Below are 70102 nucleotides of genomic sequence, written 5' to 3'. Positions count from 1 at the left end.
TATCAAACTCTCTCACCTGTGTTCACAGACTGACTGTCCTCTGTCTTCAGCAGCAGCTCCTTGAGGGCAGGGGCCTCCATGTCCTGGTCACTGCTGAGTCCTCGAGCCTTGTGGCACTGTCGGCGGCCCTGAGAAGCTCCCTGCTCACACAGACTGGACTCCGAGGACAGGGCACACCTTCCTAGGCTGGTGAGTTAGTTCAGCAGCCCTTCCTTGCAGCCATGAAGGACAGATGCCCAGACACGTCCCTCTTTTCCATCCTATTGGCCACAGACCAGGGCCACATCATTGTGAGAGACTATGTTAGTCATTGTTTATCCCAAGGAACTGTGAATGAGCTCCTTGAGGGGTTATGCTGGGCAAGGTTCCCCATAAGCAGGCTGGGAGTCAGGACTGGGGTGCTGGCGGGTTATTTGGAAGCAGATGGCAGGAAGCAGGAGGAAGAACTGGGGACAGAGGGACAGGGAGGTGCTGACACAGGGCTTTCGTGGAGGCCACTGCAGAGAGCAGCCCTCAGGGGCCTCCTGAGAATCGGGCTCCCCGGAGGCTCTTTCCCACCCTGGGCTCTACTTGCCGAGGTGGCCCCAGCGGCTCTTCAGCCCCAGAACTTCCCAGCTGCACTTGGGGTAGGAAAGACTGAGATCAGATGTGGGCTGAAAACCCCATGGGGTCTGCTGCATGGGGCATCCCAGGCTCTGGGGGGGCATATGCACCAAGTCACTGTTCCACCAAACGGCACCTGGCCCCAGGGGTAGGGTGGCATGGCCAGAGGAACCCACTGGGAGAAGCCATGTATACGGTTTTAACATTTTGAGAGCGCCCTGTGGCTCCCAGCTTTTCACACTCCTTCTGACCAGAGTGGAACCGTGCCCCAGCCACCCTGACCCCAGTACTCCGGCACTGCTCTAGCAGCTCTGCGTCTTCGCGGTAATGACAGACACAGCACACACTCTGACCACACTGTTCTGGGTTTATTTTTCACAGCGACTGTGAGCTGTAATTTGCTCTTACTTTTTAGGTGAGGAAACTGAGGCACAAGAGTTATGTAATCATCTGAGTTTCCACAGTGGGTAGGTCCAGGGCAAGAGTCCAGTTCAGGTGGGACATTAGCCACAGGGCCATGCTGCCTCAAAGGATATAATAATCTTTAAAACTGATACTTCATTTTGTCTTATTTTGCATTTCTCAGTTGTTATTTCATCAGTTAGGATTAGGCACAGGTCCAAATAACAGACCCAAGCCAGAAATACATAGATTAAAATTTGGAGGATGGCAGTCCAGAGCTGAAACACTGGTCTACTCCATGGTGTTTGTCAGCCAGGTTTCTCTTGTTCCTTTGCTGTGTGAGATTTCTGCTCCTGTGTCCTCACAGTCCAGTGTGGCTGCTTGAGCCCGAACCATCATGTCTTGTCTCCCAGTTACATGAAGAAAGAAGAGCAAAAGGAAACAGAGCACCTAATAGTTATCTTTTAAGGGAGGTTTCTGGAACCTGCTACTTATTGACTATAGCTTGGGCACATGGCTCCTACCTAGATGGGATGCTGGGGATATCTTTATTCTAGATGATCTCACACACTCAGCTAAAAATCAAGGGATCTCCTATGGGAGAAAGGAAGGTGGATATTGGAAAACAGCTTATGATTTCTGCCAAAGTGGAGGAGTCTATTTACATAGGTTTCTTGGCCCTATTTATTTCTTCACTAAGAAGTATCTCTTCAATATAGTTTCCTCTTTCCACTGCATTGAGTATCATTTTCCTGTTGATTTTTAGGATGCTTTTTATGGGGAATTCACTACCTCTTTTACTGACCTGTAACAATGGTGCTAGGCTCTAAAGATCTGTGTGAACCCTTGAAGGCAGAGCCCATGGCTGACAGCTCTAGCACTGGCTCCTTCCTAGTGCCTCTCTCCCCTCCATCAGGGATCACTGGTGCTGGTGAGTGTCAGAGCTCACTGGGGTGCCTTATTGTCAACAGATAAAGCCTTCTCAACGCTCAGCTGTGGCCCCAACTTCGCTCCTGGAAAGTCACCCTGAATGGACCATGGCCTCTTTGGCTGGAGTCTAGACAACACAGAAGACCAGAGTCCTCACCTCCCTCATCTGGACTTTATATTTCTATTAATAGGGCCCAAGCATCAGCCCTAGAAACAATTCTGTCACTCTGTGACCCTACACAATGACACTCTCCAAAAGTATGGGTGATGTGTAGATGGTGTGTACCTGTATGGAGCTGCAAATAGCGTCACCAATTAGCCAAGGGTTCTTTGGCTCAATTCACATGGAAATCACACAATTGGCATGGTACTGGATGGAGTCCAAGGAGGTCTTCTGTTAGGGTTTGGATCTGGGGTGTCCCCTAATGCCTCATGGCCTTGAAAGGTAATTGGATCATGGGGGGAGTTACATTCATCAGCGGATTCGCCTATGATAAGTTCATACCTGAATATGTCATTACAAGGTGGGGCCTGGTCAGAAGAGGCAGGTCACTGGGGGTGTGACCTCGAAGGGTGAGCTCCCCTCTTCTCTGCTTCCTCTGCTTCCGGGCCACCATGACATGCACAGCTTTCCTCCGCCCAGACTTTTCCATCATGCAGTTTCTGCTTTGAAGCTGGCCCACCATCGACTGTAACCAGGAGCCAAAATAAAAATCTCCTTCTCTGAGTTGTGGGTGTTGGGTAATGTGCCCCAGGGATAGGAAAGTGACTAAGACAGACCTTGGTGTCAGAAGTGGGATCATAGGGCCGGGGATTTAGCTCAGGGGTTTCCCTGCCTGCTGCGCAAGCGCAAGGACCCGAGTTCAATCCCCAGTACCAAAGAAAAAAAAAGAAGAAGTGGGATCATTGCTATGACTACCTGACCATGTGTTTTAAAAGGCTTTGGTGGGCCAGGGATTTAGATCAGTGGTTCTGCTGCCTCCCTCACAAGCACAAGGTCCCGAGTTCAATCCCCGGTACCAAAAAAAAAAAAAAAAGCCTTCGGAACTCATTTGTGGGAGGAGTTTGAAGTTCAGAAAGCTGTGGCAATGCCAGCCAGCTAGGAAAGTCCCAGAATGCTGTAAGCTGAACTTGATGGAAGATTATGGTCTGAAGACCAGAATGCTATAGAAATGCAGGCAGTAAAGACCAGGCCCAGGAGGTTTCCATTGGGAGCAAGAGCAACCCTGGCAATTGGACTTGAGACTATGTGTGTTACTCTGGCAGAAACGTGTCATCATTTTGCCCACATCCTGAGACTTTGTGGGAGACTATGATTAAGGGCAACAGACTAGTTAATCTGGCAGAGGAAATTTCAAGGCAGCCCAGTGTTCAGGCTGCAGCTTGGGACTGCTTGCTGCTTTTATTATTTTGTGGGGTTTTTTTGGTACCAGGGATCGAACTCAGGACCTTGTGCTTTCGAGGCAGGCAGTGGAACCACTGAGCTAAATCCCCGGCCCTGCTTGCTGCTTTTAGCAAGTGAAAATCAGGAGCAAATGGCAGAGTTAAATGATTTTAAAAGTGTGTAGTTTCATCAGGAAGGAAACACCTGAAAAACTGGGGCCTTTGAAAGCATGGTTACTGAAAAGATTAGCATTAAGAAACCAAGTACTTAGCATCAGGACAATGAGAAAGATGCGTTGAAGACTATCTCAAGAATTAGAGAGACTTCACCCTTCACAGGCTCAAGGGTGGGAAAGTGGAAGACTGCTTTGAGAAGATGCCCCAGGCCATCTTGGTGCAGAAGGACTGCCTAGGGAAATGATTTTGAGGGGATTCATTTCACAGTGCTCATCCACACAGGCACTGAGAGGCTGCTGTAGCCATGATGCAAGGTGCCCCAATTGCTGCTCAAGCTGACTACAGACCTTGGCATCATCCATTCTGGTTTAACAGGCATGAAGAATGCAGGGGTTGTGGGGTTAGGGAGGCTTCCACCTAGATTTCATATAGAAGGCCTGAGAGATGAAGAAGTGTGCCCCTGAGAGGACAGAGCATGAAGCTGAGAGTAGAGCTGAAAGTGCAGAGGAGATCTCGGGAATTTGGAGAAACCAGGAACATGGAATATCTGCTGAGGAAACCCACAAGGAGTGAGTGAGCAAAGCTACCCCAAGAGAGGTCATGAGGGCTGCAACCAGCAATGTCATAGGGTCAGGGCCACCCAAGCCCATTGGAGCTCACATCTCACACCACAAGTTCCCCCAGGTACTGGACACAGAACTACAGGATTTAAGATTTGCTTTGCTGAGTTTCAGTCTTGATTTGGTCCCATCTCTTCTATCCCCCTATTTCTCTGTTTCTTTTAATCAGTTTAATGGAGATATAATTTATATACAATAAAAAGCATACATTTTAAAGGTAGGAATCGATATGTTTTGACAAATTATGCAACATTGTAATCATAGTATGGATCAGGACTGTCACCCCAGGAAGTTCTGTCTTGCCCATGGTCAGTTTCTCCTCTGTAGTCATTTCCCATCTCCAGTAAAACACTGATTTACTTTCTATCACAATAGGTTTAATGAACTTGAATAAATAGTTCGAATGAATGCCTCTGCTGTGCTTGGTGCTCTGCTTTAAGCAGTCTCTGAAAGAGCCTCTGGGGCAACTTTTTGGACTGGAGTGGGCAACTGTTGACTGGAGTGAGAAGTTCAGAGATCAAGGTTAATTTGGAACTAGAAAGAGTTCATCAACAGAAAATGCTCTAGCACTTCCCATAAGGGATGCTTAAATATTATCCATGGCTGCAACTGTCTGCACTTTGAGTGCTCCATCGTTTTGGGGCTACTGATAATAATGGAAGCAAAAAAGACTCTTTTTCCAACCTAGATATTTTGGATCTGCCTAAAATGGTTGTCCTAGAGAGAAAACCCTGGTAAAAACTGCCAAGTAGAAGAAATTGGTATGTTTCCAAAATTGGTGTCTTCCCAATATTCTTTCTTGTTTCCTTTTTTTTCCCGTATCATACATCTTAATCCCTCAGATGCCAGAAGTCTCCCACTGTCATTTCCACCCAAGCATGTCATCTGTATTGGTCCCTGGTAACAAAATCTTCTTCAGGGTCTTATTTCACCAGACACTGCTTTTAGCTGGTTTCCAGTTTGGAGAAAATCAGCTGATCAGTCTCACCTTGTTATCCATGCAGCCACTGGTGCAGCACTGTGTTATGTGCCAAGAGTGAGTAGCACATGATCCTAGCTCTTGGTGAGTTCACAGGGTTGTGGAGGATCCAAATGTGGTTTTCTCTCTTCCTCTTAAGTGTCCCTCTTGTCTATTTGGAAAACAGAGAAGACTTGTAGGACATCATTCTTGAGTTGCTCCCCACTTTGGCTGTGGGTCACAGTTCACTTTGCTGATGTGGTCTGGACTTACAGACATAAGCCCTCTGACTGCAATTACAGGAGTGCTACATGAAAGGGGGAGGGGTTCTCTGTTTTTGAATAAGAATGATTACCCTGTGCCATTGTATGTCAGTAGCATTTAACTTTCATTTTGATTTTTACAGGAGCTCACACCTAAGAGTTTGCCTTGAGTCTCAGAGGACATTTTGGACCTGGACTTGGACAATGCTAAAACTGTTAAGACTTTGGTGACTCTTACAGATGGATCAAATGCATTTTGCATAAAGAGATGGACATGAGTCTTTTGGGTGCCAGGAATGGGTTATGGTTTAGATTTGAGGTGTCCCCCAAAAGCCTCATGTGTTTGGAAGGTGATTGGATTGGGGGCACTATATTCACCAGTGGATTAATCCACTAATGCTTTCATAGCTGAATGTGTTTTTAGTAGGTCAGGTCTGGTCAGAAGAGGTGGGTCACTGTGGGAATGACCTTGTAGGGTGTATCTCCCTCCCCAGCTTCTCCCTGCTCCCTCTGCTTCCTAACCTCCATAAGGTAGTCAGCTTTTCTCTGGTCAGGTTCTTTTACCATGCCATTTCTGCCTTGGAGCTGGCCAACTATGGACTGTAACCATGAGCCAAAATAAACCATGAGATGTCAGGTATTGTGTCCCAGCACAAGAATTACTCAGACGGAAATCACAAAATTGGCATGTTACCTGATTGGACCCAAGGAGGTCCCCCAAAGAGCAGGGTCCCCAGCTTGCTGCCCCAAGGAGTAGGTTCTCACAGAAAAATAATTTCTAGACATGTCAGTGAGAGGCATAGGCATATGCTTTAGGCAGAGTTAGAAAGCAAGAGAAAAGTGGGAAGGGGCTTCAACTTGAGGAGCTAATGGAGGTGCAGCTCTGATGATCAGACTGGCCCATTACCAAAAAAATAGGACTAGTTTCTATGGCTCCACTGGGGTGAGTAAGGGCTAGTGATTTCCCATGAGGATGGCTTTTTAGACTTCTCTCTGAGGTCTTAAGGGATTTCCTTGCCTGTGAGATGAGGCTCAGTGGCCACTTGGAGATATCCTGGTTTCCCCCCTACTGGCATGGCATCTCTAGTCTTTGCAACAAGAGTACAGGTATAAGGGGAGGACACAGTCCCTTGTTAGCAAGAGACTTGTCTTCCCCCTTAGAGGGTAACAAGTCATTGACTAAGGCCAAAGAATCTCTGTCTCTTGACCCCATGAGGATCCCTGTCCTATTTCAGGAACACAAAACCCCTACTCAGGCAAGTTTAGGGAGAGACATCTCCCATGAATAGGCAAAAGAATGCAGGTCCAGCCGCAGGGTGACCCTCACTGCCACCGTTTCTCCAATTGTGATCTTGGTTCTCTTTCCACTTGGCCACGTGGTGCTTCAGTCCTCAGAGAGGTTGTGGGTGTCTCTCCAGTGCAAAGACTGAGAGTGTCTGTGTCCTGAGGAAAAGCAACCAGGACATCCAGAGGACAACTGCTGTCCCTTCCACCCAGAAGCCTTCCAAGATATCTCCTGTCTGGTCAAAACTGGATCTCACAGCCATTTCCAAACTAATCACTAGCAAGGGATATGGAGCCACCAGACACACACATGCACACAGGCTGGTGTTGTATGTTGGTGGGGCCGGTGTGCCTCACACAGAATGAGCATTCAGTGGGGGAAGAGGGGGAGAAATGAAGGTTCCGTGTGAACCTCCCTTGGAGAGGGCAGTGGGTACTGGTGTGGGGTCCCATGGAGGAAGAGAGGTAGATGGTATCCTGAGGTGTGTGGCCCTCTGGCTGTGGAGTGGAAAACACCTGGGTCTAGAGGCCAGCGGGAGGCTTCTACAGCCTCCCCAGTGAACAGCATTGTGGCTTGGACCCCGGGGGAAGGGGGACCAGGGAATGGAGATCCCCAAAGAAGGTCAGATTCGAGGTACATTTTCAAAGCAAAGTTATCCAGATGCAGGGCATCAACACACATGAGACAAGGAGCCCTGGAGTCCTGGCCTGGCTGTGGGGACCGTTATACAGGAAGTAGGAGCTGGGGGCCATAAGGGCATCTCGCACAAGAAAGAGTTGAGAGTGTAATCAACATATGGATGGTGCGTGGAAGCCTCAGGACTTGGAGCACATGCTAAGCAGAGGACCAATGAGGGGCCTTGAAAGGGCGGCCAGGTTCCTGGGCCAGGAGCAGTTCTTTGTGGCCTCCCTGGCCAGGCAGCTGCTGGCTCCTTCATGACCAAGTCCACCCCCACCCCATGCTGGGGTTCTCTGGGGTGGCTGTGTGGTCAGCTCCCAGGAGCAAGCACTCCTCAACTTTCAGATCTTCATCACTGTGCCAGGCAGGTGTCTGGATCCATTTCAGAGGCAGAAACTGAGGCTCCCATGTTCAGGTGAGCACTCCTGGCTACTGTCCTCCTGTTACCAGGTCACCCTGGTGGGGAGCTCAGCCCTCGGTCCATGGCCTGGCCTGGGATGTGTCATCATCGATTCATGGGCACAGGGGCAGCCACCCTGGGGGATGGGCATGAGTGGCGGGGACCAGGACAACCCTGGCTCCATTGAGCCTCACTCCCTGGCTCACACACTGGGGTGACAGTTGGGTGACTTGATTCCTCCCCCAGGGCACCATCATGAGGCCTTGGTGGCTAGTGCGTCACTGGTGCAGGGTCCCACACAGGAGGAACATCGTGCCCAGGTGGGGTCCTCCAGGGCAAGAGAAGGGACCAGACCCTTCCCAGGGGTTGCAGAGGGGGCTGACTGGCCACTGTCTCTGATGTCACTGGGGAAACATCTATCCTCAGATCCTAAAGCTAGAAAGGTCCTTAGGCCAGAAGGGGCTGGCCAAGGTGCCGTGAGCCAAAACCAGGGTGCAGGGTTTGGTGCGGGCAGCGGCGATACCGTAGGTGAAGACAGGAGGTCTGAGTAGCCGCTGGGCCTGGGACAAGTGAGTAGGATAAGGCAGAGGCCAACCCAAGCGGGGCCTGACTCCTGCAAGCACCGTAGGGATCCTGGAGACCACTCAGGGGCTGGGCCAAGCATTTGGAAGAGTCCCCACAGAGGCTGCACCACGGACCCACTGTCTCCTAGGGCTGCATCCCTAACAGTCCTCTCCTGAAGAGCACAAGGATCCCGAGGACCAGCTGCAAGATGGTCACATCCAGCAGCAAGACAGAGATCCTGTCTCCTTCTGGCTCCCCTAGGCTAGGGGGAAGAGATGGGAAGGCCAGTGGGGTTGAGGGGTGAGGCCAAGCAGTAGAAGAGGGAAGAATATGCTTTTACCTTAGTTAGAAAGGCAAAGGGAACGCCTGCCCTGCTTGCAAACTGACTTTCTGGCTTCTCTTCACCCTCCCCGCTGGCTGTTCCCATCATCCCCACCACCCCCAGGAGACAGGTGCCAGCCCCACCCCAGCCCTGGAAGCCCTCTCCCACCTCACAGAGGCCCTCTCTGCCCACCCTGCCCCTGCCCAGGCACAAAAAAAGCGAGTCCATTTCCTCTCCCAACATCCTTTTCGGAGCCTTGTCCCCCAGAGCCAGCCCATCACAGGTCATCTGACTGCCACCTAGGTCCCCCTCAGCCCCGCAAGCCTAGCTCCACCCCAGTCAGCCAGGTCTGAGAAGGATGCCTGGGAAATTTTCAAATATTATCTGTTTGAATATTGAAAGGTTAGAAATCAAGCTAATGAATTATTAGAACAGCCTTGACAACTCTTCCTTCATAATGGCCTGCAGCAGGTTTGAATTTCAAACGTCTGGCTTCCTCTAATGTGGGCCCAGCTCACACCCTGCCACTCTGGGGACATATGCCTGCATATGGACCCGTAGGCCACCACATCCTCCCACCAGAGACCCCTTGGCCATCTTGTGCTGAGGGTGCCCACATGGGTGACAGTCCCTCCTGAGAGGACAAGCCATGGATGCAGGTCTAGGATCAACAGACCACAATCCTGGTGTCCCAGGTATGTAGACAACAGTCTAGAAGCAGGGAAGCTCTGGCATACATGTGTTGGTCCTATAGCCTCGCCCCCTTGGGGAGCAGCTAGGGGCTGGAGGAGGATCAGTGTGGCCCTGTGTTGTGTGCACAGTCCAGGGCAGGGCTCTCCTGACCCCTGCCATCTGTCTCCTCCTGTCCCTGGCTAGCTCCACCCCCCAAGTCACACCTGGCCTCCTCCTCATCTTAAATGAAGGATTTGCCTATCTTAGAAATAACCAGAATTTTAGCAGCAAGCATCAGCATGACAGGACCTGAAGCTTTCTCATTTACGTCCAGGACCTGGGCTCGCCATGGGCCTGGGCCCATCTCAAGGCTAGTCTCCCTGGACTTTCGGGGACCTCTAGGTCAGGGCCTGGTATGGGGCTCTTGCTGTGGGACTTAAGCCTTTGCACCCAGGCCCTCAGGGTGGTGGGCAGAGCTCTCCAGAACATGCCACACTTACGGGTTAAATGGACTGGTGTCCTTCCCAAAACTACTCCGTGATGAGCTGTGTCACCTCAAGGACACGGCTGTTCCCCAAAATGTAAAACAGACCTAAGGTGCTTGTGTTGTGGGGCCCAGGCAAGGATCTCCAGAAGCCCAAGGTTTGGGTGGAATCTCCTGAGAAGAGTCAGGAAAAATCAAAGTGCAGGACACAAAGGGGACTAGGACGTGCAGAAGCTACACGTGGCCTTGCTAGGTTCAGCAAGGGTTGTGAGGTGGCCAGGAGTTCAGAGGGGCCAGAAAGGAGCCTTTGGACTCAGCTTAAACAAGCAGGAAGGCTGCGGTTGACTTGACCCTGCGGAGTGGGGACAATGACTGGTGAGGACAGTGGCCAGCTAGCTGGGGCTGTAGGCCTCAGGTTCACTGGAATGGGTCAAGCCGTGAACTCTGCATGCAGGAGTGGTGGAGAAGGCAAAAAAGCCCCCCTTCCCAAGAGGTGGGTGCTGGTGGTATAGTGGTGAGCAGAGCTGCCTTTCAAGAGGTGGGGGTCAGAGCAGCTGGGACAGCTGCAGGGGAAGGAGGGGAAACCTGGCGGCCCAGAGCCTGCACACTGACACAGTGGCACTGGTTCGGTTGCTTGCGGGTGGAGGGTCATGGGAAGAAGCTTCACAGAACCACTCCCCTGTGACGCCCACGGGAAGTGCCAGGCACAGTGGGCAGTGCCAGAGTGAGGCCTGAAATCCAGAGCACAGGGACAAGGGGACCGAGAGAGAGCCCAGATTTGGAACTGGCCTCCCCAGCCTCAAGAGACGATGAAGACAGGGAAGAAAACAGAAGACACTGCCACCCACAATGTGCCCTGGGCCTGGCAAATGCCCCACTTAGAAGACACAGCCCAGGAAAGTATAAAAGGGGTTCCCTCTGGCAAGTGGGGTTCTGGCTACAGTGCGCAGACCCCTCTCCTTGCTAATCTTTCCAGTTCAGGAGGTCTCGGTGCCCTGAGATTTTACCCACAATTGTCCACAAAGTGGAGCCAAATTAGGAGACAGTTATCTCATTCCCGAGCGATAACAAGGTCACTTCAGAAAGAAGTGAGTGCAAAACCAGCAGGTCATGTTTGTGTAATTAATCTCTTAAGACATCTGGGTGCAGCATTTTAGGCATCTGTGATATTGACTCTATTAAGACAACCACGGTCTCCTTGAGCTATGAATTGATTATTTGTAAATCTCAGGAAAGTCATTTTCCTTATGTTAAGACCACCAGGACATGACAAGAACCCATGGTTGCCATGCAAATCAGGAATTTATTTGGTAACAGGTTTGACTTATTCTGTAAATAACTGAAGGAAATAAGGAAAGCAGATATATAAAACTAATGGATAAAGTTTGGGCTGGTTAAGGATATTTCTTCAATTGTTTTAAACAAAATCACAACAAGCCCAAGGCCACCCACACAAGTACATATTTAAGGTTACTAGAATTAGAAGTAGAACACCTTTTGGGTTGAAATTAAAAGGTAGGGATCTTTGCACTTGTAATATAATGAATAAAAATTCTTAAGATGCACAGGAAAGCCAAACCATCCTTGGGGACACATCTAAATTCCCAGCAGCCACAGGGTCCTCTGGGGAAGGACTTAGGTAAACCAGGCTCATGTACACCTTGGGTCACACCTTGTTTCCTTGGGATAAAACCTGTCCTTCAAGAGAAAAGGCCCATGCTAACAAAGAAACTGAGGCAATGTGCCCCAGGCAGGGAATCAGTGGGGTGCCCAGAGCCAAGTCAGGCTTGGGGACCATGGTGGCCCTGGCTCTGGTTCTGAAGAAACAGAGCATAAATGTACCCCTCTCTCCCCTTCCTGGCCAGGTACAAGTATGTCCTGGAATTTCCTTCAGAAAGAGGGCTATAGGCACTTGGGGACAAGCTAGGAGACATTTCAGAGAGACAGAGGCCCAGCTGCAGTCACCTAGGGATGGCTGCCTTGGGGACTGTGTGAGGTCACTAGGAGGGATCCAGCAGGGGAAGGGTGAGGGGACCCAGGCCAGGGCCATCCCAAGGGGTCCCCACTATCTAACTCCAGTAGAGGAAGCTCTCAGGAAGCCATGGGCCCCCTTAGAGCCACCAGGGCCACAACTTCAGCTGACCTGCCTGACTTGAAGCTTCTGAGGCCCAGCATGTTATGTCCCTCACAGGGACTGCTTTGTCTCAGGGAGCCCATTCAAAGCAACCCTACAGCAATCCAGGCCAGCTCAGGGCCTTCGGGAGCAGGGCTCATGTGGAGCAGCTGGATAATGGGAGTCAGGGAAGAGGACGGTGGGCTCTGGCCCTGGGAAGCTGGGGCCAGTCTGGGCACCCATGGGCTCTAGGCTCTCCCTGGGCCAAGGTTTTGGCAGTTCAGCCTGAGGTCACAGGATGGTGACCCCAGATCCATGGCCTGATCACAGAGACAAGCAGCATCTCTTGGTTCTAAAGGGAACAAGAATGGTCAGTAGCTGTGAAGAGAGGGCAGCAGACAGTGGAGGGCACCAGGGACAGAGCAGGCAGGGTGCCCAGGACAGGCCTGGAGGGGGCTGGGGGTTCCACAGAGCAATGAAGGAAGGTCTGGGACCATCTGGGGTCCAGCCCCACAGAGCAGGTGACCGCTCCTGGGAAGCAGCTGAGGGCCTCTGATGTCCCCAAGTGACCCTGTACTCCATACAGCCATCTACAGAGTCTTCATCCAGGGTGAAGAAGTCCAGGACAGCAGGAAGACGCACGAGGCCACATGACAGAGGAGCATCCAGGTTTTGGGGACAGGAGGTCATGAGGCCTCTGCCTGCCCAGCCCACAGGGTGCTGGGATGCACAGCTGCCCTATATTCCCTGCTGGCTGCCCTGTGTTGGCAGATCCACTTCTTTTCCCCTTGACCGCAGGCAGGGATGACCCCATCCATCAGCCTCATCCTTAGTTCCTTGGGCAGAGCTCCGGGGGAAGAGACAGCACGGGACTGGGGCACCAGGAACTATGGGACGCGGGTATCCACACAGAGGGACAACACGCCACAGAAACCTTGGGCCTGTTGTTTTAAATAAGAAATTTATTGCAAATATAGAAATTGATTCTCTCCATACAGGAATCTCCGAGTTGAGGAAAACAATTTCGTGCCATTCAGTTTAAAACAGGAAATGGGGGTGCGGGGCAGATGTAGGGAGGAGAAAATAAATGAAGTTACCCCCATAAATGAAGGAAAGGAGAGGGATCAAGGCCCCCAGAGGGAGAGAGGGTCCGTACACAGCTGGGGCTCACAGGTTCAGAGTTCAGGGCCTCGAGCCCAGCTCTGCGGGGCTCAAAGCAGGTGCCAGGCCACAGCACGCTTGGGGCTGGGGCGCCTGAGGAGGACAGGGACCCAGAGGAACGGACAGCCACCACCGCTGGGCCCAAACCCCTGCCCCAGGCCTGTGCATGCTTGGCAGAGGGCCAGGGGCAGGGAAGAGGAGGCCCAGGCCCTCCCCAGACAGCCCCACGGGACCCCCTTTTCCTCTTCCTTCTGCGAGCAGGACTGATTCCCCTTTAAGGGGGATGAGGAGGCAAGTGGTAGGAATGCCGACTCTGTCTTAGGTGCGAGCCACAGTGTCAGGGAGGGGCCGTGTCAGAAAGGACTGTGAGCTGGCCAGAAGCCCCTGCCCTGGGGTGCAGGCCCCTGAGGAGCAGCCATTTTTCCAGAGAGGACAGACAGCAGTGGGGAGGCGAGGCTTCGGATGCCCACCCCAGGCTCCCTACTCCTTGACCCAGCCTCCCACACCCCTGCAAAGGCCAGGCATGGTGGTGGTGGCAGGAAGGGGTGCTCAGCCAGCCACTCCAGCCACCCACTCCCCTCCTGTCTCTTCCTCACAGCTGCTGGCTCCTCTTCCAGCCCCTTGTGTCTTGAGGAACTCAGCTGCCCGCTGCCTCCTCCGAGGGGCCAGAGACCCCCCAAGCCCCTCCCCTCATGTTAATTCCCTGCACAGTGCCCACCACTGGGAAACATTTCCTGTCGGTCCCTTCACTTTATTTAGGCCCTTCTAAGCAAGGGCCTGTCCCTGTCTGGTCCTTGCTGTCACTGACTGTTTTCTCCAGGCTGGGGCTTTCCTTTCCATTCCTCTCCTATGCCTGTTTCCCCTTGTGTCAACTTTCCCAGAATAGGGCATAAGCGACTTCCAGTTGGCAACATCAGGGGCCCTGGCCAGCCCCAAACTCTTTACTGGGCTGTTCCCGAGGTATCGCTCTGAAATGCCCCATGCCTGGCCTTCCCAAGTGGGTCGCCTCACTGCCACCCCTCGTCCCCAGTGCTCCTCAGTCAGGGGTTCCCCTCTCCTGCTGAGGGCACTGTGGTGCGCAGCCAATCGGGGTCCTTCCTGTGAAGGGAGGAGCTGTCCACTAACACTAAGCTTCCTGCCTGCCAGACATCTGGAAGGCCATTAGCTCCAACAGCAAGGTGGCACACCTGCAAGGCCCTGCAGGAGAGTGTGCCACCCCCGGGGGCAGGCTGCACGGGAACGGGCAAGCCTAGCTGTGGCCTCAGTTGAGCTCTAAGCGGGGTCCACGAAGCAGCACCCATATCTTCCCCAGCTGGATCCCCCCAACTGCCCACATTGGGCCCCTGACCATACCCCTCCCTGGCCCCTCTCCCTCTGCCCCAGGTGCCACCATTCCAGCCTGCCTAGGCCCTGGCCAGGACACATTACCCTTACAAACACAGGCCTCATGGGCTCCTAGGGGAAAATGCTCTTTTGTCTTTTGTATTTCACTTCTTATCAGAGGAGAAATCATCCCAAAAAGGATACAGATGCAAGGGGCTCTTCCCAAAGAGGCCTGGCCTGGGCGGCTGGGGGTGTGGCCTGGCTTGGGGCCTGGGAAAGGGGGTAGAGGCCTGTGTCTAGAGCCCTGTTCTGTCTCACGGGGAACGGTGAGATCTGATCATTCTGGGCCACTTGATCTCCCGGAGGGTCAGGGTTCCTCTATTGTAATGGGGCCCTAACTTTAAAGCCCCCTGAAGTGAGCTGGCCTGAGATTTTATAGGTCTCCAAGAAGGAATGATGGCAGAAGGGCAGACAGCACCCATCCTGCCACTGGGAACCTTCCTGGGGCAATGCCAGGCCACTGGCAGCTCCTCATTCTCCCCATGCTCCTCCCTCAGACCCCCATTGTCCATGAAACCCAAGCTCTCGGCCTCCTGTATCCAGCAATGACTGACCCCATCCCCCTGGCTGCCAGGGCACCTCCTCACCTGCAAAGTGGGAACGACTAGAGCAGGTGTGAGGGACCTCGCAGGCCCTCTCCACAGGGAGATAGGGCTGCCTTCTCCACACATCCCTATGGCCAACCTCCCTGACATGGAGGAGGGAGGGAAGGGTGAGGTACACAGAGATGAAGGGAGTGGGGAGGTGGCACTTGTGGGCCTGATGCCCAGAAAGACGGGAGGTGGGTGGGGGTCGGGGCTGTGTTTTGGTGGCACCTGTTTTGGGTCTTTCGCAGAGCTGGCCCCTCCCTGGGTTTCAAGAGCTGCTCAGATCACAACAGGGGGAATTGGGAGGGAGGTGGGGAAACTGGACAGACTGGCACATACACGACAGATGTTTGCTCAGAAAAATACAGTAAGATCATCATGCAAATATAACGGGGAGTCTGCTTCTCACGCCACTGGCTTCCCAGCCTGCATGTCTCCATTTTGCCACCTGGGTGTGGGGAGGGGTCGAGGGCCAAGTCTGGGGGTTGGGGGAGGTCTGCCTGCACATCCATGCCAGCCCAACTCCTCTGCTCCCCAGAACAGTCCCTCCTTTGCAAATGTCACCCCTAGAGCGAGCCCTGGGCTCAGCCAAACCCCAAGTTGATGTGACAGAGGTGTTCAGTGGAGACCCCCAGCCCTCCTCCAACCCCCACTCCAGCACTAGGGGCTGGTGGCTCCCCCAGGGATGGCACTAGCTTTCCTGGTCAGAGCCCCCTGCCCACAGTACGGGTCTCAGTCCCACCCCAGCATCTACCCTCACCCCACAGTCTCAGTCCTGTCTGGAGAAGCCCAAGAGGGTGACAGGCCAGGAGCTGGGGATCCCGGCAGGGACGTGGGGAAGCACAGAAGGCTCCCCCATCCCGAGGTGGGTAGGGCGCTGGGGGCACATCGGCAGGTGGGCAAAGCCGCCCGTAGAATCACCCCCCACACACACACCTCCTACACAGGGGAAGGGACCATATCTCAGCCCCCCAACCTGCTGACTGCTCAAGACCCCAAAATTGCTCCTCGCTGGAACTTGTCCGCAGAAACCCCCCGCTCTTGAGAAAGGCAGCCACAGCCCAGCCCTGCCCTCTGTCACCGCCCTCCGCTGCCGCCCACACTGAGAGAACCCCAGAGCCCAACGGTTGGTGGCTCTGAGACCAACTGCCAGGCTCCGGGTTGCCATGGAGACGGGCCAGCTAGGGAGGGGGAGGGGCCCTCAAACTCAGCCTGCTCCCCCCACCCCAGGGCAATGAGGGGACCTCACTGTTTGTGCTTTGTTCGATGTTGGGTAGGGGTCAGAGAGGAAAGTGGCCGTTTCCATGGAAACATGGGAGCCCCTCTGGCCAGGAGGTGAGGCAAGGATGGGTTGGCAGGCACCTTCCTTCCTGTGGGCAAGCCGAGACCTGCCCAGAGACCCCACAGAGGGGGCCAGGCGGGGCTAGGATGCAGGGTGCAGACGGGAAGCCCCCCACCATTCTATCACCTCCCTACTGCCCCCAGGCATCACACTTCACTGTCGTCCCTCTGGGTGGGTAGGGGTCCCCCTAGGCCCAGAGAAGCTGGGGGCCCGGGGTGTGGAGCCTGCACCTGAGATGCCATGGGAGCTGGTCTGCCCCCGCCCACCCCCAGGCAGCTCCCGGGCTACGTGGAAGACACTTGAAGGAGGTTGGTGGCCTGTCCTTGCCTCTGCTCCCTTCCTACTGGGGACCCCATAGGGTTAGGAGCCGCAGCCCGACCCTGAGGGCACGTCCATGGGCTTGCGAGGGAGGAAAAGCACCTGCCTGATTCTCGAATCCCTCAGCCCCAAGGGACCTCAGCTTTGGATGGGGCGATGAGTGGACCAGCTGAGGGGCCCAGGGGAGCAGTCGGGCAGGGGCAGCACTGGGCTGGGAAGGCAGGAGCCTGAGACTAATCTGCTGTGTGACCCAAGGGATTACCACTTCTTTTCCCTGGGCCATCCAAGAGGAAGGAAATAATGTCCATCCGGTGACCTGATCCCCATCTTGGGGGCTTCAGTCCAGCTCTACCTCAGTCTCCTTGGTCCCCAATCCCGTCTCTAGTCCCAGCTCCCCCGGCCCCACATTCTCCTGGCTTCCCCGTCGCCTGTCCCTGTCCCCAGCCCCATACACCCCGGCAGAGTCCCTGGGCAGCACAGTAAAGACGCCTGGTTTCGGTATCAGTTTGTAAACTTTAAGGAAAACGTGTCTTCGTTTTCCTGTCCATTATTGTCGGGTGTTGGTTGGTTCACAGTCAGGTGGTGGTCAGGTGTGTGTGCATGGTGCGTGCGTGCGGGTGTGCATGTGCGTCCACTCCGAGGCCCTGGCCCTCAGTGCACTGCCCCGCTTGGCCACCCAGGGCCCTTCCCGAGTGCCCCGGCCCTCCCCCTCCAGCCTCACCAGGGAGGAGAGGGTCACAGCTTCTGCTGGGCCGAGACCCCCTTCCAGTAATCGAGGATGTCATGCAGGTCCTCGTCCTTGGCGAACTGGACCTTCTTGCGCAGGGCGTGGCCAGCAGCCATGTACACCTCCTCACGGTGGTGCTTCTTGTAGGGTCGGAAGCGCTCCCAGATCCTGTGTGTGCTCTCAGAGGAGTACTCAGGGCTGGAGGAGTACCCTGAGTAGTAGTGTCTGGGGGAGAGCTGCGAGTAGGTGGAGTCTCGCTTGGAGCGGGTCAGCGGCTTGAGGAAGGACACGCGCTGGCTGAGACTGTCAGGGCCCTCCTCGTAGTAGAGCGCAGGGAAGCTGTGGCGGTGCTCGCTGCAGTGATAGGCAGGCTTCACCTCCAGGTGGTGGATGCCCCCACCCCCGCTGCTGCCCCCGCTGCTGCCCGTGGGCACCAGCGGGAGCCGGTCCAGCGGGCTGTTGAGTGGGCTGCCCTTCTCGATATACTTGGAGTCACCCTTGGCCAGCCCCGAGGCGGCCGGGTGATCAGGCACGTCCAGGCTGAAGACCTTAGCGCTCTTGATGGAGCCACTGGACGACACGCTGCAGGTCTTGCGGGTGACGGCGGCATCAGCGCTGAGCTGGCGCTGCAGTGGGTGGTGGGAGCTTTCTTTATAGGGCGGGGAGAGGAAGCTGGGCCGCTCCAACGCCCCAGGTGCGGCAGCTGTGGAGGTGGCAGTGGCCGCAGGGAGAGACTGGCACTCAAAGGCCAGCTCAGGGTCCCCACCACCACTGCTGCCCCCCAGGAAAGAGGCCGAGTCCAGTTTGAGGGCATCGATGCAGTTGTTAATGATCTGGTTCACCTTGTCAACCTCCTTGGCGATGGTGGAGATCTCAGCAGCCGAGCCCTGGCCATTCTCAAGGTCTGGGAGGTCATCCGCGGGCCGAGCCAGTCCATCGCCCCCAGCACCCGTGCGCACCTCAATATAGTTGCCTTTGGTGGCCCCCTTGGGCGTGTCCAGCCCAGCCTCCAGCCCCTTGGAGGTGGGTAGCTTCTCGCCAATCATGGACGGGATGGAGGACATTCGGGCCACAGGCAACACAGGGGGCTCCCCCAGCTTCTGGGCGGCATGGACGATGGAGCCCGCGTCCACATCGGCACCGTAGCGCATCTCCAGGATGGTCTTCTTGACGTTGACGGACTTCTGCTTCTCCTCCTGCATGCGCCGCTTGCGTAGGCAGTAGTAGACGGCACCCAGCACAATGACCATGCCGAAGAGGCAGCCCAGGATGGTCATGATGTAGTGCGTGGTGGTGGAGGTGCTGGGCGCCAGGTCGCCGGGCACAGGGTCCCGGGTGGTGAAGGTCAGGCAGGTGTGGTTGAAGCGACGGCTGTTGCGCAGTGAGGTCACACAGAAGGTGTATTCGGTGTGCGCCCGAAGCTTGTCCAGCGTCACGATCTCCTTCTTGTTCTTGAGCGTCATGACGTCAGAGAAGTAGCTGTTGTTGTACTGGACCAGGACATACATCTTGCTGTAGGGGTGTGGGATAATGACCACCAGGGTGGCCGAGGTGAAAGTCACATGATGCAGCTTAATGGCAGGCCCTGTGGTCGCATCTGTGGTGGACGAGGCCGGCGGCTCCACCGAAAGGATCTCGTCAGGGTTGAAGCCCGAGTTCTCATCTGGTTCCCGCTGGGCGTCGGTGGAGTAGGGCGTGGGGTGGCTCACAGGCCGGGCAGGCAGCGAGCCATTTCGGCATTTGGCCTGCAGGACGGTGATGGCATTGAGGCTGTGGTAGGGCCGGGGCACCAGCAGTGGGTAGCCGGCAAACTCCCGAGGAGACTCGCACTGCAGGCGGTCGTAGTTCTTGGTGACATTGTTGAAGACCACGAGCCAGGCGAGGAAGCCAAAGAGGTCACACTCGCAGTTGAAAGGGTTGCCGGCCAGCTCACACACCATCAGGCTGGCCAGGCTGGCGAAGGTGGCGCCGTCCAGGCGGCTGAGACGGTTGGAGGACAGGTCGATGCTGATGAGGCTCGGGCACTCGGAGAAGGCGGTGGGGCTGACCACCTCAATGAGGTTGTGCTGCACGAAGAGGAACTGCAGGCGGCTCATGCCTCGCAGCATGCCCTCTGTCAGGTTGCTGAGCCGGTTGTATCCCAGCTGCAGGACCTGCAGGCTCGACTGGCCCAGGAAAGCGCCATCCTCGATGTAGGAAATCTCGTTCTTGGTGAGGTTGAGGTCGGTGAGGTTCCCAAAGCGGTTGAGCGAGGAGTAGAGCACAGCCTTGAGCTTGTTCTCATTCAGCCGCAGGTCATGCACAGTGCTGTTGATGTGCTGCGGGATGGTCTCGTAGGGCGGCTGGTTCTGGCTGCAGATGGCCAGCCACACGTAGCCCTTGTCCCCCTCGATGAGCCAGCAGTCTGCGCGCACTGCACCCGGCCGGCACACGCACAGCAGCGCTGCAGCACATAGCCCCAGGCGCAGCATGGTGCGGGCCTCAGCCCCCTGGCAGCCAGGCAGGGGTGAGGGGCCGGAGCACAGGGATCTAGAGGCCAGAGGCTGGGGCTAGCAGCACAGTCCTCCCCGGGGCCGCCACCATCTTGGGGGCGACCCCCGGCATGGGGATCCCAAGCAAGATAGGCACGGCCGGTGCCAACTGCTGGGAGCTTTCCAAGGGTCTATAAGCAGGCACCAGGCCTGGCTGAGGTGTGGGGCCCACAGTCAGCTCCCCAAGGTGCTCCTCAACTCCTGCTGCGAAGGTGCACAGGGTCTCAGGGCCAGACTTCCTCTCCCTCCTCCTCTTCCTCCTCCTCCTCCTCCTCCTCCTCCTCCTCCTCTTCTTCCTCCTCCTCTTTCAGCTCTGGGCTCAGAACTTCAGACGGTTCCCACGGGAGAGCAGGGTGCAGCTCTGGAGGAGAGCAGAGAGACGAGGACAGGAAGGAAGAGACCCATCTGTCACCTGGTTCCTGAAAGGCAGCAGCGAGGGGGTGACTGATCAGTGCAAGGGCCCAGACCAGCCCATTCGAGCTCCAGCGCAGGCCCCAGTCCCTCTCCATACTGCTTCCTGGGGGCCTCCGTGCCATCGAGCACCCTAGGGTCCCTGCTACATAAAGGAAGGGAGGGCAGGTGGGTGGCAAGAGTGGGAAGGGGCTGGGGGAGAAGCAGTGAGATAGAGGTTAGTGGCATCCTGAGGACCGAGGACAAGGATGGGAGGCAGGAGAGGAAAGGGTCAGGTACACACACACACACACACACACACACACACACACACCCAGCACACTGGTGTCCACACTCACCTGCTGCCCTATGCAAAGACCATGTGCCCCTATGAGCCAGCACACCCTGGCACATACACATGGACACAGGCAGGTACACACACACACGCACACACACACACACACACACACAAACACCTACCATCTGTGTACATGACAGACAGGCCTCATGCACAGGTCCACATACCCAGGTGGGCACCCCAAATCCAGAAAGAGAATTAAGAAGCCCAGCAAAATGCTTCCTTTCTCCATGCCCAAAGATAAATAATTCATTTGTTGTGTAACTGCTCTTGTTCCAAAAATAATTCCCTTGTCTCAGCTTCTATGGGGGAGGGGAGCAGAGTGTGGCGGCTGTGGGCCCCCCTCACAGGGAGATGCAGAGGCTGGGGGTCTCTGCAGGGCGAAGGTGTGGGGAGAGTTCATCCCACAGGCTGCACTGAGCCAAGCGCAGGAGAGTAAGAGTTCAGGGTCCCAGAGACGCTCCCCAAGGTCACCACCCCAGGAGTACTTTCCAGTAGGGGCCCCTGATCCAGAACGGGAGCCTCAGACTTCTGAAGCAGCATGGCCCCACAGCCCTTCCAGAGCTAGAGAGTCAGAGGCTCACAGAGGGACAAGGACTTGCCCCGAGGAACATGGCACAGTCTGGACCAGGAGCAAGGCTCTCAGGCACGGTGAGCCCAGGCCAGAAGCTAGGAGGCCTAGGGCCCTGTCTACCCAGCCTGACTAGCCGGGGCAATCACACCATCTCTGAGTCTATTTCTGAATCCACAGAGCAGGAACCAGGCCCCTTCCCGACCCCGTCGATGTGGGAAGAAGTAAAGTGATTCACGCTGTCCATCTCCAAGGCACAGAGGGTGACCCAAGGATCACAGCCCACAGACCACTTGAGCCAACCTTCACTTCCCAAGTAGGGAAACTGAGTCCCGGGCCAGAGGAGGTATGACCAGGGCCCCTAGCAAACCAGACACACCCCCTTGGCCAGACCCAGCCCCCACTCCCACCCTGTGTTCTGGACACAGACAAGCCCAGTTCTCACACCCTCTTCCCTCCAAGAGGCCCAGGAGGTGGGAAGATCAGAGAAATCCATGTTTGGACAAGGAAGGCCAAGGGCTCTTCATCAGATCCTCCTCCACCGCCCACTCCTTCCCCTGGGAAATGCCAGGAAGGAGTGTGCTTAGGAAAAACACGTTAAACCTGTGCTGCTAAAGCAAAACCAATTTACAGCACTGAGGCCCAGAGGGTGGACAGTGTGGGGAGGAACCCAAAAGAAGTCCAGAGTGGGCAGTGCTGGCTGAGAAGGTGGCAGGTGACAGGGTGTCCAGATGGCTCGCTGGGTCAAAGACTGGTGCCAGGTCTAAGGCTGGAAGGATTGGGACCTCCAAGGCTGGCCTCACACCTCCCATCCCCTGCAGGGCCAGTTGGGCTGTTATGAGGCGGCAGGTGGCAGACACTATCACTGTCCTTGGCCAGGCCACACAAAGCTTTCAAGGCTGGACAGACATTGGCTCTGGGATGGCATGGCTCACAAGGTCAGTGCTTGCCCTCTCTGGGCTTCAGGGTCCCTTCCCAAGGCAGACGGGCTTCCTGGGGGAAGCTGAGCCCCCAAGCTCACAGCTGCGGGATCCAGGAGCCCTTGGTCCACCCCTCCTCCACCTGGGAATGTCTGGGGATCACATTTGTATGCAGGTGCACTCACAGGTGTGCAGCTGGCTCGGAGCAGGATGCAAGGGTGTACTGACATGAGCAAGAAGACAGCACACAGGCAGACGTAGCAGGCATGTGTGTGCATGTCCACAGGACATGTGCATGTGTGATCAGCCGCAGGAGCACATGCAGGCTTGTGGAGGGAGCAAAGGTTCAAGGCCAGCATTCTCTTGGGAATGCAGGTGAGCACCTCCCTGCCGACCTGCCAGGTCTGTGCGTGCGTGTGCCACTCTGCCACGCCCACCGCCCCAGCCCACTATCTCTCCTCGCTTCTGCACTGCTCAAGCCAGCCTCATGGTAGCCAGGCCTGGTTGTCTACTGAGGCCTCAGCCTGCCCCTCCTGTCCCTCCACTCGGACAGACAAAGATCGTGAAGCCCCCAGCCCAGATACTCTGAGCTCTGTCCCTCACCCTCAAGGTGACCTTGCTGGTGGCCTCTCTCCTGCTCCCCAAGATGGCTTGGGCCAGGGTGCAGCTCCCACATGCCCTGTGACTCACTTGAAGGGGAAAGGCTCCCATCCCCCTGTCCCGTGTGTGTCAGCCACCCTGTCCCCGTCCCTGGGCTGCCTGCCCACCATCCGCCGAGGCTTGACGCAGCCAGGGAGGGGACAAGGAGGTCCAAAAGGCGCTGACAGTGCACCTGGCCCCTGGCCCAGCTGCTCGCCCACTCAAGGTGAGGTGTGCAGGGAGGTGGGGGTAGCATGGGTTTTATCGGGCTGGGGGAGGGTTCAGGGTCCAACAGGCAAGGTCATGCTTTTCCCCTGCTCCCATGAGGGCCGTTCTGTAACACACATGCTGATGGGGAGCAGAGCCTTAGCCTAAACATACCTGAGGGCTGCAGAGAGGGGCGGGGACAGAGACAGAGAAAAGCAAAAATCCTGAGTCAGCAGGCCACGCAGGAAGACAGAGAGAGAGAGAGAAACAGAGAGCAACTGAGGCAGAAGAACTGCCGCAGTGAGATGACAGATATGGGAGCAAAGGAAGGGACACAGGCACCTGCTGCCTACCCGCAAGGGGTAGGGAGACAGATGACACCGGGCCTGGCTGAGCCCTGAATGCAGCCTGTGACCAGCCAGCGGGAGGGGAAGCACCAAGAAGCAGCTGCTGGAAAGCCGGGACCCCGTGGTAGACAGCATCACACCCAGGTGGCCTGGGAGGCATGAGGCCATGCAGGGAAAGGGAAGCCGGTGGCTGGCAGGTGACGTGTCCCCGAGCAGCCAGTGTCCACAGAGACCAGAGCTCCGGCTGCCAGGCTGTGTGATGTCCCCACTGGTGGGCACATCCTTGGATGGAGACGAGAGAGAAGAGCCAGGGAGACCAATGGGCACAGGCTGCTTGATGGCCAGAACCGCCAAGCCACTGGGCAAATGCCTCCCCCTTGGCAGGTGACCCAGCCAGGGGTGTGTCTACCCCCAGGTGCCACGAGGCCCCCTGTGGATTCAGAATCCTAAAGCCTCCAAGCTGGAAAGCTGAGGAGCCATGGCTCAGCCCAATGCCAGCCTGTTAGAGGGAAAACTGAGGCCAGGACAGAGGAAAGGACATGATCCGGGTCCTATGCCAAGGCGGGAACTGTGCAGACACAGAACTCAGGGTAGCAGTGACAGATCCCGATCGGCCAACCCTGAGTCCTCCCTGAGACCTTACTGTCCCCTGATAAGGGTTCCCCCACCACCAGCAACTCACCCTGGGACACTGGCCATGACCCTTGGTCCCCTCACCAGAGAAGCAGGGTGAATACCCACCCCTCCCCAGTGTGGCTGTGCGGGGACAGCAGCTACGCAGTTAGTGAGCTTCTGTCTTCCCAACCCTTAGCATCCAAGGTTCAGGAGCCCTAGACCCAGGTTCGAGGAAGCTCTGGGTCACAACCTCCAGGTCCCCACTGCAGGCTCAGCTGGAGGGTACTCCCGGGGCTCAGCTACCCCAGCCCCCTGCCTGGGCCGGGCGGGAGGATGGACAGAGCAAGGCGGGCCATGTGTCGGGCCTAACTGCGGGCAGATGGAGCCACAGGTCAGTTTACAGAAGCAGGTAAAGGGCACTTCGGTCTGGGTTCTGGGCTCTGCCTGGGAAATCCCATTTGCGGCAGCTAATAAGCCCTGGCACAGGCTCCCCCCGGCCAGGCTGGCCAAGGCTCCCAGAGGTGGCATCGTCACTGCCCGTGTCAATGCCACTACCCAGGACTGGGAAAACCGAGGACTCCTGGGCCCCGGCCAGAAGTTGCGGGCAGGCAGAAGCACAGTACAAGGCACCGGGGCTGAGACTGGCTCCCACCACTCTGCCCTCAAGGACAAAGCCTGCCACCCTCTCTGGTAGACTCAGGCCTAGGGGCTGGGCACTGGGTCTTGTTGCTGCTCCCACTTTACAAAGCTTCCTTGGGGCGCTGCCCTGGGCTTTAGTTTCTCATCTGCCAAATGGGGGGTTATGGCTTCACCTTTGAACTATTGCTTGGTAAGATAACCATTTGGATTTCAGGTGCACTGAGCTCCAGCTGCAAGGCAGAGGGGGAAAAAGCATTGAGACTGGAGGCAAAAGATCCTAGGTTTGAATGCTAAGCTGTATGACACTGCCACATTAGCTAACCTCTCTGGGCTTCGGTCTCTTCACCTGGAAGATAAAGGTAGGGTGACCTTTCCCAGTGGATCATTTGTGCATGACATTTTATGTTCCTTGTGTTGTTTGTCAGCCCTCCATGGCTGGTGCATTGGGCTCATTTAACAGATGAGAAAACTGAGGCGCTTTCCTCTGAAGAGCTGGACTCATGGCAGCGACTGCACAAGCACTGGCCGTGGGGTGGGGGTGCTTTCTCCTTCCTGTCAGAGGAAAGTGGTGCCAAGCAGCAACTGTTCACAAGCTTCAGGAGACTGGCTATCAGGAAGTGCTTATTCCAAGCCAGCTGCACTCCCACCCCAGGCCCTTTGCACATGCCATGCTCTCTTCTTGGAATGTTCTCCCCTGGTGTCCTCACTACCTTGCTTCATTCAGGTCTCGGAGCAACTGTTCCCCATTCCCACCCCTGCTGTTTCCAACACCAGATCTTCGCTCTCTTGTCACTTAGCCAACTTGACCAATGCTACCTGGCCTCGCTCAGTTATTTATCATCGAGCCCCACCCCCTTACTCTACCCCCGGCAGAGAAGCAAAGCAGGATTTAGCTTGCTCAGCCATGTGACCCTGGGCGGGGGCTAGGTACAAGGTGTGGGAATGCCAGCTTGGGGCTGGAGACCAAGAAGAACGCCTGGAACAGAGCCAGGGTCAGGATGCTGGTGGCCAGCAGGGGAGCCCCACCCAGACAGGGTGCTGGGGCTGTGCAAGACACAGACGAGGAAACTGAGGCTCAGAGAGGTGCAGTGATCTGCCCAAGGTCACAACAGCAGGACCCCAGGCCAGCCTGAGCCGACTGCAGGGAGGACTTCCCACGCTTGCATGCTTCCAGCCATGGGGCTCTCAGTACCAGCCTGAGGCTTCTCAGTCCCTTCTTGCACTGTCTGATTATTAGAGACCACTTCTCTTAAAGCCTCCCTGTAGCTCTTCGTTGGTCCCAGCCTGCTGTCTGAAGCCACTGGGAAAGAGACCAATATCCCCACAAGGCTCTTCCCACACCTGCTAGTCTGTTACCCTGCCCTCACCGGGCAGAACAGCCCCGCATCCTCCACCTGCTGTGCTAGGCTGTGGCACCCAGCCCTGCCCACCTGGCTCCAGCTTGCTGTCCAGGTCCCTCCGACACTGTATCACCAGCATGGTCTGAGCAGTGAGTGGCACTCGCCTCCCTCCGTCTGGCTCTGATGTCTGTCAGTGCAGCATGCGTGTGCACAGTGCTTCGTCTTTACCTTGTCCTAGATGTCAACCAGACCCCCCGGCCCCGTCACATGCACCACCACACAGCCCCAATGCCCGCAGAACGTCCTTGGGCCTCTCCAGGCTGGGTCTGTCTAGGTCTCCCCGAGGTGCCGTCCTGCCACCCCATCCCATCACGTCTCATTAGTCCCACCCCCGCACCAGCTGCTCTGGGTCTCTGGGGAGCTGCCCTCTGCCCTCGAGGCCTCGGCACCCACTCCTGCCTGTGTCATCCTGCAGAGCAAGCAGGCAGTGGCCACACCATGTTCAGGGACACGAAGAGCAGGCCTGAGCCAGGAACCCCCAGCAGCCTGGCCCTGGCCGGGGGGTGCCTACCATCCAGCCAGCCACCCGTGCCACTGTCCTCCCACGTTCTGAGAGCCAGGAAGACAGGCCACCCCTCCCAGAGCTGCCAGCTCCCTCCAAGAGCTGAAGAATGACAGTGTCAGCAGAGACAGCCCTGGGCTGGTGAGGCCTGGACGTGCTGAGCCTGGGTCCCAGGTCCACAGCCTCCCCCAAGGGCTGGGACTGCCGTGGAGCGGGCCTGGGGGGCTCCAAGAGGTACTGCCGGAGTCAAAGACATCCCGCACCTGGCTTACGGTCTGACCTACAGCAAGCCAGGACCTTGCCTCTCTGGGCCTCAGTTTCCTCAACTGTTTGGAGAAGAGCATGGGTCTCTCTGGCTTGCTGGGCACGCCTCTCCAAGCCTCTGCCACTGTCCCGTAGGCCACCTGAACTCATCAGGTCCCCATGGCTCCCCGCTCCCAGCACATCACGGCTGCCATTAGCACCTAACCACACCCAGGCCTCCGAGGAAGGGCCAGCATGGGGACAGAGATTTCTCTGAGGCCCAGGCCTTGGCCACGGCCCAGCAGCCTGACAGGAGGCCCGGCCCTGGATCTTCGGGCAGCTCTGAACGGCCAGTCCACCACCACCAGGCACGGGGACAGCAGGCAGTCCAGCACCAAGGGGACCCTATAGCAAAGTCCACCCCGATGCCACCCCAGGAGTCTCCTCCCAGCTTTCCCGAGCCCGCCAGACTATTCCGGGACTTCCTACCCACACCTGATCCTCATCTCTCCTCCCCAGAGTCCCAGCTCCCCACTGACTCAGCCTCCCCTCATCACCCTGCCCTTGCCCCACTGGACCTTTACCCCCTCTGCTCCCTGCCCTCTCCCCATTTGAACTTTACTCCGACCCTTGCCCTCTCCCCTGACCTTTACCCTCTGACCCCTGCCCTCTCCCCTCTTGACCTTTACTCCCTGACCCCTGCCCTCTCCCCACCTGACCTTTACCCCCTGACAACCCCTGCCCTCACCCCACCTGGCCTCTCCTCCCCCACCTGGCGCAGTGGCAGCCCCTGGGTGCTACTCACCAGTCTCCACTGGACCCGCTTTCACCAGTGCCTGTGCACGCACGGCTGCCTCTGCCTGCATGGCCTCCATTCATTCATTCAATAAACATTTATGGAGCACCTACTATGTACCAGGCACCGGCTAGGCCCACCCCCCAGCCCTGCCTCCGCCAGCTGCTCCTCCTCCAGCGTCCTTCGTGGCAGTTCCCTGCCTTCCCACACCCTCTGGGCCGTCCCCAGGCAGAGAAGCAAGTCAGGGCCCACCGGAGAAGGGGGCTCTGGGCAGGGAGCTCGCTGACCTCAAAGGCTCCAGGGAGCAGCGGGAGAGCAAGACAGCTCTCCAAGGGGCCTAGGCGCTTCCCAGTTCCTGTGTCCACTCAGTCCTCAGCACAGCCCTGGAGTCAGAGCTATCACTATCCCCACTTTACAGATGAAGAAACTGAGGTCTTCCAACTGCTACGTGGTGGCTTCCCCTCCACAGACAGGAAGCATCAGGCTCTGGCTCACAAGATGCTGGGGCACCCTGTCAGATTGGGACAAGGATTACATTTTTCATTTTTTGTTAGTGCCAATATTGGAAACTTGGGAAGTGTTATTTTTTAAATCCCCCTTTCCGGAATAAGCTGTGGCTGCCCTGGGTCTGCACTGTGCAGGGCAGAGCAGGGGCCCCGTCCTTCACCCCGGCTCCCTGGAGTGGGGTGTCCTGGCTCCTGGGGACCTGCAGAGTGTGGACAACTAAATCCCCACCTGCATGGGGGATTCCATGAGCCTCCTGTTCTGGGACCCAAGGGGCCACAATCTCCCCAGCCCACTTCCATCCTGCCTGGTTGACGGCTCTGACTTTCGAACTCTGGGACACTGACAGCATGGGTCTTTTGTTTTTAGGGGTCCCTGATTCTTTTTAGAGGTCTGGTTCTTGAGAGGAGGTAGGATGTATCATGTATCTATGAATGCTGCTGAGTCCAGGCCTCTGGGAGAGGTCACAATTCTCCATGGTCTTAAGCTCCCCCAGGCTCTGAGCAGGCCTACGGGGGTGAGGACCCCAAGTCAGTCAGGAGAACACCCCCAGGGCCTCCAGACTTGTCTGGCACTGTGCAGGGCCCACTGCTCCCCTAAACCCCAACAACACTGCCTGGGTCAAATCTGGGGCCCCTGCTGGGTCTGAACAGAAACAGGAAGACCTGCCTGTGGTTTTTGCTGCACTCCAGGCCCCCGAAGGCCTGAGGCCTGGCTGCTGAGCACAGCCCACACGGAAGCGCTCTGGGGGTTCTGGGATGGCCCTGTGCTTCACCATCCCTCAAGCTGCCTGTGCCCTTATTCTTCCACCAGGCCTCAGCACCCTACGCCCTGGAGCCCTGTGGGCCAGGCTGAGAAACCCCTCACAGGGCTGCAGCCCCATAACTTTCTGTCTCCTCACCACCTCCAATTAGGGTCAGTCACAAGGGGTCAGCACGGAGGCCGCTGGCCAGTGGGAAATTCTCTCCTAGGCCCTGAGACTGATGCCCTGGAGGGCGGGAGCCACCCCAAATGGAGGCTGCAGCTGCTGCTCTGAGAACAAGGAGGCTCTGTCAGGGCCAGGGGCTCCCTCAAGCTTTGGAAATGCTGGGGGAGGGCCACCAGTGACTGGCGATGGCTGGCTGGGCAGAACAGAGGGCCCTGAACGATGGCAGCTTCCGTGTCCACCAACTCCTGGTGGCCAATCCAACTTAGGAGCTCCTGGAAGGGGAGGGGCCACATCCCCTCCAATCCAGGCTCCCCATTTAGCCATGGCTCTGGCAAGCTGCTTCCTTCCCCTGAATCTCAGTGTCCTCTCCTGTAAAATGGGCAAGAAGGGCACTAGCTAGAGGGAACAGCCACAGAGCAGGGTCTGGCACACAATAACTGCTCAGTAAAGTCAGCTGCTGCAGATATCCTCAAGGGCCCCTTCCAGGAGTGTGGGACATGCCTGGCACGTGCAGGGCCTCGATGCACAGCTTTCACATAACAGTGAGCAAGGCTGAGGCCTGGCTCCGAGCAGCACACCCTTTTGCCTCTGTCCCTGCCCCCTCTCTGAGGTCCAGGCCCCTCAAAAGCCTGCTCCCTCCCCCCGCCTTCAGCCTGTTCCCGGCCTCGGTTTCTCTCCCATTGCCAAAGCACAATGGCTGTTATAATTAACGGATTATCTCAGTGCGACAGCTGTGGTCCTTTGAAAATTAGGTTGAATAACAAGATCCTGATGTATGGTAATTTCTTTTCATCTCTCTCTCTCTCTCTCTCTCTCCCCCTTTTTCTCTCCCTCACTTCAGCCTTGTTATGCATGCAAATATTTTTCCCTCCTTCACAAACACCTTCCCCCTCTGGGGCCTCCTCTTTCTTGGGATGACTTAGGTCCTGACTTCCGGGAAAAGCCAGGGGCTGGACCCTCCCGCCACCTCCCACAACTCCTGGAATTCAGGATCTCTGGAAGACCTAAGCCCACCACCTTCCTCCTAGAAGTGCTATCACCCTGGGTCGAGGACCTGAACCCGTCTTTCCCCTGTTCCCTGTCTCTAAGCATGGCCCTCCTGGAGGTCCTGGGCCCAGCTCCCAGCTCTGCTCATACCTGCCTCCCCTATGACCATCTCAGACCCCCAGGGGGGGCTCCTCTATCAGCCTCAAGCTGACCACAACCAAACAACCATGTCCCTACTGTCCCCTGGCTCCTCCGGGCACCTAGAACTCCACCCATCACCCCCACCACAGCTAGGCCTGGACACCCAGCCCACACTGCCCATCTGCCCCTAACAGGCTTCTCTCCAGCCCCAGACCCATCATCCACCCAGTGCCCACACCTGGGAGGGCTCTGTACCCACCGGGCCACTGTGCCTGCTCTGGTTCTGCCCCCTTTCCAGCACCTCACCAGGCTCTCTGCTTCTGATCCTATGGCCCAACTGCACCCGCCCCTCACCCTGCAAGGAGAAGCTTTCTACACCCTGAGACTGAGCATGGCACTCCTGGCTGATCCGGGAAAATTCCAACGCATCCAGAGCCCACCCACATGGTCCTGCGGGAGCTGGCACCTGCCTCCTGTCCTGCCCTCACCTGGCTGGGCTCCCACAGCCCCTGGTCTCCCTCCTCACTGGGGATCCATAACTACAGTTTCCCCCAGGGAAGGGCCTGGCACCAGGCCCCCAGTAGGTGCTCAATAAATGTGTGTTAATGAGGGAATGGAGAGGCCCGTCCTCCCTGGTACAGATAAAGAAACCGAGGCCCAGAGTACTTCATGACTTGCGCACCATCACACAGCTCATCCAAGACAAAGTCAGGATTTGAACAATGGTCTGTGACGCCAATACCAGCTCTTCCCACTTCCTGGGCAGGGCCTTGGGTGTCGGCTTCTGCACAGGTCTCAAGGACTTGAGGCCCCCAGCCTCAGTTAGATGATGAGGAGACAGGCTCCCACCCTATGCTGTTGGTTGCTCAAGTTCAACCCTGGCCCAGCAATGTGACTCTCAGGCCCTCAATCTGTCCGTCTGTAAAGTGGGAAGGAGCTCAGGTCCTAGAGAAAGCCGGCCCTGCTAACAACATTTGGGAGCTTCCTACCCTCACCCCAAACTCAACTCTGGCAGGCACCTCAGGCCTTTGGGGTGGGCAGGATGGATGAGCTTACACAGAGCAGAGACCTCTTTGGCATGGGGGTCGGGGCTTGCATCATGACCTTAGGCAAGAAGCTTCCCTCTCTGAGCCTCAGTGTCCCCTTCTGTGAATGGGGTCCAGTAATGTCGCTGATGGGGCTGCATGAGGACTAAGGTGGAAAGTGGCCAGCTCAGTGCTGACAATGCCAGGGCCACACGGCTGCAGGGCCCTAGGGTAATGTACCCCAGGGAAGGCAGGGGCTGCCCAGGACCAACTGTTTCTGGCTCTCCCTCAACAGCCTTCCATGGCTCCCACTGCCCCAGAATAGCGCTCATGCCCTACCTTGTGGCTCTCAAGCCCCTCTCTAAGCTCATACCTTACCCTATCCCTTCATGACCCTGTGAGGTTTCGGGGATGCCCTCTTCCTGTCTTTCAGGCCTCTGCTTATGCAGTTCCTGAGCCTGGGGAGCCAAGGCCACCTGTAGGGCCCCCTGAGGTCTCAATCTTATACCTCGCCCTCTCAGAAGCCTCCAGAGACATCTCCTCTGCAGAGTGATGGCCTCCCTGCTCTGTTCCCACCCCTGTGATGCATGCACGGCCTGTGGAATCCTGAAAGGCTCCTAGAAATCATCTCTCCACCTCACCTCCTCCCATTTTACAGGTGGGGAAACTGAGGCACAGACAAGGAAAAGCAGCTCTCCAGTAATGCACTGAAACCCTTGTCTCTGCTGCCCCTAGCCTTCCACACCGCTCCTCCCCCAGTGCCAAGCTGTTGGGCCCTGGACTGTCTCTCCATGCCCCCCAACCCCAAACCCAGAGCTACCTGAGGACCGGGCCCCACTTTCCTCTCTGCACCCCCCACCCCAGTGCCTAGCCTAAGGCCTGGCGCATAGTAGGCACTCAGTAAATGTCTGTTGAATTGAATTGCGCTCAGGGTGGCCAGTCGTCTCTGCTCTGTAAGAGAAGCATAGAGTTAGTGGAGCTGTTCCCATGGTGACCAGGACAGGAACCATGCTGCTAGGGTGAGGAGTACGACCTTCCCCAAGGACCCCATGGGCCCTGGAGAGGGGGCCTGGGAAGTGAGAGATTCAGACTTCAAGGAGTCCAAATTCTGCCCCAGCAGGGAGGCAGCGAAGCAGTGTAAGTCACGCTGCCCCTAGGGCCATGATGGCCTCATCTGTCAGGTGGAGGTGACACTCCAGTCCCTCGGGTGTGAGGACTCTGCATGATGAGGACCAGAGGAGATGTGAGGAGTATACACAGGCTACTCAAGCACAGAGAGCTCCGTGCCTGCCAGGCAGGAGACTGGAGGGAGTTGCATCCATTCTACAGATGGGGAGACTCAGGCTGTGACGGGCTGGTTCACCCATGCCCTCGATCCGTGCTAAATACAGCTTCCTGCAGAGCTGGAGGGAAGCGAGGCGTGACAACAGACCCAGACAAAGACACGGGCCCCCAAGGCTGGTCCACGTCTGGCAAAGACTCTTCAGGCAAAGGGCCCAGCGTGAGCCCAGAGCTGGCAAGGCTAAGGTGAGAAACCGTGTTTGCCCTCCCCATGGGGGTGAGCTCTGAGTCTGCAGCCCCCCAGAGCGTTCAAAGCCGACCTCAGATCGCAGACTGCAAAGCCTGAGCGGGCCCTTGCGCTAATATAGATCAGTAAGGACTATAAATACATACACAGGTGGGACACCAGGCCGGTGGTGGGGCAGGCAGGGGTCCAAACCCAGCCCTGCCCAACAGGCCCCCCCTTCTGTGCCTCCATTTCCTGGTCCATGACAGCAAGCTGCACCATGGCCAAGATTGCTAAGGCTCTTTATTCAATGACCCAGAGCTCACAGACCCTGGGTCTGTGAAGAGTGGGCTTCAGGCCGAGCCAGAGAGGGGGAGCAGGAGAGAGACTCCAAAGCAGGCTGGGCCTCTCTGGACCTTCCCAGGACAGTTACACTTGGGGCTGGAGTGCACAGGGGCAGGGAAAGAAGCTGGAAGCCATTCATCCATCCATCCATCCATCGATCCATTCATTCACTCATCAACCACTCTTGGAGTTTCTCCGACTACAAGCTGAGATCCCACAGCCAAATGACCTGGCCTGGGGAGCACACACCAGAGAGACAGGGAGATGGACCAGTCCCCAGCCCAGCTCCTACCACAAGACGCCAGTTTTACATCTACCCTATGCCCACACCAGGGGATCACTGAGGATGGGGGCAAGGAGGACATTAACCCACTCTGGAAACTCAGGACCCACCCTGGCGCTGTGAGCCTTTCCATCCCATCTGGAGCTGGAACGATGAGCAGCACCCCCGGAGGAAGAAGGAGGGCACCAGGCACCAAGCGGAGGAGAGCCAGGAAGGGACCGGAAACAGCCCTCCCAACGCCAGCCCACAGAGCCTGGGCCCTGCACACTTAATACACAACAGCGGGTTGTGCCCACTGGAAGGATGAGGAACCAAGGCTGAGTAGGACAAGGGACACACCCAAGGGCCCCCAGCTAAAGTGGCCCTAACACCCATAGCTCCCGGACCCAAAATGACCCCATGCACCACAGTTCGGCATCTCTGGGCACTCAAGAAATGCATGCAGAGTCTGGGATCCCCCAAAGGCCAGGTGCAGGGGTGGAGTCAGCACCCCAGTTTCTCACAAAACTTCAGTATAGGGGCCGGGGATTTAGCTCAGTGGTTCCACCGCCTGCTCTGCAAGTGCAAGGACCAGAGTTCAATCCCTGGTACCAAAAAAAACACAAAAGACTTCAGTATGACCCTGAGTGACAGACCTTCTCTAGTGGAGAAACTAAGGCACCAAGAGGGCTCCACCCCACTCCCCCTGACAGTCACAGGCAAAAGGTGCAGACCTGGCCTTGCTAGTGGGTGACCTGGCTGGTGACTGGCCCTCCCTGAGCTCGTGTCCCCAAGACCCCTCTCCTCTACCCTCATGCAGTTGCTGCAAAAAGCAAGGTGCAGAGCTCTAAGAGACCCCCTCACTGTAAAGTGCTGTCCCTACTTGAGGGAATTTGTTTGTTACTGTTCTACTTTCCCTGGCTCTTCTCGCCACCTCTCTACCCTCTCTGCTCTGAAGGCCGTGATGTTTTCTGTCAGATGTGCACACCGAGCCCATCCCTGCACAAAGGGCTTGTCTCTTGTCGTCCTAAGAGCCAGGAGTTATTTCCTCACACTCCTCCTACAGAGGAGGAAGTGGAAGCTCAGAGAGGTTGAGTGACTCATTCAAGATCACACAGCAAGGAAGTGAGAGCACTTAACCACGACCCTACGTTTTCGCCTGAGTGCCTATTCAGCGCTCCATGGCCACCAGAGTCCTCTGCTTCGTTTATGTCCACCTGCTCCTGGTTTATCGAGCGTCCCAGATGTATGCAATATTCATATTTCCATCAGCAGCCACACACACACCCTCTCCAAGGCCTCCAGGAGCCCCATTAATCATTCAGACACACCTGCATATTCATTAACTTCCAAATTAACACAGGGTCCCTTATTACTTGGGGCCTGCTGCCTGCATTAAAGACACTTCGACTTCATTCATTATTAAACTCCCCTTATAAACGATCACGTCCCTCCTTCACAGAGGGGGGCAGTACCCAGACCCCCAAGTCCACAGGTCTGCTCCCAGAACCAGCTGCTGTGTGACCTTGATCAAGCCCTTCCCCTCTCTGGGCTTCCTCCATGTTTACCCGGGAAAATCTGGCAGACAGTCTCTAAGTACGGTCCAGCCTCATCAGGGTGGCCCTGTTCCACTCTGTCGCTTTTCCCTGTGTCTTTCTTGAACTCACATAATCCCTCTACTCACCAGGATGTGGGCGGGGGGGGGGTCCATCCCCTCTCAACTCTCTCACCTTTCCCTCCAGCAGCCTCCACTTGCACTGGGGGCCTGGGGCTCAGGTCCTCGATCAGCCCACCACCTCAAGGACCTCACTGGTCCTGGGCTACCTGGCTCTGCAGACCGAGATGCCTTCCCAATCCAATCAGGGAGGCCAGATCACCCCATGGCTGCCCCAGGTGGACTCCTAGTGCCATACAGCGTTAACAAAACAGCAACCGTGGCACCTGGCACTACTGAGGACACAGCCTACCCGGGCCTGGTGCTCTGTCCTGTGTGCCATCTTTGGAACAACCTCACTTTATAAAGGGGCAACAGGCCAGGGGGGTCAAGGTCAGAGCCTCGGAATAGGATGCAGCTGGTGGGGAGCCCAGGTCTCTCACTGGGACGTGAGTGCCCCCCATCTCACAGGCTCGGTCCCACTCCCTGGCCCCATCCAGCCCCTCCTTCCCCCACTGCTTCTGCTCATGCCCAGCCCTGCCTCGTGGAGCTGGGACAGCACAGATAGCCGCCCTCACTGGCAGATGCCCTGACCTATCTCCATGATGCCCAGTGCCCAGAGAGCCTTTGGCGGAAGCATCCTGACCACTCCCCGTGCCGCCCCTGCCTTCACCCTCATCCAGTGTGGGACAGGGCACCACCACCTCGTCACCAGCACGCCGGGCCTCCCCTCCCACAGGGCAGCCTGAGGCCGTGCTCCAGCCCGCTGGCTGTGTGACTGTGGGTCTGTAACCAAACCTTTCTGTGCCTCCACTGGTCAGCATCACGCCCAGCTCTACTCATCTCTCGTCTCCACTTCTCCCTGACCCTGTCCTGGCCACACACCCGAGGAGCCCAGGCCCTGATGGCTCCAGTCTAGACAGCAGCATCCACTTTCCTGGGCCTCAATACTCTGGGCCCTGCCCCCACCAACCTTGCTGTGCACCCACTGAGGCCCACGCTCCCAAAGCCCTTCTGGAAGCTTTCTCAGTCCTCAGGGTGAAGCCAGAGCCCTTGCCCCAAGCTGTCCCTTGCCTTCCTGCCCTGCCCTCCTTGTCAGCTTCTGTTCTTCCCTGACTTCAGGCCAAGAGGCTAGCTCCCTGGGTCAAGCTCACGGTGGGTATGATCGAAAGTGAAGCCCAGCAGAGCCACGGTGACCATGGACAGCACATCGGGGTCACTGTGAGGAAGCACTCACACCTTGCCGGGGGTCAGTCCTGCCAGCCATGCACTGGACCGGAGGCTACAGGCACAGCCCCTCACTTGGTAAGCAGAGGTCTCCAGATTCACTTCTCAGATGAGACTGAGGCTCCAAAAGACCAAGGGGCCTCCCCAAGACAGGGCGGGGATGCAGAGGGCTGAGCTTCTCTCTCAATGTCCACTAGGAAAGACCCAGAGGGAAGTCCGGAGCACCCAGCTGACCACACACTCAGCCTTGAAAAGCACTTCACACTACAGACTCCTAGGAAACCTCCAGGGCCGGGAAGCCACCTGGCCAAGGACACACAGTGAAGCAGCTGGCAAGCTTTGACTTTCAGGCTGTCCTCCCCAACCCCTCTGCTGGGGTCTCCTCTCTGGGGTCAAGAGTACCCCTAGAGCTAAACCTGAGCCTCCTCCTCATAAGGGGGTGGACAGGGCAGCACAGAGTTCACTTGGGCAATGGCAGTGCCCAAACTCATAGCCTTGCTCACACATAACCTGGCCTTGGCATACAAAACAAGTCAGAGGGCTGCAGGGCATCACCAAAGGGTGGGAGGCCCAGGGCAGGAGGCAACAAGTAAGGGGCAGGGTCCCGACTTCGTCCACAAGAGCACCACACAGCCAGGGCGTGGCCACAGGGCTGGGCTGTGTCCCCAGGCACCCACACCTGACGATCCCTTGGGGTGCCTCAGGACCCCAGAGGAACTGCGGCCACGCAAGAGGGTGGGGACCCAGAGGACACGCAACCTCGCCCCCAGATGGTCCGCAGCTATGACAGACACCACAATGACAAGGATTTAGACAGACACCTGGCACCAACGCACTGCAGAGTTCCGCAATTAAGGACGCTTCCCTGTGACGTATTTTATTAAATAAATAATGTATCTAATTTCTCTAATAAAAAAATCCAAATTTGGGCCAGGCGTGGTGGCGCACACCTGTGATCCCAGCACTCTGGAAGGCTGAGGCAGGAAGGTTGCAAGTCTCAGCTCAGCCTGGGCAACTTAGTGACTTAGCAAGACCCTGTCTCAAAATAAAGAATAAAAAAATACCTGGGATGTAGCTCAGAGCAAAGGTCCTGGGCTCAATCCCCAGAACCCTAAAAAAAATCCAAATTTGCAGATTGAGTTTGCTTAAAGTAAGGGATTGGTCCTGGCATTCTGGTGCTTCTGAACTGCACACCCAGTGTGAGCGCTGAGGTAGGGTCCGCAACTTCACCCCAGCCCATATTCCCACCCCCACTTCCCCACTATGGGGACCGGCTCGCAGAAGGTTTCTGTAACCGCTGCCAAAGCAAGCCGGGCACACGCTCATCACCCTCTTCATGGGCCCACACGTGGCCCTGCTGCCTGTGTTCCTCCCTCCCCACTCAGTCAAGGCCAACACCATGTGTGTGGTGCTCAGGCCACAGACTGCACCTTCATCCTCAACTCCTGCCTCCCCCAGGGAAGACGATGCTTAGATCACCCCAGCCTCCAGGTCCTGCCTCTTTGGCCCCTGGACAGGCCACCACGTTGCTCGTCTGATTGCTGCTCATGGTGACTTCTGTCTTTCCCAGCAGCCAAAAGGAGCGCTGGGAGAGGGGGTGCCTCTCCTGCTCGAAATCTGACCTGGGATCCCATAGCCCCAGAGAAGGAGCCGTGCTCCTGATGGCCTTCGAAGCTTCCGTGATGTGAACACTGAGCAGCTTCCGCCTAGTGTCACTTCCTCCAGGGAGCCTTCCCTGAACCCAGGTATGCTTTGCCCCTGCACAGCACCCTTACCCAACCGCTCTTCTCTGCACTCGGAGGCTGTGCGCAGGCGCGGGCGCGGGCGCACACGCGCACGTGCACGCACGCGCACGCACACACACACACACACACACACACACACACACACACACACAAAGGTCCCACACATGCGCACACCTGCACCGAGCCCCCTTGCCTGGTGCTGGCCCCTCCCTCAACCCCAACCCCACCCACCCTTCCACCCAGAACCCATAATGCTCCAAGCCCCTCCCCAATTCTTCAGCTCCTCCCACCTATGCTCCATCCTGGGGACACATCCTCCACACCCGGGTTCCTAATGTCCACCCTGGCCCCTGCTTCTGCAAGACCCAAGCCCAAGCCCTTCCTGCAGCCTGGAGGGAGCTCGGGGTGGACCCTTATCCCCAGAGCCCAAGATCCTCCTCTCCACCCCAAGCTGCCGCAGGAGCTTCTTGCCCATCTCGCATCACACCTCTCGACCTTTCCCTGTGAGCTTTCCGTGACCTGCAGGGCCCTCCAGCCACACTGTCCTCTGGTGAACGATACTTGCCTCCTCCAGGAAGCCCCCGCCATCAGGCAGCGGTCACTGTATAAGAACTCCCTCCAAGTCCACCCTCCCTTGGGCCTTGGGACCCCTGGGACAAGAAATGTTTGCATCGTCTCCGACCCCTGCAGCAGCCCCTTGAGGACTGTCTGCAGAATGACCAGGCATCCCCGAGCTGCAGGGGCAGCAGAGGGCTTCTCCCACCCCTGGGAGCCTCCAGTCTCCAGGCACCTGAGCAGCCTGGCCCCACCCCACTGGCCCTCACTCCCTGTGCTGGAGCAAAATCCAGATCTCCCCAGATATCACTTCCTCACCATGCTCCTCACTCAAGGCAGTTCCACCACACCAGCCACTGCTCCCCAGGACCGCCTTGCTCCTCCTTGGTGAAAGAAAGGAAGAAGGACCTGCAGACTCTTGATCCCTCCACCTGCCTTCTCTGCATCCTCAGACTCACACCATCCCCAGGGCACAGATGAGAAAACTGAGGCACAGAGCAGGGAGAAGTGCAGGAGATCGGTAATTGTAAATGGCAGGTGGGGGAGCCATGGGGTCCAGGACAGTGCTGCCCAGGGTGGAGGGGGTCTGCTAAGGATCCTCTAGCCCTGGCCTATGGAAGACAAAGGGTCCTCAAAGAGCTGAGTCACCCAGCCAAGGGGGCATGGCTTCCCAACCAGGCAGCATCACCCCAGGAGTATGACCGGTACACAAAGCCAGGAAGTGTATACAATACAATCATTGGTCCCATTTTAAAGAAGAGGAAACTGAGGCTCTGAGTTGAGACAGTTGGCATCAGATCCCACAGCTCTTGAGCTGCAAAGCTGGTGGTCTTTGGGCTTCCTGAGGGTTCTGGGACTCCCAGGGGAGGCTGGGGACCATTTCTAGAATGCACAGTCTTTGTCCTAAGGGCCAAGTCACGGCCAATGGCATCCAGGCCTGCGATTCCCAGACCCAGAGGAACCCACAGCCCTGTCAGTTACCGCCAGGCACACAGTGGGCCCTCAGGAGCCCTGGACACAGCGGGAGCTGAAGCCGTGACCCCCTAAGATCATCCCGAAAGCAGCCCTGATGGGCCCCCAGCCCTGCCCTGCAGGTGCGTGAGGTTTCCCAATAACCCAGCAGGCCCGAAGCCCTCCCTTTAATGCATGCAAATGAGGGGCATAAATTTCTGCTTACTTAACTTCACAATTGTTAACAAGGTTATAAAAAATAAGTTATTCTTTCTCAGCTCCACAACACCCTTCGTTTGTTGCATTTTGTTTCTCCTCCCTCCCCCAGCCTCCTCAGTGGTGAGAGACAGGGAAAGCTGTGGATACCAGTGTTTCTGGCCAAGTAGGGCTGCCCAGGGAGGCTGGAAGGAAAAATCCCCAGATTAGGAATCAGAAGGCCCATGGGGAGTCCCACTCCCTCCCCCGCAGCTGTGTGACCTTGGGCTCCAGAGGTAACCTCTCTGTCATTTAATTGCCTCATCTACAAAGTAGAAATGCCAACTGCTCGGCACCCGCCTCAGGGTTGGTGTGAGGATCAAGCAAGATAATCCGAGTAAAGTGCTTAGTTGTCTCCTGGCACAGAGCAAGCCCTCAATAAATGTTAGCCCTTGTTATTATGTAAAGGAGAGTTAAATACTCCCCCAGTTAATCCATTTGTAGTTTGCCTTCTGGGGCGAGTTGGCAGCTCCAAAGGCAGCCTCAGTGGAGCTCCATTGGCCATGTGGTGTGGTCTGCCGGCCAGTGCTGTGTGGATACAGACTTTGGTCTCCATGCCCCGGCAGAGCTGACTGCTGTAGTTGCCACAGGCCCCACCACGCCCTATTGCCTCTCGACCAGATATGCACCTCTGCCAGCTGACAGATGAGTAAACTGAGGCTCATGAAGAGCAGCAATTTGCCTGCCCATGGGCCCCCAGGGAGGGGCCACAGAGCCAAGGTGAGAGTCCAGCCCCAGAGCTGGCCTATCTTCTCTCCTGTGCCCCTGTCTTGTGCCCACGCCAGTTTGAGAGATGCCACCCTGGCAGCCAAATTGGGCGAGGGACACCGTCCAGTCTCCAGGGCTCAGTGTGTTCTGGACCAGGTGGGGGACTGAGCAGAGCACAGGGCCTGCCCTGGGCCTTGTCCCACCAACCCAGGTGGGCATTTTCATGTGTCCAGCCCCAGACTAGGGGCTCTGAAAGATGGATGGGGACAGACAGAGGCTTGTTCCTCTCAGGGACCCTAAGTCCTTCCTGTTGAGCCCACCTTCAGGAATGGCCCAGGTCTGTGGCTGCCCAAGTGCCCTCTCCTGCTGGCACAAAGTGTGGAAAATGTGGCTCCTCCTATGTCAATGCTGACAGCCACATCTCCCCCAGTGCCTCACCTCTCAGAAGCAGGTGGGTCTGGGGGGAGGAGGGGACCCCAGAGACCTGGCTTCAGTCTGCACCACCCAGCAAGACCCACATGCTGGGTCCCTCTCCAGGCCTTGCTTTCCCGTCTGCAGCGTGGCCGAGCAGGGACGCTAAGCTCTCCTTAGAGCAGAGAGGACAGGGGAGCCTAACCCCAGCCAGGTGGCCACCTGCGTGTGTGCAATTCCCCCACCTGCGTGCCACAGTAGCACAAGAAGCAGCCAAGCGGAAACCGAGGACCAAAGCCAAGGCCTTTGCACCTCGCCTGAACCTGCAGGCGGGGCTGCTGCACCCATTTCTCAGACAGGAAGCAAGAGAGAGAAGCTAAATACCCTCCCAGAGCCCAGAGTAAGAATCAGAAGGGGGCGGACTGATAGGCAGGCTGGGGACACACATGGAAAGGACACCCCTGGGGACGGAGTCCCAAAAAGCTGGGAGTGTTGGGCAGCTCAGAGCACGGGGTCAGGGTCAGGGAGGGGACAGAGCCTGGCGGGAGCAGAATCCCATCAACCATGGAGGAGGCCAGACTCTAGGGACACCTGTCACTGCACCGCCAGGGTGCCCCGTGGGTCCCCAGTGAATCCCCAACAGTACCTCGAGTCCAGTCCGCTTCTACTCTTCCTCTTGGCCCCCAACTTCAGGTCAGCCAGCCCACCCCCAGGAGGTCCATCCCTCCACCCACTCATTCCACTGAACAGTTTGGCTCCTGGGACTCCAGGCCCAGTGTGCCTAGGCAGGGACTCTAACCCAGCTCTCAGACACCCCTATCATGTCTCATTCTGGGAGAGTCCCCAAGGGCACCTCCACGGCTGCAGGGGAGGGGGCGGGGCCAGAGTGCAAGGGGCGGGGCCGTGAGTGGCTGGAGAGGGGCTGTAGGGGGTGCAGCCCAGAGAGAAGACTGGATCCTGGATCGGGGTCCAGGTTCGGTTGCCTTGGCAACAGGACTAATTAATTCCAAGTCAGGCTCCATCTGTGCCTTGGCTGGCTGGGCGGTTTGGGCTCGCGGGTGTTTGTTTTGAAGCAAAGGGGGAAAGAAGCTGAGAGAAGCCGGGAGGCTGTGGTCCTGAGGGCTGGCAGGAGGCTGTGACAGCCTCACCACGTTAGCACAGCACCCCACCACCCACAGCAAGGCAGCTCGGCCAGACCCCGGATCTGGGAGGAGGCAGGTAAGAGTCCCAGCCCAAACACAGCCTCACACAGACAGCAGCGCCTTCCAAGTGTGCACACATGTTCACACGCACACACATGCACTTGCACGCACGCACACATGGGGACAGCACAGCCACAAGAGAGACTCAGTCCAGATGCCAGCTGAGATGTCTTTGACTCAGCCTCCCGGTCTGCTAATTGGGCGGCTCCACAGGGCCCGTCCCACCTCGTCCCTCCCAGGCCAGGGAGGGCTTTGCCAAGGGGATCCTGGTGTGAGAATCATGGACATGGACGCCGTACCCAGAAAGTGGCACTTTTGAGGAACTGGAAGGAGACCAGGAGGCCTGGATGGCGGCATGTGAAAGGGAGAGGCCACGGAGGCTGGACCGAGGCCTGGCAGCTCTCAGAAGCCAGGATGAGGACTCCGGATCTTGGCAGAAGGGCAGGGAGGAGCCAGTGGCACAGTGGGGAGCTGGCACCGACCGAGGGCGCAGCATGAGTCAAAGGGGGGTGCAGCCCTGACAGCACAGGCCCGTGATGGTGACGTGACTCAGGCAGGGTGGACGGGCAGGGAGGACATTGGAGCAGGGCTGGGGTCTGTGGGATGACGACAGAGGCCATGGTGAAGTTCAGCAGTGGTGCCTAGGACTGGAGGGGACGCTGGGAAATGGCAGGGGCAGGAGGGGCCAGGAGGAGGCCGGAGTGCTACCAGTTGAGTTTTGGGAAGCAGAGGGTCTGCCCAAAGGACGCGTCCAGCACCAGGTGGCCCACAACCAGTGGCCGACAGCCAGACGTAGGTCACGGCGGAGGTGGGGACCCAGGTGTCCCCCGCACACAGCTGGGTGAAAGCAGCCAGGGAAGCAGAGGCACTACCTGTCCAGCGGTGGGGAGGAGGATAGCTGGGGTCCGCCTTCCCTCAGGGGCAGGAGCAGTGGCCATGGCCTCCTGGCTCTGGAGCCTGCACTGCAGGGTTCAGGCCGCAGCCCCACCTCTCACCAGCAGGGGACCCTGAGCAAGTCACTGTGTCCCTTTGAGCCTCACCTTCCCATCTGTACAGCGGTAAGAGCAATGCCCACCCCAGGGCCACTATGAGGACGGCCGGTCGACTGGGTGCCCCAAGACACAGTGCTCCAGGCACCGGGTTTTCAGGGACAGGGTCAGGGTACCACCCCTGCTTGAAGACCTACATGTGCCAGGCACCCAACCTGTCCTGTAGCCCACAGTGAGTGCTGGCTGAGGAGGAAGGCCTGACTCAGGCCAGCCATATCCTGCCCTCACCTCCCCAAGCCCAGCTCCTTAAAATGTCAAATGGAAGACAAGCGTGGTGGTGCACTCCTGTAATCCCAGCACACAGGAGGCTGAGGCAGGAGGACCGCTTCGAGTTCAAGCTAGCCTGGACTATGTATAGAGACCCTGTCTCAAAAAACCAAAAAGTGAAAAAAAATCACTTGGAGCCAGGCCTGATAGTACACGCCTGTAATCCCAGCACTCTGGAAGGCTGAGGCAGGAGGATCACAAGGTTGATGAGGCCAGCCTGGGCAAGTTAGCAACTGACTTAGTGAGACCCTGTCTCAAAATAAAATTTTTTTAAATAGGCTGGAGATGCCGCTGAATGAGAAGGCCCTGGGTTCAATCCCCAGTAGTGCAAAAAGAAAGAAATCACATAGTAAGAATCCCAGGGCTCAATCCCAGGGCTCCTGCCTGGCATACAGCAAGCTCTAAATAATTCGCCAGTGTTGATGTTATTGCTGTCACCACTCCTGCTCCTCCCAACAACCCGAGGAGATGCTCTGGTCCCCCCCATACACAAAGGAGGAGGACACAGGACCTGCACTGCCTGTCATTGAACCCATGACCCCCAGCCCAAGAAAAGGCTGCTGAAGCTGCCTGGACCTGGTCCCTTCCCCGGCCTCTCTGAGCTGTGTGACCTGGGCCAGGCCACCTCACCCCTCCGAGCCCCAGGGTTCTTCCCTGAAAAATAAGGGTGCCCCATCTGCCCCATAACCCTAAAAACTGAAGATAAACGGTGTCCTGCCCAGCAACAGCACCCACAAACGACCCCCAAAATGACAGCAGTGATGGTAAGACGTGAATGCCCTCTCCAGGAAAAGGGCAGAGAGCCTGGGGTGCCTCCCCTCAGCCCCCAGAGTCAGCTCACAGCCACATGTGTCCCCCCGCCCCGGCCCCGTGACCGACCCAGCAGCCCCTCCCCTCGCCCACTCTGCATCTGCTCCATTAGGGAAACTGGGGAGGGAGAGAAACAAAGATTTAATTTCTGAGCTAATCAGCCTGCCTCACACTAATTACCATCCTCCCGGGCATTAGGGCGACTTCCTGGGCAGGGGGAAGGGAGGCCAGTTCCTGGGACGGACACCCCTTCCGTGAACTCCAGAGGGCCAGGAGCAGCAGGGTGGTGGTAAAGGGCTGACCAGGAGGCTTGGGCAGGTGGGCTAGCAAGGTGGGGCTCACGGACGTGGGCAGAAGCAGAAGACAGTCCACCGAGCACCAGCGGGGCACATGGCAAGGTAAGAAGTCCCCTGCGCCAGCCCCCCCTTCCCAGGGCTCCTTCTGGGCCTGCTGCCCATCGTGGGGACAGCCACGGGCTGGGGAGGCCCCAGAACAGGTGCCCTAGCTGGTGTCCAGCCCGTGGCCTTGGCAGAGAGATGGGCAGATGGGCACTTTGAGTCTAGCAAATTGGGCAACTATCAGAGGGAAGCTTTTGGACCATGGCCTAGTATGTGTGCTTTATGTGCGTGTGAGTGTGTGTGTGTGTGTGTGTGTGTATGCACACAGACAGAGAGTACTCAGGACTGGGAGCCAGGAGGCCTGGGTTCAGTTCTCTGCTCGGGCTCCACCACGAGAGAGAGCTGGAGAGGATGATTTTTTAGAAATGATTTTAGAAGTGATCTGAGGGTCACTTACTCAACAGCAAACGCTCAGAGAGCACCTACTACACACACCAGGCTTCATGCCAAACTGGAAAGCACGGCTGTGAACAAGACAGAAAAGGCCTTGTCAGGGCCAGGGATGTAGCTCAGTGGTGCCACACCTGTCTTGCAAGGGCAATGTCCTGAGTTCGATCCCTGGTACCAGAAAAAAAGAAAAGAAAAGAAAGAAAAAGGGCTGGGGATTTAGCTCAGTGGTTTCACCGCCTGCTGCACAAGAGCAAGTACCTGCGTTCAATTCCCGGTACCAAAAAAGAAAAAGAAAGAAAGAAAGAAAAGGCCCTGTCAGCCAGGACTGGTGGTGTATGTCTATAATCTCAGCGCTCTGGGAGGCTGAGGCAGGAGGGTTGCAAGTCTGAGGCCAAGTCTGAGCATTTTTGCAATTGAGCGAGGGTCTGTCTCAAAATGTAAAAATGCAAAAGGCTGGAGATGTAGCTCAGTGCAAAGGCCCTAGGTTCAATCCCCAGTAATGCAAACAAGGAAGAAAAGAAGAGAGAGAAGGAAGGAAGGAAGGAAGGAAGGAAGGAAGGAAGGAAGGAAGGAAGGAAGGGGAAAAAGTTCCTGTCCTCATGGTGCTCCCACAGTGGCAGAGGACCCAGCGCTAGGAAATGTGTTCTGCAGGGACCCGAATGGAGCTGGGGGACCTGGGCCAGGGATGGGGCCCCAGGAGGCAGGCTGCTCACAGCAGGCTTTGGAAAAGGTCTCGCTCAGCCCAGCCCAGCCCAGCTGGGAAACTTCAGAGAGCTGGAACTCACCTGGGGCCTGCGCAAGTCCCGGCCCTCTCTGAGTTCTCCTTCTCAGGAGCATGCGTGACGTGTGGGCCCCCCACACACCTGGCCGCCATGGCCCCAGTCCCCGCCCCAACGTGCAGCACGCAGGTCCTCGAGCGGCCTCTCCCTCGCCCAGCTGCCCACCACAGGCTGAGTACCTACTGTGTGCCCGGTATTGCCCTGTTCTACAGGCACAGAAACTGAGGCTAGGCTAGGCCAAGTGATGCGCTTGGTAAATGATAAGCTAAGGACTCAAACCTGGTCCGGCACCAAGTTGCCACACCCACTACATGCCAGCATCTTCCTCCTGGATGTTCTCAAGGCACCAGGCTGGCTCTCAGGGATTTCTAAGGGCACCGCAAGGCAGTTAGGAGGGCAGTGCAGGGCCAGATGCCCCAGCTCAATCCTAACCTCATCCCCAACTTGCTGTGTGACAATGGACAGGATCCTTACCCTCTCTGAGCATGTTTCTCCTGCTGCACAATGGAAATGGGACAGTATTTTGCTGGGTTACTGTGAGGATGCAGTAAATTTCTGTGAAGGTTTTAGAACAGTGCCTGGGAGGGGGTGCTACTTAAGTGTTGTTGGAAAAAAAAGGAACACATGACTTCCTTTGCCTTTGTGGTCCAAGAATTGGGTCCCACACAGGATAAGAAGCAATGTTACTTCCTGCCCCACCCAGGTCCAGAGGTGGCAGCAGCCCATGGGCACTGGGCTTAAACCAGGACTTGAAGCAGCTCCGCAGCACCCAGTGAACGAGCGTCACAGCAGGCAGGGAATGGCCAGGGATCTCAACTGCTGCCATCCAAGTCCCCAGGGGATTCAGGGCCTCCTGGACCCCTCCACCCTCCCCTTCCCCACATCCTCCCAGGCAGAAGCCCCATCCAGAGGGGCTCCCGCCTAATACATTCAGCCAACAGTCAAAAGGGGAACCCGGATGTCCATACCCGACAAGCCGCCCAACACAGGGCAGCCCATGGGGCAGCCGGGTGCTCATCGGAACCGTGCACCATTGGTGAACACACAAAGAATGCCAAGAGCCCAGTCATCTGCACAGGACCACGGCCAATAAGGGAAGCCCACACTGAGGATCAGAACTCGGTCCCACTGGGCCCTGAGGAGAGAAACCCAGGTGTGAATCCGAGGCCATGTTCAAAGCAGATCCCTCATGGGAAGAGCAGATCGCTATACAAGCATGTGTGGGTGCAGACACTTGGGACAGTGCAGTTTGGGAGGGAGCTCCAGAGGGTGGACTTTTTTTTTGGTGGTACTGGGGATTGAACCCAGGACCTTGGCACAGTGCTACATTCCTGGAGTGGAAGGGGAAGTAAAACGAATTAAGATTTCTTATGAACATGTACCAACTCCCCACAATCTATTTTTAGATTTCGACACAGAGTCTTTCTTGTTAAAGTCCCTAAGTTGCCAGACTGGGCTCAAACTTCCTGCCTCAGCCTCCTAGAGTGCTGGGATTACAGGCATGCGCCACTGCACCCAGCTCCCCTTTCTGTTTTATACACAGAGAACTTGTGCCAGCTCCCCAGCTTCAAAGGGGGGCTTTATGCCCGAAATTCCTTGGCACGGACACCCCACACAGGGCAAAGTCACCGGATCCCCTGCGGCCACACACTCGCCCCAGAGCTGTCAGGAGGAGGTGCGTGCAGATGGCGACAGGGAGACACAGGGAGACGAGCAGAGCTGGCGCCAGCCAGGCCCTCGGGTGACCCTGCTCAGAATGTGAAAGCCAGACCCACCCTGGAAGCTGGTGGCCCAGGTGCCATCCTCAGCCCGGCCACTCACAGCTGCGTGGCACAAGCCAGCACCCTGCCCATGAGACTCCCTGTCCAGCCCCACTGCCCTCTCTCCAGGTCCCTGTTCCCAGCTGCCCTGCAGGTGGCCCGGATGACAGCCCCAGAGCTCCTTCCTGCCCTCAGGACAAGGTGTACCCCCACACCAGCACTGACGTAGAGGCAGGAGCCAGGTGGGACAGGAAGGTGACCAGCATGGACCCTCGGCCCCTTCCACAGATGAAGAAACTGAGAGTCAGATCATGCACTGCTCAGAGCCCACGACCAAAGTGGGTGGAGGAGCTGAGACGGAAGCCACACTTGGCCACAAAGTGCATCAGACCAGGGGCTCAGTGGCTGGAAACTTCCCTGTCCCCACCAGCAGGGAACACAAGTGCAGAGCTGCTGCCCGGGAGGCAGGGACTGTTTTATTCCCAATGTACAGAAGAGGCCACTGAGGCACAGGGGGACGCAGCTTGCTGGGGGGGCCCTGAGCTAGACAGCTGCTCCCCGCCTCACAGCCCCACACCTTCTCACTCTCCTGGACGCCCTGCTTAGACCCGGGCCCTCGAGCCACTGTGTGGGTCCTCCATTCTCTGGCCGTCCCTCTCTGTCCCTGGAGAACACCCTCTGTCCCCAACCCAGCCCTGCCAAGGTCACACAGCAGGCAGTCGGGAGTCCTATAGCCCATCCCTTCTCTCCTGGGCCTGGGAAGGTTAAAGCGGGTCAGCTGAGCTGTGACCCTGTGTGGACAAGGGGTGGGGTTCACCAAGGCGTCCCCGGGAGCCACTGTGGCAGGTCGTCCTCCCCCAGCCCTGCCCTGCCCCTCAGATGCCGGATTGCGTCCCCATTCCATAGATGAGCAAACTGACACAGGGGCTGTGACTTCTCAGAATGGAGACCTGGGCTCCTATCCCGCACCCTGGCTCACACTCAGCCCACTCCAGCCCAGGTGCTCCCTCCCCACACAAGTATCCCCAAACCTCGCTCCCTCCCTGGAGCCATCCTCCAGGGACTCAGAGAGCCGCTGGCCAGCCTGCAGCAGGGCAGCCATTCCCATCGGACCAGGAGCCCAGGAGCCCAGGTGGGTGGGCACCCTGCCTCCTTGCACAGCCCCTCCACGAGGGCCACGCCTGCCCCGCTCCGTCCCTCCCTCCCTCCCTCCCCCTGGCGCCCCTCCAGGCCTGGCTAGTACCAGGCAGGCCACCCCCTCCCTGGGGCTACCCATGAATCCCACCTCTGTTGGATGCCACAGACCCCCCTTTCTCCTCCCCAAACAGATGGGGTCTTGAGCAGGGACATCACACACAAGGCCAGATCTATTCCCTGGGCCCTCGGAGCTGCCAGGGGGATGGGCAGCCAGCAGGGGTGTGATCTTCCAGGTCCATGGGCCCTGAAATGGGGGCCAGGTGCTCTGAGCTTCATCCTGGGTCACGGGCACCCCTGCTGATCTCTCCTCCCTTCCCCTACCCGACACTGCACACAATGAGGGGCAGGAAGCTCTGTGCCCTGGCAGAGGTATCCAGACCTCAGCATGGTCTCAAGGCCAATAACCTCTGTGCTGCCTGCTGCATTCACTGCTGTGGCCATGGGAGGGGACACAGGCAGGAAAGTCCTTGACCCACAGTAGGTGCGCAATTAAACAGCTGTTCTCTTGGATTTTCACTCTCTTTTTCACCTCTCCTGACCTAGAAGGGTAAGAGATGGGGCTGGCAGAATAGGGTAAAAGAAATCCTAGGCTGGCAGGACAGAATACAGCCTGTCTCGAACACTCGGAGTCCCTCTGGGGCAGCAGTGAGGCCTCCCAGGCCTGCCACGGTTCAGCAGGGATCTGTCTTTCCACCTGGGGAGGGAGCCTTACAGCCAAACCTGTAAACCAAAGCTCAGAGCCGTCACCTCCCTTTTCACAGACAGGTAAACTAAGGTATGGAGTGGTTAAGCCATTTGCCTAAGGTCACACAGCCACTGAGGAGCTGAATGGGCTTCTTTGGACCATTCAGCCTTCTCCTGTGACCTTGCCTCTCCACTCTGGGTCAAGTCCAAACCTGGTGGCTTGAAACACAAGCTCCCCACTCCTCTCTTCCCCAAAAGACGGTGCAGTGCCACAGAGAAAAGCTCTGGACCCAGGGTCACAGGCCAGGCCTGTGCTCCCCTCCCACCTGGCCTCATCCTTGTCTGTGAAATGGGACAAGCCAAGCCTCCTAGGACAGCCACAAATTCACCCTATTTTTTTTTCTCAGTACTGGGGACAGAAGTCAGGACCTTTGCACTGAGCTGCATCCCCAGTCCCCCCCCCCTTTTTCTTTGGTTTTCTGAGACAGGGTCTCGCTATGTAGTTCAGGCTGCCCTTGAACTCACTATGTAGCCCACACTGGCCTTGAACTCAAAGTAATCTCCCTGGCTCAACCTCCCAAGTGCTGGGATTACAGGCATGCGCCACCATGCCTGGCCTCAGCCCTTTTTAAAATTAAAACAGGGTCTTGCTAAATCACTAAGTTGCCCAGGCTAGGCTCAAACTTGGGATCCTCCTGCCTCAGCCTCCCAGAGTGCTGGGATTCCAGGACTCTGCCACCTCACCCAGCTTCACCAGATGTTTATTGAACATCTACATGCCAGGGCCCAACCAGTACTTGTGCTGAGCAGGAACAGGACAGAGAAAGCTGGTACTCCACAGGGTGTGGAGAGCACAGAGTAAACAAATAAACAAACCCTGGCAGATGTGCTGGAGGCTGGAAGGGAACAGAGGGAGGAGGCCCGGAGCACCAGACAGGGTGGTCAGGGAGGGCTTCCCTGGGGAGGTGACACTGGGGCCCTCAGGACAGTCAAAGAGTCTGCCAGTGCCTCCTACATCTTCGCTCATTTAAAAGACCCCTAGATTCCACTGCCGTGCCTCCATTTCACAGGTGAGGAAACTGAGGCTCCCAAGGGCCTGCAGCCTGCAAATGCCACCTGGGGACACAAAGCGCAGCCTGGTGAGCCCAGCCCTGGCTCCCTGCAGCCTTTCGTAGTCTCAGTGTCATAGGCACCCACTGCCCTGCCCCACCCACCCTGGAACAGCTGCCACAGAGGAAGCCTTGCGCTGTGAGTGAATGACCAAGGTCGTGGTGGCCCCATGTCCACCCTTCGGGGTCACCCTGGACAGCCCTTGTCCTCTCCCTGGGCCAACAGGAGATGGGAGGAAGAGGCAGGTTAGAGGCTTTACTTCATGCCTCCCTCGCTGGCCAGGCCCATTGTACAGATGAAGAGACTGAGGCCAGAAAGGCGATGACAGGTGTCCGAGGGCCCTGCCTAGAAAGCGACAGTCCCAGGACCGGAACTAGATCCTAGTCTTTCAAAGACAGTTGTTTGCCTGCTACAAACCCCCTCCAATGATCCCCTCAGGGAGTCCTTTTGCACCCCTCACCTGGCTGTCCCCTGTGGTGCCCTGTGACAGCACAAAGGGTTCCTTCTCCCCAGCCAGGCGCGGCACAGGCCAAACTCCAGGGCCTCCAGAGGAAGCTGCCACATGGGGTTCCACTGCCGAGGTGCTATGTGACCGACACAAGGCCCTCTGCCTCTCTGGGCCACCCTGTTCCTGTCACCATGAACCGGGGACAATCTGCCTACTGCAGAAGGGACAAGGTGCGGCAGGGTACCACAAGGAAGATCTCTGGTGAAAAGACACCGTGGCCTCCTTCTACACATCAGGAAATATTTAGGAGGAATGATGGGGAGGTGGCTGAGAACCACAATGCCAAGTCACGTGCCACACCTCAAACACAGCACTCTTGCAAGGCACGTGCCTCATCCTCACTGGACAGAGGAGGGAAATTAAGGCACAGGTCACACAGTATAAGAACCAGGGCCAGGATTCAAATCCCAATCTTACTGCTCTCCCAAGAGGCTTCCTAGTGTTTCTCAGTCAAATGTTGCTCCAGGCGAATTCTGGAGACCGGGGTCACAGAGAGAAGACAAACGTCCCAGCGAGGCAGAGGCAGGCTACTCTGGAGCAGGACCCTCGGGGAGAGACACAGACACACAAGGGCACCAGGTGGCCCCCAGAGTTGGCTCCCTCAGCCCCAGTGGTGTGACCCCCTGCCCCTGCTGTGTGACCTGGGCGAGTTGCTTCCCTACCTGACACGGAAAAGGCAGGATCAGGGCCTGGGACGAACTCGACTGAGAGAGGAGCAGGAGTCCGGGTGGGGAATGCACAATCAGGGGCCCTGGGTGGGGACAGAGTGGCCAAGGTGGGGCACAGCTTTGGAGGAGGGACAGGCAGCTCAGCCCCACCTCTGAGCCTCCCACCCCTTGAAAAACCCCACAGAGCAGCACCAAGCGCCCTGCCGCGGGTTCCTTTCCCCAGGGATTCCCGCTCCGCTCCTCGGCAGCCACAGCCCCTGCACGTGGGGACCACCAAACCTCCAAGACAGCATCTCCCTCTGCCTAGCAACCACCAACTGCGCGCCGGCAGCCAGCCTCCTCCCTGTCTCCTCCTCTCTCCATGGAGACCACAATGCCACAGAGGCGGCTCCCTCGCCACAGCAACAGCCATCACTCAGCGCCCGCCTGCCCGGACAACAGCTCCCTCCACGTGGCCACCACCAACACAGCCGTGGTGACAGTGACAGCCCGAGCTCTCCTCTCCAGGGCAGCCACTAGCTCCAGCCAGGAAGGCACAGCGCCTGTCTGGGCCTGCCTGCGGCCTCCTGGTGTCAGACTGCTCCTGATCTGCAGCCTCCAGAGGTCAATGACACCAGGTCCAGCCCTGCAACAACACTGCTGGCATTTCACCTGCCCCCAGCTGACCCCAGCCCCCAGTCTTCCCCTCCACAATGCAAAGGCCCCTGCTGGAGAGGGAGAAGAGGCCATGTTGTCCCAGGCTGTCCCTCAAGGGACACCTCCAGCAGGGACAGATGCCTGTGGCCCATGGGTGCTGGTCCAGGTCATCCCCTCGGCCGGCACGGAGCAGGAGCATCCTTCCCACCTCCCTGCGGCCCTGTCCCAGCCCCCAACAGGCCTGCGGCTCTGCCAGCTGCCTCAGAGGCCCTGGGGAAGGGGGCTGGGGAGAAGCTGGCTGGGGGTGCCCACGGCTGGGGACGGACACCAGCCAGGCAAGAAGGCACACCCAGCAGACTGAGGCTGGGCTCATCACGGGTTCACAAGGCCAGGTCATGTGAGCAGCGCTCACACAGCCACGCACACAGTCAGGAGGACCCTGTCCTTACCAGACGTCTGCGGGCAAAGGAAAGGGGCCCTGCAGCCAGCACAGCAGTCCCTGGCCTGGGTCTCCGGGAGGTCCCTGGGCAGCCGCCAAAGCAGAACTGGCAATGGGGTCCTGGGTCCTGGCCCAGCACAGCGGCAGCGCAGCTCCTCTCCTAAGTCCTCTCCTCTGCCAGGAGGCGAGGGGGAGAGAGGGAGGGAGAGGAGAGGAGGAGAGGAAGAGAGGGAGGGGAAAGCAGGAGGGAGGGAGGAGGGAAAATGCTGAAGTCTTGAAGGGTACACTCACTTCTTTCTTAGGGTTCCCATAGCAACCGAATATACCACAAATGATATCAGAGAGAGAGGGAGAGAGAGGGAGAGAGAGAGAGAGAAAGAGAGAGAGAGAGAGGAAGGAGGAGGAGGAGGAAGAGGAGGAGGAGGAGGTGGCAGAGGGAGGGAGGGAAGAAGGGAGGAGAGAGATAGAGACAGAGAGACAGACAAAGAGATGGAAAGATGCGGCTGAGAGATAGGGAGGAAAACAGAGAGAGAGATGGGAAGAGACAGAGACAGAGAGATGAGGAGAGAGCAGAGAGAGATAGAAGCGGAGAAATGGGAGGAGTCAGAGGTAAAGAGACAGGTGACAGGGAAGCTACGTATGGTGGTGCAGGTCCATCATCCCAGCCCGTGGGAGGCTGAGGCAGGAGGATCCAAAGTTCAACCCCAGCCTGGAGAACTTGGCAAGACGGTGCGGCAAAATGAAAAATAAATTTTAAAAGGGCTAGGGCTGTAGCTCAGGGCAAAGGCCCTGGGTTCAGGCCCCAGTACCACAAACCTATACCTATATATAAAATAAAAACAGACCACAGAGCAAGAGCGCTAGAGAGGAAGGGCCTGGAGGTACAGAGAGGGCTGGGGTCACCCATCCAAAGCCGCAAGGCTCAGGGCCAAGGACAGCCAGGTGCCACAGCCATCTTGCCAGTGGCTGAGCAGGAGGTGCACGTACCAGATGGGGTTTTCTGGTTCCTCCAGCCAGTCCCCCAGGCCCCACTCTTGGTCACAGGCACACACATCACACCCACACACGTGTAAGTGCACGCACACAGCCTCACACTGGGCTGGCACCCAGCGATGCCGACCACACCACTTGCTGCTGGTCACCCAAAGGTTAGCACCGCGGCTCCCTGCTTCTGCTGGGCCCAAACCCGCACAACTCCTGGGGCTGGCACCCCTTCCCCAGGTACCCACCTTCCGGCCCCCACTCACACACACACACACAGACCCAGGGCCGGACCCGCCCCATGGGTGCACACACAGGTGTGCGCGCACACGCGGGCCTCTCTCCCTGTCTGGCCCCCATCCCCGCCAGCCAGATGGTGCTGGGCCTCCCTCCCCCACAGGAGGGGCTCACACCTCGGCCCCCTCAGCGGTGCCATTCACAAACACATGCAGACCCACGGAGCGCAGGCAGCCAGCGGCTCCCGGCAGAAAGCACACATACGGCCCCCCACACTGCCTCCACCACTCCCCCACCCCGAGGAAGGGACCCCTGCTGCAGGAAAGGCACCTAGCCCTGGCCACCGCCCACACTAGAGCCCGAGACCTGTGGGCAGCCGGATGCGCAGGCACCCTGGGTCCACACTGGACACACACACTCTCCCATACCCACAAGGGACAACCAACACACCCACCCAGCCGGACACGGGTGCCCTGCTCAGCCAGCCAGACTCGCAGCTGGGCCAGCGCGCTGGGACACACTGCGCAGGCCACATCAACACGCCCACAGGCCACACGCCCCCTCCAGGCCCGCACCCCAGGCAAACACGCCCCCACACAGGACACCCTGCAGAGACTGCACGCCAGCACGTACTTGTCCCCAACCCAGCCCACGCACAGGGAGCCACTCCCGGGTGCAGGGGCCAGGGCGCAAGTGCACCTTGGCCGCGCCTGGGCGCTTCGCGCTGCGGCCTTGAGCGCCCACCGAGGACGCCCGCGGCGCTCGGGCCACCCCCGCCCGCCTGGGCCCGGCCCGGTCCCCGCCCGCGGCTCCCCATCCCGCGCACCGCACGGAGCCCAGAGGTCGTGAAATTGGCTGCGAGCGACAGAGGCTGCAAATTCCAAGCACAGGGAAGGAAGGCGGAAAGCGGCCGCTGGGCGTGCCGCGTGGGCGGGGCCGCAGAGCGCGGGGCGGGACTGGACCCGGGGGCGGTGGCGGCGAGGGCCCAGGCAGGGGGCTCCCAGCGCTCGCTCCCGCTCCCAACCCACACCGGCCTCCGCTGCCCGCCCTCCCCGGCCTGGCTCCGCCCCACCGCCTCCAGGACCCCTTCCAGGCCCTTCAGCTTCTTCCACCCCCACCCTGGCTGGGCTCGTCTCAAAGCTGCGGGCCCAGCCCGGGCGAGGCGGAGAGGAAGACGGTGCGCTGTCCAAGGTGCTGGCCCTCTGCAGCCTCGCCTTTGCCCACCACGCGAAGAGCTGCGCCAGCCAGGTGCCTCGGCCTCCGTGTCCTCGTCTGCGCAATGCAACGAACCCGAGGGGCCTCTGAGCCTGGAGGAGAAATCCCCGAACAGATGCAGGACTCAGCCTGCGGAAACAGACTCGTGTTGTCAGTACCGGCCTCTGCCTTGGGGTTGTGGCCCCCAAAGAAGGCAGGGCCTGGCTCTGAGCTCAACTCCTTGATTCTGGAGAACTTACAGCCCTTCCTCCCCGCAACGCACACTGTAAACATGGGTAATGTGCTTTTCCAGACGAGCACTAAAACTGAGGGTTCTAGCCAAACCCAGTAGGGCACACACCTGTAATCTCAGCACTCTGGGAGGCTGAGGCAGGAGGATCCCAAGTTTGACCCCAGCCTGGGCAACTTAGCAATATCCTGCCTTAATTAAAAAGAGGGCTGTGAATGTTGCTCAGTGCAAAAGCCCTAGATTCACTGTCCAGTACTGAAAAAAAAAAAAAAGTTCCTGAGGCCCACATCAACTCTACTGAATCAAAAGCCCAGCAGGCAGGGCCCAGGAATCTGCATTTTAACACAGAGATGCTCATGACGAAAGGCTTAATTTCTTCACCCAGCATTTCTGTGCCTGTGTGACTAGCCTCAAAGTACTTATTCTTCTTCCAGTCCCCTCCAGGCCTCCTCACCCTGCTCCTCACTCGGTCACTCCACAGAGCACGCCCACCCCCCAGAGGCCACAGGACCTCATTAGGAGGCCTGCAGCCAAAATTAAACAAGGAAGTAGACAGCGACTCATGCTGTGCCTGGCACGTGGCAGGTGCCCAGTCGAGGGAGCTCCGCAGTGCCCAGAGCAGAAGGCATCCCAGCCTCCCTAGCCCTGCCATGCGGCTGGCTCAGCACCTGCTTCCACCCAGCAGCACCAGCCCTGCCAGTCAGGTCACACACTAATAATGTCCATCTGCCGCACAAGCCCTACTGTGTGCACTCGCCAGCTGTTCCCTGGGCCTCATCCTCCAGGGCTCTGAGCTCCCCCAGGCAGGGACTCATCCCTGGGGGCTCCTACCTGAGCCCCAGAGCCTAGCAGTCCTCCAGGTGCAATGTGCTCCATCTGCATGGGAAATGCCCAGAACCATCCTCAGAGCATCCAGATGAAAGGGCTCTGCTCAACAAGTATTTTTTTAGGGCATCTGGGGCCAATGCACAGTGGGAGGGACAAAGAGGAAACAGCTCAACAACAGATTGGAAACCCACCCCCAGAAACGAAGAGGGCCACCAAAGGAGGGTGGCAGGCTGACCCCACAATCTCTGTCTCTCCAAGATCCAAAGGGGACTATAGAGGAAGAGAGATAGGAGAGATGGGCCCAAGAGAGAAACCAAGTCACTTCTGAGTCTCGGGGCTGAGCGTGCTGGTCAGGCAGCCCTTGAGACGGTCCGCACTTTCCCCGAGAGAGGTGGTGGCCAGGATGCACACATGTGCAATCACACACACACACACACACACACACTCTAAGACCAACTCCAGGGAGCAAGGGAAGTGAAGAGGCAGATGGAAAGGAGGTGGGAGCCATCTGACCCCGACTACACAGCAGACAGGGCGCTGCAACCCACTGATGACTGGAACCATCAATCCTATTTTCAAGGCAGCAGAGACTTTCCGAGTTGCACTGGCTGCCCAGGACACACGTGGGTGAGGACAAAAGGCTCTGCTCTTTCCATAACCAAGATGGAGGAGAGTGTGGCAGGTTCTGGGGGGCAGGTGTGACCACAACAGACTTGGCACCCGGACAAGATATAATCCTGGAGAGTCCCACAAGCAATGCCCTGGCCCAGCAATGGGGAAGGCACTGGGAGAAGCCTTGAGGGACTTCACAGGTCCCTGTGCAGGCCAAGTGGGGTGGCGGGGAATGAGATCCAGGAGCTGTCCCCAAGGCCTCTTCCTTCCTGCCCCTTTGCCCCTCCAGCCACCAGATACGGCTCCCAACCCGCTGCTTCCTTACAGCAGGCTCACTGTCCCCATGTGCAGATGTCAAAAGCAAGGCCCCAAGAGCGTCCTCAGCTAGAGAGCCACCCCAAGGAGGAAGGCCCCAGGCCCACCAGGCAAAGGAGTTCAGCAGTGGATGGTGCTGGTTCCAGGGTCACCATGAGGGGGTGCCAGTCCTGGTTCCACCGCTGTGTGGCCCTGGGCTGGTCTGTAACCTCTCTGTCTTGTGTGTGAAATGGGGAATAAAAATATCTCCTACTTGCAGGAGGTTTTGGTGGCACTGGAGTGCCAAGTGCTGCTTACAAAGTGCTTCACACCAGGCCTGGCTCTCAGTAGGAGCTCAATAAATATTAGCTCATATCCTTGTTATTATTATCGCTATAATTGTCATTGTCGCTATCAGCAGCATTGACGGCCACCACCCTCCCTCTGGTCCCCAAGCGCACACCTGCCTGGGTGGCACTCCGTCCTCTGGCATCTCCAGGACTTTTCTGAGGACTGCACAGAACTGGGGCAAGGGAGAGGGGCTCTGTGACTCCAACCCCTTAGACACTGGCCACAGCTATGCTGGCAGCGGCTCTGCCAGGTGCTAACTGAGCCAAGAGAAGGTTAATTTAATCAGAGATCGGGCTGGGGAAGGAGGAGGCAGAGGACTGAGTTAACCTGGTCTGTTCACCCCATCCCCAAGAGGCCTGACTCATTAAGGAGGCTCACACCTGGGGCAAAGCCGCCCAGCCACAAGCACAGCACACGCACCCCAGGGCTTGCAGGACAGGAGGTAGCCCAGGCCTGTACCCGATGCCACAGCTTCACACTCACTCACCCAGCCCCAAGGCAAGCAGCCACTGCCCTCTTACAGAGGACCCCTCCGCCACCACTGTCACACACAGCCAGGATGTAGCACAGGTCGCCTGGGAAGCCACCTCTGCTTCCACAGCAGACATCCTGCAAGACTGCAGGTGACAAGGGAGCCACCCTGGGGAGCAGTCACACAGCACCTGGTGACCCCAGACCCCAGTGGGGGAGACCTGGCAGCTGATGTGCCATTCCTACCTGAATCTGTGGGCTGGAAGAACACATGGCCTCGCCTGAGAGTCCAGAGCAGGCTCTGCTCCAGCCAGTGACTTCCGGGCCACCTCACCCCCTTGCACAGAGCTCCTCATCCCTCCCTCCTTGAAACAAGAGCACCCTGCCTTGTCAGGAGGGACCTGCTAATAAAAGTTTCCCTGCAGCCACGGACATTAAAGTCCAGCAAACAGGCCTCAGTTTGCCCATCTGTCAAGTGTGCACAGAATAGCAGCCAGCCCATCCACTTCACAGGACTGCTGGGCCAATCCAAGGAAGGAAAAGAAAGTTTTTACCAAGTTAGACTTAAACAGAAGAGCAGCTCCCCCGGGTGAGAGGGACGGGGACAGAGCTCATGGGGACTGAGCCCTGCCAGGAGCCCCATGGAGGACCCCTTCGTCCTTCTCGTCCCTCCCCAGGTTGCAAGTGACACAGACACTGACAGATGACAGAATGCCTAAATCCAAACTTTTTTTTTTTGGTACCGGATATCGAACTCGGGACCTTGCGCTTGCAAGGCAGGCGATGGAACCACTGAGCTAAATCCCCGGCCCTGAATGCCTAAACCCTGAAACAAGAGAAATGGCCAAATGAGATGAAAACCCTAGGAACTGGGCTCGCTGGCTGTGGCAATTTTTCTGTCGTCACATGCAGATCACGCTCTAAATCACACGGGTCTGGGGTGAGGGACCTGTCTGGGACAGGGCACCAAGGGCTCAGAAGGGGCCTCTCCATGTGGAGGCAGAGGACAGGTAGCACTGGGGGCGCAGGCAAGGAAGGGATCCCGCACCCACTCAGGCCACGGCAGAGGCCTCTTGGGGCCCCACTCACTCAAAGGCTCCCTCCCTCCCTCTTCTGCCCCTCACACACACTGGGCAGGGCCACCCTGAGCCCCACATCCATGGTGACCTCACATACACTCTGGCCAGTGGGGGTGGCCCCTTACACAGCTGTCCCGGTGACGTCACTAGCAGCCTGGAGCTGATGTCACACCCCAAGATTCTCACTGACGTCACACACTCTTCTCCACGACGGGCCCCCTTCAGTGAGTCCTCCTTCCTCCTCCCACGGACTGGTGGCCCAGTGGCCCCCGGGTTACTGTACATAGCTGCAGAACCCAGCGCTAGCTCAGAACAGCACCAGTGTGTGCGTGCACTCCCCAGCAGGGCACACATCTGCACACATGTGCAAGCCCATATGCCCTAACAGCCTAGACATGGCACGTCCCGCAGGTGTCCACAGGCTTCTGGGGCAGGGGTGTGAGCAGGCACACACACACATGCAAATCCACCCGGCTCCCCTTGTGAAAATGTCCCCACAACTGAATCAGGCAGCCCAGGACCGCAGCAGCTTCTCCCACTCGCCCGGGTGCGGCCAGCCGCTGCCCCTTCCCCCAGCTTCTCGCCTCTGACAGTCTGGCCTGCTGACAGGGACAGCCGCAGCCTAGAGACACACACACACACACACACACACACACACGCACACACTCCAGCCCAACACCTGTGTCGCTCAGCCAGGACCAAGCCAGTGCCCTCCAGAAGCCGCTGCTGGGTGGGCAGAGCCCAGGGGAGGCCACAGGCAGAAGCCAGAGCTGCACAAAGTGCCTCAAGGACTACACTCCTCCCGAGGGTCCCTGCCACTTCCCCCCTCCTCTCCCGCCTGAAACACTACAGCCTGGCAGCCTCCATCCTAAACACAAGCTGCCCAAGTGTCCACACACACACGCACACTAACATTCACCAGCTGGCTCCCCTCCAAACACCCTGGGAAACCCTGCTGGGTCACAGGCTGTGTGCATGTGTGTGTTCATGTGTGTGCAGACAGTGGGATGCACCCTGTGTCCACACACTCGGCACCCACATTCCTCCCCACGTGCACACAATGCCCGGACAACACACCCACCCTTCCCCTCCCCCACCAGTTGCTGGAGCCCACACATGCAAACACACGCACTGGCACACGCACTTGCGGGCGCGCGCGCACACACACAAACACACACACACACACACACACACACACAGCCGGCAGTGGCCTGGCGCTGCCAGGCTGCAGTCTGCCGGTTATGCCGCTTCTCTGGGTCACCCCACACCAGCCAGTGGAGGAAGGGGCAAAGCCTTCTCAAGGGTCCCCTCCCACAGTTCTGGTCCTCCCACCAAACCCACCGCCCCTGCTGGGAAGGGCATGAAGCCCCACCCTGGACCCCTCCCCCTGGGGCGGCCATCCAGCACCAGCCAACCCCCCCTTACCAGTTAGAAGATGAATTCCTTGACCGGCAGGACCTCGTAAAAGAGGGGAGTCAGGGCCTTCCATTCGCAAAGATGGGGGCAGAGAGATGCGGTGTGGCACTGGCTAGCAGAGCCGTCCACCATCCAGCCTCTGCATCACCCCCTAAATGCTCACCTCACCGATCGTCCTTGGTGTCCTCCCCCTGCCTCCGCCCACCCCCGCCCCCACCACCTCTGCCCAGGGTGGTCCCCCGGGGGTCTCACGGGGATTCCCAGACCTGGCGGAACTGGGGGTGGCTCTCCCCGTCTCATCCTCCCCCTTCTGGATCCCTCTCCAAGCCCCACCCGCGCTGGCGGCCCGGGGTGCCCTTCGGCTCCAGCCCCAACTCCCCCGTCCCGCCGGCCCGGGGCACACAGATCCGGAGGAATTCACTCACCTCCAGCCCCTCCGAGATCAGGGCCGCCTCCGGGCCGCGGCGGGCCCTGCGCGCGAGTGTGCGTGTGAGCCTGGGCGAGTGTGCGCGGCGCCTGGCGGGCTCAGCGAGCTCGGCCACGGCTCCGTGCGTGTCGTGTGTCTGTGGCGTGGCTCGCGCGTGTGTGTCTGTGTGTGTGTCTGTGAGCGAGCGAGTGCGCGCAGACACCGCCACCCCCGCCTCCCGCCGTGGCGCCCGGGAGGGGGCCGGAGCGCGGCGTGCGTCAGGGGCCGCCGGCGGTCGGTCCGTCCGCCCTCGCCCGGCGGGCACCCGGCTCCCGGCTCGCTCCGCAGGCCTCTCCGCAGCCAGCCCCCGCCCACCCCCCTGCCGACAGGATCCTTCCACGGACACACACCCGCGGGGCGGGGGCCGCGCCCGGCTCCCGCGGTGCAGCTGAGGCACCGCGAACCCTCGGAGCCCCGGCCCCGCCCCAGCCCGTTTACTACTCACCCACGGGGTCCGGCGCCGCCGACTGGCTAGTGCAACAGCTGGAGGCAAACTTATGGCGGGGCGGGCGGGCCGCGGGGTGCGCAGCGCCCCCCAGCGCCTTCCGGCGGACACCCCCGCCCCCGCCCCCCCAAGGCCCCCAGCTGCCCTCCCCCTCCGCCTGCTCCCTGCTCCTGGCTCCGGGATCACTTCGAAAGGTGGCTGCTACGAACCCATTTTACAGGCGAGGCAACTGAGGCTCGGCGGAAAGCGGGCTCCCCAAAGGCATCACACAGAGCCTGCGGCTCAGAGACTCCCTCTCCCAGACTCCTGCCTCTGGTCAGGGCGTTGGAGGGGTGATCGCTACCTCTCCCGTCCCCCAGATATGTCCCCAGGAGGATCATGAGCTTTGTTACACCCCAGAGAAGCGTTGTCCTAAGACCTTCTTGACCGGTTTCAAGCCCCCTCCCACACACACCTATGTCACCTGCGAGGGGGGAGGCTCGGCAGGAGGCCCACTGCCCCCCCACACACACCAGCACCGGGGAGGGAGCATGTGTTGGGTTTCGGCTTGGGCCAAGCGCCTCCTCCAGCCGCTGTCACCCGCACACCTAGACAGCCAGCCCAGCCACCGCTGGCAGGCCCTGTGCGTCTCAATCACTTTCAAGGGACCCCCTGTGCCAACCCTGTGCGCAACTGCTGCCCAGAGGCAGGGGCAACACGTGCGGGCCCCGATGTCAGAGCCTAGGCTACATCCAGAAGGAGGAATCGGAGTTGGTCGGATGGAGAAGACGGAGAAAGGTGTCCCCGGCTGCGGGAACAGCGTGTGCAAAGGCGCAGGGGGGTGAAGCATCCTGGAGGGGAGGAGAGGGTGCGGGGAACTCCACAGAGATGGTGTAGAAAAACGATTGTTCAGAAATTCTTCCCTCTGCGCACAGGAAAGTGGTCCAGGATGGAACTAGGAGGACAGAGAAGCAATGGAAGGAGGCCATCCACTATCTAGGGGTACGGACGTTTCACCCTTACCCCAAACTGCCTGGCACACTCCTACCCACCCTTCAAGGTCCCACGCTGCAGACCCAAACAAGCCATTATGGTGTCTCCACCCTCTAACCCAAGTTCTCCTAGAGGGTAGGGCCAGTGTGGAAGGCACTGTGTGGCCCCACCCAAGGGTGGCGGGAAGCAGGGTCCCGCTCTGCGTCTGCGTTGACTAGCCCTTCCCAACGCCCCGCCCCCTGCAGGCACAGTGACCCCTACGCCCTCTGGCGGACCTGGCGCGCAACTACAGAGAGCTCCTAATCTACCTGCAGGGTTGGGGGTGGCTGTTGGGCTCAGGTGCTTTCTGAGGTGGGCACAAGCAAATACCCACCTAATCCTCTCTGAGAAAGGGCCCCAGGGAACACCAGGCGTCAGAGTGGCAAAAGAAACCCACTTCTGGCTCCATCCACGTAACTCTCCTAGTTGTTTACACAGTGCAAGTTCTAACCCACTATGAGCCTCAGTTTCCCCTTTTGTGAAATGAAGATAATAATGGGAGAGTGCTAATACTCACTACATGGGCATTCTCTTCTCCCTCAGAACCCTGGGTCTGGCTGTACTAGCTCGTATGTGCTTATGAGATTCTCCCTTTGGAGATTTTGCCCTTGCTAGGCAGAGGTGAATTGGCAAGTTTCAGATTCTTCGCTCAGTTGCTGGCCTGAATAAGGTGGGGCTGGCCTGGGCTGAGTGTTAGTGGTCCACATCCTCAGGATACTCCAACAGCCTTTAGATCAGTGCTGTCTGCAACTTTCTGCCACGGTGCAAATACACATAAATATAATCTGCATTATCCAATATGGTAGCCGCTAACCACGAGTGGCCATTGAGCAGTTTGAATTGTGGCTAATGCAACTGCACAACTGAACTTTTAATTTTAATTTTTATTGATTTAAATTTAAATAACCATATGTGGCTTGTGGCTACCATGTGGACAATGCAAATCCAGAAATACAGGAACCTCCCTGCTAATGTAGAACCAAAACAGCCAGCACACACACTTGCACACACACACACACGTACACACACACACACACCAGAGGACCCCGAGCACTTGGGTGAGGTCATGGGAAGAGACTGATGTAGACACAGGCAGCAACACATTCACCTCAGAGTCACACTCCTAAGCAAGCCTTGTGGCCCTTTACCTGGTCGCCTATAACCACTCCTCCTCGCTCACCTGTTCAAACCCCAGTGATGCCCAGAGCCCAAGCAGAGATGCAGAGATGCCCAGTTCTCATGCTCAGTTCTCATGCCTGGCTGCGTGTTTCACAGAAAGTACGATGTGTGCCTCAGAGATGCATGGTAAGTCCTCTCTGCTAGAAAATAAAATCTAGGCTCCCTCGCTTGCCCAGATAAGGGTTTTTATGGCTTTTGTCTAGATGTCCCCTCAAAGCCTCATGTAGTCACATGTGAGGTTTTTCAGAGGTGGCTGGATCTAGGGTGTGTGATGCTGGGAGCAAGGGTGCAATGCTAGGATTAAGAGTGTGAGTGCTACCTGCCCTAAGAGTGGGTAGCCTGAATGAGATGTAAGGGCTAGTGTGGTCACTTGTCTCTTACTGTCTTGCTGACTTCGGCCTTCTGCCTGCCATGAACTATTTGCACTCTGTGATGCCCCTCTGCCATGTCACCCTGCCTTAGAGCCAGCCAACTATGAACTGAAACCACTACAAACTGTGAGCCAAATAAACCTTTCCTCCTTTAAATTTGGGTGTTAGTATTTTGTCTCAGCAATGAGAAAAGTAACTAAGACAGGGCCCTTTGCAGTCAGGTCCAATTTATCCTTCAGCAATTCTCGTGTCATGCATGCTCTGTGCCCGCCAATACCCAGCACCTGCCCTGTCCCCAGCATGCCATGCATCTCACCCCAGATCTCCACCTTTGTGCTTTTGATCCTGCTGTCCCCTCATCCTGGGCAGTCTTCCCTCCTCTCAGCTCTGTTCCCAGTGTATCATCAGCTCCCCTAACTCTAATACTATTCAGAGGTCACCTCCTCTTCGACGACACCTCCTGCTACTAGTGGCCACACCTAGCCTGGTGGTCACGTTACTTCTTTCTCTGTTGGCTCCCAGACCATGTGGAGACCTCCTGACATCACATATCACATCATGTTATTATTCATTATCTCCTGTTTCCCTCCCCAATTTCTTCTCCCCCACCATACAGTTTTAGCAGAATTTGAATCAGTCAGCCTCCCTGCCAATAGCTGGCCTGATGGAGTCATAGGTGGTGATATGTGGACAGGAAAAGCAGTAGGAGCAGAACCATCCCAGAAATCCCAATGCCAGAGGACACAGGCGGGCACCACCCACTGCCTGGTCCCCTGCCCTCATGCCAGACCCCATCTGCTCTGGGATGGACCCGAGGTGCCAAGGAGCTGCCCCCAACAACACACCAACAAGTGCCTTTTTTTTTTCCTTTGGTACCAGGGATCGAACTCGGGACCTTGCACTTTCGAGGCAGCCACTGGAACCACTGAGCTAAATCCCCGGCCCAACAAGTGCCCTTTATTACCCGGCTGGCAGATGTGGCTTGAATATAGGTAACCCATGGCTACATTGCCAAGGGACATTTATTTTTCCATCTTTCCTTCTCTGGATTTAGAGAACAGAGAGGTCAGAATGACAGGAACACTGGAATGTCAAACGTTTCATGCGTTGTTTAAGGTGAATACTAAGGGATACCCTTCATACAGAGGTGAATTTTTTTTTTCCACTTGGTCCACAGGGCCTTTTGAGTTGAGACTAAGAAAATTAGGTTAAGTGATTCTTTTAGAGAAACACACACACCCGGCAAGAATCTAGGGTCATATTCCTGTGTTGGATCCAAACCAAAATATCAAACTTTCGGTTGGGCCTCAGCACTGGAACTGAGGGTTATGACAGTGGAGGGGATGCAGCAGAGACACAGGGGCCTGGAAGGAGCAAAGAAGCCCGGCAGGAAATGCTCCATTGTTCTGAGAGGACCGGACAGGAAAAGTGTGAGCCCTGCCAGCAAGGGGCCCCTCTGATCTCAGTCTTTTAGGGTTTCTGGGTACCATGACAGTCACAGGAAGCAGGGTCGAAGGGACAAACAATTCCTGGTTTGATAAGGATGAGAGGACTTGGAGCTGAGGGCCAGGAGAGTGGCTTGGAGGAAGGGGACAGGGAGGGACACTCCCCCAAGGAGGGCTTGGAGCATTTTGGAGAACACACACCTCTAAAAGGGGTGAGCAAGACAAGCCCTGGCCCCACTTCCGCCCGCTGACACCTTCCGTGCCCTACTTCCTCCAGAAACCTTGTAGACATGTTTATCATATTAGTCATCTATTGTTGTGAAATGAATTACCTCAAAACTCAGTGGCTTAAATCATCTGAAAAACAAAACATGAAAACAAAAACCACTGACTCTCAGTTTCTGGGGTGTGGGGCTGGGAGCGTGGGTCACACTGGATTGAGATCCAGCAGTACAGCTGGGTCCCCCGTCCTGGGGCAGGACAGGACTGGGGCGCTGCTTTCCAGGTGGGCCAGCTGCATGGTGACAGGTGACAAGTCAGTGCTGGACACTGGTAGGAGGCCTCAGCTCTGTGTCCCACGGACCCCTCCACAGCATGGCCCAAGTGTCCTCATAATGTGGCAGCTGTGTCCCCCCTGAGGTAAAACAACACAGGAGCCATGTTCTATCCCTTCATAAGCTGTCCTCAGAAGTCGCCCTCTGCTATGTTTGCAACCTCCTCTTAGTCACATGGGTCCCTGTGTGCATGGCAGGGAGACACCACACAGGTGTGCATTCCCAGCCCTGTTGTGAAGCCAGAGCATTTGGGATTGATTCTCTTCAGGGATTTGGAGAGGCTCTATGCATTGTATCCAGGCAAGCAAAGGTGAAAATAGATGTAGGGGTCAGTAGGATGTGACCCCACAGGACTCCAAGAGTCTACAGTCTTCACAGTCCACAAGTCAATCCCAGTCCTCAGGAGGCTGAGGCAGGAGGATCAACAAGAGTTCGAGAACTGCCTGGGCTACATAATGAGATCCTGTCTCAAAACAAAGCAGCCAAGGGCCAGGGATTTAGCTCAGCGGTTTCGCCACCTGCTGCGCAGGCGCAAGGACCCAAGTTCAATCCCCGGTACCAAAAAAGAGCAAAAAGAACATGGGTAAAGTTCATTGTAAGGCTGGACAAGAGCCAAGGGTGCTGGGGATGGGGCCCCATGAGAGAGCGCTGATTAGGACAGCAGCCCACAGCCTCAGGAGTAGTTCAAAATCCCCAGGCAAGAGTCCTCTGGACCAGAGACCCCTTACAGGACATCTACCTGGGGTGCTTCTGGCAGCTGCCTTCTGGCTTGGACAGATGATGGTAATGAGGTTTGCCAGGCTGCTACCTTGCTGGAGTCAGTAAAGCAGTTCCGGAATGTCCCCTGGGACAAGGAAGGGCCAGCAGTCCCCCTGCTGATGCATCCAATGTCTCCACTAGAATGTGACCAATTCCAGGCCCAGCTCCTGGCATACCACAAGAAGGGGCTTGGGGAGACCCCAGTGGACAAGAGTCAGACTGAGTGTCCCCATCAGTGCCCTGGGCAGGTTCCCAGAGAGGTGGTGTCCGCAGACACTGACAGCCCCAGGCTGGCCACCTCCCTGGAGACCTCTGAGCAGGGATCTCCTCTGAGACCCCCAGGAAGAGCTAGAGGAGACCACAGGGAGGCTCAGTATGCAGCGCACACCTGGCAGAGGCTGCTGCAGCCAGGCCTCCGAGCCAGGGCCTCTGCTGCTAGCTGGGCCCCAGCATCCTGACTCGTAGCTCCAGAGCTCGGCCCCACCGGGATTCTGCTGGAGCCAGACTCTGTGGCCACAGCAGCGGACAGTGGGAATGTGGGCTGGCTCAAGGGCCACAAGGTCACAGGGTAGCCTGTGTTATTAAAGCATCTATCTGGCTCTGCCTGGAGGGACGCTGAGTAGCAGGGAGCAGCACACTTGCTTCTGCTCCCTGGGCCCCTGGGAACTGGAGGTCACCAGGCGTGTGGCCTGGCTTGTCACTGCTGACCCGCTGCTGTCTCCGAGGCTCCAACTGCTGCAGAGTCTGGAAAGCCGCTGACTGGCTGGAGGTTTTTTTCATACTCTTTCTCTGCTCAGAAACTTCCAGGCTCTGCCTCCACGGAGGAAAGTGCCAGCTCCCTCCCTGGCATCTGGACTTGCCTGCAACCTGGCCGCACTCTACTTAGAGCTGCAGTAATTGCTCCAAATGGGGGTGTTTCCTATCCTTCAGGCTCTATGCCAAGGGTTCCACATGAATTAAAGTCCCTGTGGATAAGGCAATCGTCCTCTGGGGCTGTTATTTTTCACATCTTATGGAGGAGGCTCAGAGGTGCTAAGCAATTCAACCAAGGCCACAATTCACCCAGGTTTTCTGCAGACAGAGTCATGCTAAGCCCACAGGGCTCCTGGGTATTTTAGGCGAGTCACATCCTTAGCCTCACAACAGCTCCTCTGTCCCCAGCACCTGGCCTCCCTGGACGCTGTCTCCATCTGGAACTTGGGCGTCTGAAGCTGGGTGAGTGGCTGCGTATTCCCAGGGCTCCTCAGGGAGGAGAGTTTGTGCGGCTGGCACTGAGTTATCCAGATCCAAACCCGGTGGGCACCAGATGTCCCCGGACCCCCACAAATCTGATTTTTCATTAACTCCAGCTAGCTCTGCCTCCAGACTGTGCCCTAACCTGCCCCACTGCCACCCCCATACTGCCACAAAGCCTAGGGCAGGTGTCCTTGTCACCTCTGTTTGCACGTGGTCTGGCTTTTGGTGGGCACTCCACAAACACTTGTTAAGTAAAGCAACGCAGTGGTGCTTGCATGCCACAGAGTGACCAGCAGGAGGAAAGGAAATGTGTGCTGAGCAGAAAGAAGGGTGATTTGCCCTGGGGTAGCAGGGGTAGCTGGCAAAGGAAGGAGAGCTTGCCATGGGAAGAAGTGGGGTGCCCAGAGGGTGAAATGCTGGGGGGCAGAGAAAGACGCCCAGGGCTCTGTGGGTGGCCAGCACCATGGTCACAAAGCTGGCTCAGCCCCTGCATTTCCCAGGGGCAACAGGAATGCAGCCTTACCCCTCCCCAGGCCGGATGAGTCCTTCCCAGTCCGGCCAGGTGACCATCACCTCTCCCTTGGGCAAGGTGGCTGTGTCCTGCCTTCACCCCCTGGAGTGTCCTCACAACATCACTTCGTCCCTGGCCAACAGCCCAGACCTGGATATAAGGGCAGCCTCTGTTCTGTGCACTCAGTTGCTCTGGCTGCTCTGCCCGTGACTTCTCCGCAGCGTCTCAAGTCCACCCCTCTCCTGCCTCCCTCCACCCTCACGTGTGCATGGGGACATGGGACTCTAGCTCGTGCTCGGAACAAACCCAGGGCATCCCAACAGCCCAGTGACATCAGGCTCAGCTGCGTCTGGCCAGGCCAGCATCACGGATTCTCCTCTTCTGAGAAGGAGAATTTTTGCTGACCCCTTCACCAGAACCAAGCCAATCACAACCAAGAACTCAGCTCCCAACATTGGGAGGAGGCTGGAGCACAGCCTGGGAGTGGGGGCTTGAAGCAGGACCCCCATCAGAGCCCAAGGAAGGACAGGAATGGGACGAGGTCATCTTAGGGCTGCAGCCAAGTGAGCTGGAGTGTAGGGCTCCAGACTCCTAACTCGGAGAGGATCACAAAGTCCCCACCATTTACAGGTCGTTAGGTATCTGTCTGCTGACTTACCCTCAAAACAACTTGAGAGGAAATGATCAGTCAGGACTGATTGGTTGTAAGTGACAGAGACTGACTTGAGCCCAGTTTGAACTGGCTTGAACTCAAAAGATGCTATATCAATTCTGCCTAACAGAACAGGGTGTCCTGAGGAAGACTGGGGAAGACATCTTACAGCCATCAAATTCTCTCTCCTTGTGCTTCAGTCTCCCAACCCACTGTCCCCACTGCAGTGCAACCAGGCTCAGGTCCATGGCCTCACAGATTCACAGCCAGAGACAGAGAGCTCTTCCTCCAATTCCACTCTGAGCAATTCCAGAGGAGGACTCCAATTGGCTCCACATGGGCCACATGTTTAATCCCTTGAACCAATCATTGCAACCAGGATGATAAGGGCAGATTAATGGCCCAGCCTGGGCTAGGCAGCCCTACCCTGGTAACAGGGAGAGGAACCTGTCAGTGGAGGAATGGGGGATGAGGGTGCTGGCTAGAAAAGAGCAAATAGCAACCACAAAAGGGTCTCTTCAAAATGCATGTTCTAAACCGGTGTGGTGGTGCATGCTTGTAATCCCAGCACTCTGGGAGGCTGAGACAGGAAGATCACAAGTTCAAGCCTAACCTGGAAAACTTAGCAACTTAGTAAAACCCTGTCTCAAAATAAAAAAGGGCTGAGGATGTAGCTCAGTGCAAAGGCCATGAGTTCAATCCCTATTGCTGCAAAAAATTAATTAATTTAAAATGCATGGCAATGCATTACTATTAACTAGACTCCAGCCTTTAGGATTCACTTGTGTTTGCAGTAATGCCCATTTCCTGTTCCAGGGTTGAATCCAGACACCACACTGCATTTAGTCATCTGCCTCCTTAGTCTCTTCTTGCCTGTGATGGATTCTCGTTCTATCCTTGCTTTCCTCAACCTCGATGGTTTTGAAGGGTACCGGTCAGGTGTTTTGTAGAAGATCCCTCCGCCTGAGTCTGTCTGGTGTTCTCTCATCATTAGCCTGGGTCACAGAGGAAGAAGAGCATAGAGATGCAGGGCCATTGTCACTGCTGCACATCAGGGGGTGAGCAGCATCCATGTGACTCATCACTGATGGGAACCTTGGTTGCTTGGTTGAGGCAGAGTCTTCACCC

At 57.4% G+C, this 70102-nt stretch overlaps 1 protein-coding gene across 9 annotated transcripts; it reads right to left on the bottom strand.

The window, feature by feature from the left end:
• Nucleotides 1-10643: 10643 nt before the first annotated feature.
• On the bottom strand, nucleotides 10644-61058 carry Elfn2 (extracellular leucine rich repeat and fibronectin type III domain containing 2). 9 transcript variants are annotated; one of them, XM_021259035.2, is made up of 3 exons: nucleotides 60771-61058; nucleotides 27540-32066; nucleotides 10644-20322 (listed from the first exon to the last, which is right to left on the bottom strand). In XM_021259035.2, the coding sequence occupies exon 3, from the start codon at nucleotides 19841-19843 to the stop codon at nucleotides 17381-17383; it is 2463 nt and encodes an 820-aa protein (XP_021114694.1). In that variant the 5' UTR covers nucleotides 19844-20322; nucleotides 27540-32066; nucleotides 60771-61058; the 3' UTR covers nucleotides 10644-17380. The 9 variants fall into 9 exon arrangements, with proteins under 9 accessions (XP_021114694.1, XP_004845718.1, XP_087070057.1 ...); XM_004845661.4 differs by lacking the exon at nucleotides 60771-61058 and adding an exon at nucleotides 52643-53578; XM_087213931.1 differs by lacking the exon at nucleotides 27540-32066 and having other exon boundaries at nucleotides 10644-20506.
• Between the last annotated feature and the right edge of the window lie 9044 nt (nucleotides 61059-70102).

This window comes from Heterocephalus glaber, unplaced genomic scaffold (genome assembly GCF_053883595.1).
Source record: "Heterocephalus glaber isolate CG9 unplaced genomic scaffold, H.glaber_assembly_v1.0 deba00001444, whole genome shotgun sequence".
NCBI classification, from domain to species: Eukaryota; Metazoa; Chordata; class Mammalia; order Rodentia; family Bathyergidae; genus Heterocephalus; species Heterocephalus glaber.
The sequence above is the reverse complement of the archived record's forward strand: the minus strand, read 5'-3'. Positions and strand labels throughout refer to the sequence as shown.

Excerpts from the sequence above, each read along its gene's own strand:
- Elfn2 (XM_021259035.2), bottom strand. The coding sequence starts at position 19,843 with ATGCTGCGCCTGGGGCTATGTGCTGCAGCGCTGCTGTGCGTGTGCCGG.